General features: G+C 37.7%; 1 protein-coding gene across 1 annotated transcript in view; it reads right to left on the bottom strand.

Moving 5' to 3' along the window:
• LOC139727878 (uncharacterized) overlaps window positions 1-296 on the bottom strand; it is an 845-nt gene extending 549 nt beyond the window's left edge. Inside the window, exon 1 of the mRNA XM_071638849.1 lies at window positions 1-296. This exon is cut by the window's left edge and continues 549 nt beyond it. Coding sequence (XP_071494950.1) covers window positions 1-252 — 252 coding nt within the window. The 5' untranslated portion in view covers window positions 253-296.
• Between the last annotated feature and the right edge of the window lie 71,793 nt (window positions 297-72,089).

The following is a 72,089-nucleotide window of genomic DNA, read 5'->3' on the forward strand; positions in this document are numbered from 1 at the left end:
GACACTCGCCTTTGATTTCACTTCAGCCTCCAATTCGATCACCTTGCCTTCCGCGATTTCAAGCTGTGTTTGAAGCTTTTGCATTTCGTTGCGGACTGCTTCCACAAGGGAAACTTTGAACAGCTCCTTGAACTGCTCACTGCTGAAGAATTCTCTGACCTCTTCACTTATCTGTTCACAGAATTCAGAAGCATCGACACCAGGGGGAGAAACAGATGAACACGATTTCTTTTGACCCCTGGTCCCTGGCATACCGATTGATGAGCAAGGCAATTCACCACACTGTAAACAATGCAAGTTGTTGAATAGCCCCTGAAGTAATCACCCCTTTCAGAAATATATTGAATGTCATCAGCGTATATGTGATAATTATTTTTGTGCTGACGCAATATGTGTCCCAGGCTAATGAGATAAATGGAAAACAAGGTGGGCCCGCCCACAGAGCCCTGCGGAACACCGCATTTGAGAGGCATAGCATTTGAGTTACAACTGTTGACACACACTGCCTGTGAATGGCATGAAAGGTAAGATTTAAACCATTCGTATGCCTGACCTTTTACACCAAGAATTTTGAGGGTGTTTAGCAAAATTGCATGGTTAACAGTATCGAAGAAATGATGAGAATGAGAAATGAGAAATAATTGATGGTGTAAGATTTCGGGCAAAGTTTTAACATACAACAGCATGATCAATTCGATACTGAAAGTAGCTGCTCTATCCTCAGGCAAATTATAGCTCTTTTTCAGGCCGCTGAAGTATCTAACTGAGATCTAAGTTAAAAGAGATGTGTCACTTGATTGTTGGAAAGTATTATATTTTGGTATCTTTCGAGTACGATAACCTTGAAGCGCTAGGTCAAGGAATATTTGTTTAGAAATCAATATGACTCGTAAAATCGGAATGCGATGGCATCATAAAATCATAGTTGTATCATTTTTTTTTCGTTTAAAAGATGGTTATAAGAATCTGTCCGCTCTATCAAGTAATATGCTACACATCTATGTTATATCTGCATGTTTGCATGTTTTTTTTTTTTCTTTCTGAAATTTTTTCTTGATCGGTATTTTGATTTATGATAAAATACTAACTATCGCGGCAACACTTAGAGCATTTAAGTCACTTCAAAAATCTTGTAGTGGAAAATGCGGGCTGTTTGTTGCATCAAGCAGAGGTAATATCCCTTTGTACATTCGATTCAAGCACCATGTACATCATGGCGTACGTGACAAGTAAGACACCGCATCAACATCCAAACCAACCGATATGTCTTCGAAAACAGTATAGAAAGCACTCATGTTCAAGAAGGCTGGACCTGGAGATTTATCCCTTTATAATTTCGTGAAGGACATGAAACCAGGGCTTATGTAGCTACTTATATTGCCTTTCTTTTCATGCATATTGTTTGCGGTGACTGGCGTACTTACACATAGGAGAGAAATTTTACAGTATTTGTCATCTTCGTCACAGAAGAATGTGGCTTCCTCTTTCTTCGACCGAATCATTTAGGAGTATCGGCAGTGAGAAATAAAGGATTTCTGTGGAGGCGCGCAGGATCAAGACTAGCCGACATCTTGTCACAAACTTCACATTACCTGATTTTTGCCGCGACGTTTCTGTGATATTCCGTTTAGATGGAAACCAACAAAGAATAGATGGAAACCAACAAAGACATGATTTGTATTATATCATATTATCGCAGTCGAGATTATTACGAAAAGCAACAAAACAAAACAAAACCTTACGCCACAAAGAGCCACATTCTATTATATAAGTACTGAATGTCCATGAAGTCGATCACGTGAAGGTTTATTGGAATTAGCGAGGACAGGTTTCACTAGTCATTAGTATACATATACACTAAGATAAGCTATAATCCAAACAGCTTATAGGCATGTCAGAAAAAGAGTTTACTTGTATGCAAACACAAGATGTGTAAACTTAATGATATTAGGTTCGCCTGTTTTATTCTTCCTTCATAAGCAATAAGATTGAAATGTAGTTTAGTAATCGATACATGTTTTTTTTTTGTGTGTGTTTGATATTGCCTTTTGCGTGCGTGTTTCAAAGTGAATCTATGTTCCGAAGTCTTCACGGTTTCTCTATCTATCCAGTTTGCCTGTAAAGGGAATCTCCAATTTGCATCCCTTTTGTTAATGTATTTGGCTTTTATTCTTTTTTAATTAAAGACCTGAATATAAGAACGACCCAAGCCCAAGTTTTGGCCAAATTCAGTTTGACATGGGAAATTGTAGCTTCTGCATGGACTCATCTTGTGTATAAATGATAAATCCTAATTACCCCCGGAAGTGCCTGATATGAATGCGTAAAATCTTATATGAATCGAAGAATGAAGGTCTTGGGTCATTCTTACATTCATATTATAGCACCCTCTCTCATCCTTCTCTCATCTCTATAGCAGAATATCATGAATATGATTCAAAGAACAACCCAAGTCCATATGATTCTAAGAACGACCCAAGTCCATCACACAAAATGGCCTCTCCACAATTAATGAAAATGTTAATTGTCATAATACTATTTGTTCTAATTTCTATATACAATGTTGCCTTCCCATCACAGTTAAATCGAATATTATTGGACAAATAAAAAAAAGATGAAGTTTTTTTTTTTAAAGTTTACTCGAAATGGTCTTCCATGGACTTCGGTCGTTCTTATATCCAGATACTCAATTGTTAATTTATGTGTGTGCTTTCTTTTTGTTGTTTCATACATTATGTTGGTACCTGAGCATCTGCGTGTTTTTATGAAATATGTTATTGTATATAACTATTCTTAGTTTGAAGAGAATAAAGAGTACAATAATAATAGTAATAAAAATGTGGCGTTTTCTGAATGTCTCTCAATTTACCATGTCAAGCTGTGATATTTTTTGTTGTTGTAATATAGGCACTATACAAATTCTTCATGTTATTATCCATAATATCAGATTATCACATTAGAATTCACAATTCCAAACTAGCATGTGTTCAATTTAGCCTAGTGATGTGCGTGACAGGAAAAATAATGAATATATATATATATATATATATATATATATATATATATGTATATATAGATATAAGAAAATATATAGATAAGTAACAAAGCTGCAACAAAGTTCATGCTGTATTCACCAACGGTTTATTTCTTCACACAAATTTTCGAGCGTCTCGCCGCCCTTTCTCAAGTGTTGGGCGGCGAGACGCTCGAAAATTTGTGTGGAGAAATAAACCGTTGTTGAATACAGCATGAACTTTGTTGCAGCTTTGTTACTTATCTTTTTATCTTGCCAACACGTGGACTACCTTATCAACTATATATATATATATATATGTACATATATATATATATATATATATATATATATATATATATATATATATGTATATATAAATATATATATATATATATATACATATATATATATATATATATATATATATATGTATATATAAATATATATATATATATATATATATATATATATATATATATATATGTTAGTTAGATTCGGTTCGGTTGCACTCAAGTTCTTTAAGCTCCTTTCAGAAAAATCTCAAAGCCAATTTTCTAAAATCCTATGTGTAATTATTTTGCCGTAATCGCTTAATTTATTTATTTTTTTTGCGTATACTTAAATGATGCCTCGCTCGGATGACCTCACCAGTTTGATTAACTTGCTACTTTTTAAGCATTTATACCATAAGTTAGTCATAAAACATTATATGTGACCATGCACCTCGAAACAAACAAAAAGTCGCCAGACATAAATTTTTAGTTAAGACTATATTCTGAAAGAGCAGACTTAAAGCTTTAAAATGATGTATAACTCAAATCAAATAGACTCTCCTAACCTATCTAAATATTGGAAAGAAAGCACAAACTCAGGAAAAGTGTGAACTGAGAAAAGAGGCTCTGAGGTACAGTGTCTATTCAAGCGCTTAATCTTTACCAAACGGTGCTGGCTGTGCGATGAATGGGACAAAAAACAGGAAGTAAACCACCAGAGTAACAACAATGAAGGAATTATCAGATTAAACTGAAATTGAGCATGTCTCATTAACACATTCTGTCAATGATTAATGCCAACTTTCAAAGCAGTAGCACTATCCTTTCAAAAGTTATTAGAGTTGAAAGTGAAGAGGGTGGACAAGGTTTCTCAGAAATGAAAAAGGGATTCTAAAGACACACCTAATCGCACTATTCTACCAAAAATGTTCGAGATAAACTGCTAAAAAAAACACACTTTCCTGCCCGTTTTATGAGACCAAAGTTTAGCATAATGTAAAAGAAGTCCCGCTGTTTGAGAAAATATGAAAAAGTAAAGTTCGGCTAGGTTAACCCATTTCACTTATTTTCAGTCCTCACGCAAAATCAGTGTGTGCGACTTTATGTTCGTTTTGAGGTGCACGGTCACATATACTATACTTTGTACATCCCGTAAACATTGTAATATTCTCGATATTTTGAATTTTGCATGTTACGTCACTTCTGACTTTGATATACTGTACTAAAACCCTATGTTATATTTTTGGAACCCACATCCTACAAGCTTTGCTTTTTAGTGGGTTCCTCATATTACACGTTAATTATATGTCCTTATACATTTGTGCATTATTGGTTCAAACTGACCATTGTGTGAAAAACATTTCTGCTTCAAATCAAATGGAATATAAAACTTGTATGAAATGTGGAATATGGAACGTGAATAAAAAAAATATGTATATATATATATATATATAGAGAGAGAGAGAGAGAGAGAGAGGGAGAGAGAGTCAAAGAATTTTAGCGGGATAATTCGTTGGATGTCACTGCACTACACCATAAAACATTTTTGGTCATTTAACTAGTGCATTGCGACCACTTGACGTGAAAGTGAAAGCTGAAGACTAAAAAAAAAAAAAGATAAATTCGGAGAGAATATTCTCTGACAATTTGGGATTGACAATGGATACACAGTCTGTATAGCTAAATTGTTTCTGGTACATTGTGTGCTCTGAGTGCCGATTGACTCATAAAACCTATTGCATTGTACACACTGTCCAAAGTCCCTAACACAGAAAGAGTTAAGAGATCATACATGTCATAGCGAGCAGGCTATTCCTGTTTGGTTTTGAGAGTATGTTAGATTTGCATCCACCCTTTCAGCCCGATGGAAGGTCTCTCATTTTTGTGTGAGTAGAATATACTTTTTGCATTCCTCCAGTATAAACGTGTGGAGTAGTCAAGGAAGAATGATTGGGAACTGAAACGTAACACGGAGTATAGATGGTACTTAAGGGGAGTACTTTCTGAAAGGCATACTGAGTACAATCACCAGTAATGAAGGAGCATATCAAAACCAACTGTTGTTTCTTCATAATCGTAAGTACTCATGTTCATAAATGATAACGTTCGACCTGGCAAAGAGTCTGTACGTTTCTTTTCAGTCGCCTACAGATCCAAAGGTAGTTGGATTAATCCAGTAATCCAGGGGTTGAACATTTTTAATGAGGAAGGAGATCCTGGCAGATGTACCCACTGAAACCAATAGTTACGCCTTCGACGCTTTCATCACAATGTTAGGATATCGCTTCCTCATTTCTCTTTGTGAACGAATCATCTAGGAGTAGCAACAGAGCGCAGAGGACTTCTGAATAGGAGCTCACGATTAAGACTCGGTGACATCTTATCACAGACCTCATAACTAATAGTTGCTGTTGCGTTTCTTTGTGATATTGCTACGGACAGAAACAAAACAGGAAATACTCCAAGATTTGTATTATATTCTCGTACTGTGAATTATAGCGTCATGATGAATTGTTCGACTTAATGCTCTGTACATTCTTTGGATGAGAAAAATTCTACTCACCAAGATTGAACTGTATTGGTCTTGTTTGTATCAGTCGCTGAGAGAAATGAAACGGCACGATGAAGTCCCTTAATGTCATCCGCAAGTTATACTGGAATATTTTTCTCCTTGTGGTATTATCTCTGGTGTTCTCTCAGGCCTGCATGTTGTGCAATGGAGGGGACGTTGTCAATATACCTGTCAACGCAGGCGGTAATTTGACGTTGGAATGCAATGGCTATGAAGAAACAGACAACTTTGGATTTTCCAAAACAGAACACCAAATGGATAATACCAAGGACGACGACTATTTCGCGTTTTACTCCAGGTTAGACGAAAACTTGCCAAAGCGAGAAAGGATGAATGACCACACCATCAGCACATACGTAGAAGATGTGAACGGAACTGGTTCCCTGTACTTATCTTTCACTCATATCTCATACAGTGACTCCAGTAGCTATACATGTTCAATATCATCGAAAGGCAAGGGATATGTAACGACGAAAACGTTTCATGTTCGTGTGTTTGAATGCACTTGTTTCTTTGATGCACGCCCATCAGGCCACCAACACCTGGAAGTCAACACCGTAAATTGTAACATCACAGGGTTACAAAGTGAAGAGTATGACTGGACAGTTAGTCTGCATCAGTTAGTAAACATGAATTTGTCTGCTGGATCATTTACGGTTTCAATGAGACAAGAGTTTTCGACATATCGTTCATTAGAAATTACACTTGATCCCTTTTCGAACGCCACTCCAATCTGGTGTGATATACTTCCATTATCATCACCACCATCGCCATTTCCATCTACATCCCCAAATCCGGGTACTTCGTCATTTCCCGCTAATTCGCAATTTCTGGGTACTTCGCCTTTTCCTGGTTCTTCGCCAGTTCCCGCTACTTCAATTGGAGTCATCATCGGTAGCGTGATATTCATCTTAGTGGTCCTTGTTTGCTTGATTAGCAGACACAAGATCTTGAAACACGCATGCCGAATCAAAGGTGGTAGGAACCAAAGAAGTCCAGTGGGCAATGGAGCAGCGGCGAGTGGATCTGTTAATCAACAGGGTCACCCCTACGAAACGATCCCTGCTCATGCTCATTCACCGGGAGCAGCACTCCTGGATGACACAGAGAAGTGTAAATCAGTACAGTACCCTCACCTTTACGAAAGAATCCCGCATCAATCGCAGGAAACATCATTTGGGGACGAGGATAAAGAGCTTGATGACATCGATCTTCACTTGTACGACTACGACTTTTTCGCCGAGGACGACGAAGTGGCCGGTCGTCAACCCACTCTACGAATCCAGTGATGTAACAAACTTGTGTGATCCGAAGAAGGAATATTACTAATCGGATAAGAAGCAATGTCCATTGGAAATATATCGGTAAAACTGTAAAAGAATCCGAGAAAATGGATATTCTGCAGTCCCCAACACACCTGGTGGTAGCAAAGAGATGATTGTTTACGTTTTCATACAAAGCTTTCAACCCCGCATCTTTCAATTTTCACTCCCAACTGTTGCCAACACTAGAACTCTGACTCGTACAGTTGCAGAAATAACCTCTTGTTCTTGAACGTACGAACTGAATATTATAAAGCCTGAATCTGACATGATTTTTTTATTGGAATCATGCATGTATTATTTTTGTATAGGGTATTGGACGGAAGCTATCTTGACTTGATCGCTGATACTAACCCACCATACACCAGCAAACTCATGATAATTGTAAACTATTTTGCGTGTACTGTAGCCTTATGAATTTGTATTTGTATGGTGTGGTTTATCTTCAATAATCGTAAAATTTAATTAACTTTATGAAAAGTACGTAGCAATTTCCATAATTGCATTCAAAACTCATAAGGTGTATAAGAAAGAGATCAGTGTGTCTACCTTATTTAATGCTCCATGAATAACAATGTATGCAATTTGTTCTCTCTATTAAGCATAAATATATGCACACTATACACACATACAAAGATACGCTTTTTTCCTTTTCTTCGGTGCTCTTTCTGGCCTGCAAAATTATTAAATATAAAATTTGATGGCCAAAAAAAGTTTGAATAGCCGCCCGAGATAATAAAAGCGGCACATGAAAATCTTTCTTTCATCTTTATTTCTTACATAGGCTTTCTATACTGTAGTTTATCCCAACCGTGGTACGTGTATATAATTCAAATGTGTTTTGTTTCTTCGTTTTTCATTTTGATGAGTGCCGGTGTAATGAACTTGAACAAATCATTATCAAGTTATCAATACACCTGCATATGTTTTTAACACTTCTCTTTCATTTTCATCTCGATGATTGATGCATTTATCAATAATTGATGTTGTTTGGATACAAACATTGATTTGTCAAAAAAAAATATAATAGAAAAATACATCGTATAGAGACCAGAATGTTTAAGCATCACAGAGATAAACTCCATGTTAAAAGTTGATATGATTTATCCTGCAAAATGTGACCATAATTTCCAGAATGTAACCACAAATTCTACCTTCGGAAACAAAAATCTTAGAATTTCAAATATACAAATCTGCGTTGTATTCATACCTAGATATGCTTAAAATGAAGAAAAAGCTGTTGAACTACTTCAGTAACAAGATATTAACGTTGATTCACATTAACTATTTCGTAATTAGCAAAATCGGAGGTTAAACAGCTAAGCATACCACCATTGCTGACAAATTCCAAGCCACCAGCACGAAGGGCAATGTCCGTGCTCCACAGACCTCTGCGAGCATATTATTTACAGCTGCTTCAAAATTTCCATAAACTGTGTAAACTTCAAAATGAGAAGTCTGGATAAGAAACCGTTTAAGACAATATTCCTTACACCGTTTAAATTCAATGTTATCGAATATTAATTGCAGAATATATTTCTAAGATCTGATAGAAGTCTGTTATATTTCTGAGCAGAGATGGAAAGCAAGTTTATTTTTCATTATACAGTGAATGTAGCAGTATTAGTTTTGAAATTTATGTTTTAGAAATCTATTTATTTCATTTATTAGTCTATCAATTTGCTTTATTTTCACAGGGTGGCATTATTTGGTGAGTAGAACACTGGAGGCCCTGGTAAAACAATTTACACGCATATTCGCAAACTTCGAAAGATTATGATAAAATGTATCTACAGAAACAAAAATTCACTGGAGAAGCTGTGATTACATAACGTTATCAAATTTGTCACGCTAGTCCCTTCCTCCAGACAGAAGACCCCCCCCCCCCCAAAAAAAAAAAAAAAAGAAGAAGAATTCATACTACAAATTATTCATGGACATTTTTTTGTCTATAATGAGACTCGAAGAACGCATATATTTTCAATAAATTACAAAGAATCTAAGGGCCCCAAGTGATTGTTATAAAATTGTGGGCTTGTTGGGATTTCTTTGGCAGTATAGTGACCGACATCAATTATAAAGGCCAGCGTCATGATGCCACAGGGTGTCCGCAAATGTCGAGCCCTCCATACTACGCTTACAAGATACGTAGGTATTTTAATGCTGAAAAAAGAAATTAAGTAATTAATTGATAAATACCTAAAGAATAAATAAATGAAAAAAATAATTAATCAATTAATTGCCTGATTGATATTAATAGATGAATTATCTAATGAATGAATTAAAAATATGGGATAATAAAGATAAAGAAAAACGTGCCTCTTTAGCAAGAGATTTTTGTTTTTGTTGCTTTTTCATCGTGTGCAATCATGGAGAAATTCCATCACAGGCTTGTGAAGAAAGCAATGAAAACATAATGATGAATATGCCATGATTATTATTATTAATATATTGAGATAATGACTAAATATGCAGTCCCTTTACCAACGAATTATGCTCCTCCTAACAGTATACATACTCTCCGAATTTGTGTATAGATATACTTTTTCTTCTTTATCAAATCCTGATGAAAACAAAGGAAGAAGCGGAAAATCCTCTTTCTTATTGCAACCCTTTTCTGTTTACCGGAATATGCATTGCCCATCCTGGAGAGAGTTTACGTGTATGACACTCTGTGTAAGTCTCTATTTGTCCTCAAAACAGCTTTCAAACAGCTGACAAAAAAAGAAAATGATGGAAAGAATTTGCAAGGCATTTTTCCGCCATTCTCGCACTGTTATGAATATCTCGTAGCAGAACACAACAGATGATTAGTATTCTTTGGTCTCTAGAACAAGCATACAAAACTACTTAACTAGAGAGCTCGTTCGCATCTACAAACACAACCAAATGTATTTCCCAGACAATGTTATAGTGTCGTTAAATGTCATTGTGATAAGTACAACATCAAGTAAAGTAGGACCTATTATACGCTGATATTATTCTGCAGCCATTGGTGCTACAGTTGTGCTGCACAATTTCAAATACAGAATTTTCGTGATGGAACCATCGAAGTGAAGTGGCTTTGTTTCGCTTAGCAATGTCAAACCCTCTTGAATATACGCCTGACACACTGTAAAGGTGATTGTGAGAAAATTAAATGTCATGCAATATCATGTACATACCCTAATCATGCAGCGGCTGGTAGAGCAGAGTCCAATGTTCGTGTACCAGCAAGTATAAGAATAATAACTAGAAATATCGCTGTGGCGACTGGTATATGCCTCCGCCATAATGCATGGTTCTCCTAATAGGTCTATAGTACATGTGGACAATGTGTGATTACATTTTCATAACATTGGCAAAATAATAAAATGACAAGTTTCTCACACATGTGCTGAATGTTCACCTTCCTTGACCTAGGTTTAATTGGATGAATAGGAGAGCATGTATTTGGAGATTCAAGAACTTTAACTTGACTGTGATCCATTCATAAGTTTATGCACTGAGTAATTTTCAAGGTATGGAGAAAAAGTGCAATTTCTGTATTGAATAGTAAATTGTTGCCAATTTCATGTGGCCTTTGACCCTAAAATTCATATTAAGATAATTACTGTCAGGCAGAACATACATAAATATGTAGTAAGTTTCAAGATAACTTGAATCATTTCCTCGATATGGAGGAGACAGTTAGTTCAGCACTTTCACTTGATCTTTGTCCTTTTGACCTTGGAGGCAAAAAAAAAAAAAAAAAAAAACTTCCCAGAGAATCTCTATTGGGTTATACATGCATACACAAAGTGTTAAAAAACTAATCCTGCTGGCATTGCATGAATATGAGGGAAAAAGTAAAATTTTGAAGTGTTGCCCTTGACCTTTGACCCCTGACATTTGACCCCATGAACCCTAAATTCTCTTGATAATCACTGCCAGTCAGTACATACTATGTTCCATGAAGATACCTTGAACAATTTCCAAGGTACAGAGAAAAAAGTGAAATGTCAATATTTTTACTTGACCTTTAGACCTTTGACCTTTGACGTCAACTTTCACCATCGAATCTTAATTGGGTAATACATATATACACTAAGTTTCAGGAAACTATCTTCAGGCAATGCATAGATATGCAGGAAATAGTGAAATTTTACAAATTTGACCTTGACCTTTTGACCTTTGACCTTGACCATGTGCACCCAAAAGTTGATAGGCACAACTTCACCCCATAATACACATAGATGCCAAATTTCATTGGGATACCTCAAAAGGTTTTTTAGTTACGCTTGCCTCAAAATTCATTACGGACGGACGGAAGGACGGACGGACAGACGGACGGACGGAAGGACAGATGGACGGACAGACGGACGGAAGGACGGACGGACAACCCGAAAACATAATGCCTCCGGCACCACTTCGTGTCGGAGGCATAAAAACTTGATAAATTACAGTTTCAGGAAAGGATTATACCCATAAATAAAATATCCTCAAAACGCATGCATCTACATTGACGTCACAAAGCGAAGCATCCATCAATGATAATGGAATCATATGTCATGCTGAGTGACGCAAACAAACACATTAGCAAATGTCATTACATTGTACACACCGTGTTTGCAGTGGATACTAATCGTAAGGACAAGTCCACCTTCGTATAGGGTGCACGTCACGAGACCGACACCCACGAGTCATACAGCCCACAAGTTATACAGCTCACAAGTCATACAGCCCACGAGTCATACAGCCCACAAGTCATACAGCCCACGAGTTATACAGCCCACGAGATCGACACTGAGTAAATAAAGCCCACGAGTTCGACATCAAGTAAAATCAGCCGAGGAGTTATACGGCTCACGAGACCGACACTACGCACAAAAGGCTCATGAGACCGACACTAGGCAAACAAAGCCCACGAGACCGACACTACACTTAAAAAGGCCCACGAGACCGACGCTACGCATACAAGGCTCACGAGACCGACATTACGCACAAGAGGTTCACGAGACCGACACTAAGCAAAGAAGGCCCACGAGACCGACAGGATGAACAGCGCCACCTATAGACCAATAAATTGTATAGGGTGTCCTGATAATGGCATAAGGAAGATATGAGAGATACAAAAGAAGAGTTGCCAGGGTGTTACCCCATCAGTTGCCCCCCCCCCCACCCCCTGAAGTGATCAAGATCTTTAACTGTGTTTGCGTGGGTGTGTGTTTGTGGGAAAAATGAATAAAATTAAGTAAACGTGTGCAACAGATCTTTCCACATTAACTAAAGATGCCAAGACACCCTCGTTTGCATGTTAACCCTGTGACCTCTTTTATATATTCCTACTCCCAGCCCCCCCCCCCCAAAAAAAAAAAAATGAATAAATGAATAAATAAATAAAAAGAGAGAGAGCGAAATCTGCCTTTGGTGATTGTTATTATATTCTAGTGGGATCATCGAGAGGCATTTTATAGAGTGAAAATCTCCATGATTCGAGTATGCGTATGGGATGAATAGAGAAAAAACGGCTCGTAAGAAAAATTCTTAGTGCAATTCAATCTAGTCTGTATAAACAAAGTGGCTACCAAAATCATTACATTTTTATTCTTGTAGGCGGTTGCTTGTGGAAATTTCGCACAGAAATGGCAAATTAAAATCACTTAAATTACATGATGAGAAGGTGGAGCTGCAGACAAGAATTTAATACAAGTCAACGAATTAGGAAGAAAATAAAGCATAGATATTTTTTTAATGCAAATACAATACATTTAATTGATGAGAGATAAGTGGTTTAATAGCTATACTTCACGGATTTTGGAATCTTATGAGATACTGTTGTACTATGATATTAATCTGCATTGGCTCGACGAATCAGATTATCAAGGAAAAAATATCACGAAATGTGATGGCAGTAAATGATTAAAAAATGGCAATTTCTCCTATATGTTATGTATAATATACTCATATTCGATTGGGATTCGGAAAAAAACAAGATGCTTCCATAAAAACAGCTATTGTACTTCACGAAAAATGTACTGTTTTGGAGGAGAATAACACAAGCCACAAATCGAGGTGAATCCCTGCGATATAAAACGTTTTAATCAGTTGAATTACATATAGTTACAGAGAAAATTACAAATAGATCTTACTCCAAAACGTCTAAGCAGGGGGTAGGATATCTAATATAGCCTAAGAAAATAGTGAATATCTTATAGAGAAAGAGAAGAGGTAAAAAGTACATCCTGTCCATCTTCTAGCTAAAAACTAGGAAAGCCTATTAAAAGTAGCACGATGGCATTATCAAATCTCTAAAATCAATCCATAAATCGTTCTTGTCCTCTTTTATAAATTCATTTGACCACGTTGTTGTTTTTTTTTTTGTCTTCTCCTTTTTTTTTTTTTTTTTTTTGGGGGGGGGGGAGGGCATGAAGAATGCAATTCTATTTTTCTAATTGATAACAATGTCGCTTCCTGACAGACCTCCCCCCCCCCCCCCGGAAGTGTGTGGAAATACATATTTGATGTCGTTCATATGTAGATGGTTACCATCTTTCACTTGATATCATGACGAAATTGCACCCGCCAGTATTGTATTTTTCCGTTCATGGAACACCCTGTACAGGTAATTGACATGTAGATGGCGCTGTATATCCTGTCGGTCTCGTGGGCCTTCTTTGCCTACTGTCGGTCTCGTGGGTTTGCTTTGCTTAGTGTCGGTCTCGTGAACCTTTATTGCTTAGTGTCGGTCTCGCGGGCTGTGTTTGCTTAGTGTCAGTCTCATGAGCCTTTTGTGCGTAGTGTCGAACTCATGGGCTGTATGACTCCTGAGCCGTATAACTCGTGGGCTGTGTGACTCATGGACCTTTTATTGATGTCGGTCTCGTGGACCGTAGGACTCGTGGGTGTCGGTCTCGTGGGATGACCCCTTCGTATACATGTGGAATGAGTGAATGCAGCAATATTATTAGAACACATCCGTGAAACTTTGGGGGAAATCAGACAATCCATTCACAAGTTATGAATTTTTAAAGTGTCTGCGCAGTCCCTACACTGGATGAGAAGACTGTTACAGTGTATGATGTCACATGCGTACGACGATATAAGGAAAATATAAAGATAATTTTACAACTTGTTATTCTTTAAAAAATCCTGGCTCGACTTGTCGCTGACGTATTTCAAGGGTAATAACATTCCTCCTGCCTTCTGAAAGAGGGAAGTCAAGTGAAAATATGTTGAATTTTCTTGTTTTCTTTACATTGTTGAACACATAGGACGTCACAAGCTCTAGTAGTCTTCTCATCCAGCAGTGACTGAGCAGAAACTTCAAAAATTCATAACTTTTCAATGGGTTGTCCAATTTTCCTCAAACCCTTATTGATGTGTTGTAATAGTATTACTGCATTCACTCATTTTAGGGCCCTGTTGCATAAAACCCTTACCGCTGGACTTACCGCTCCTTTCTAGCGGTAAGTCTTCAAATTAGCGGTAAATTTTAGAATCCTTGATGTTGATTGGCTGTGATGCCTAATTTTGACGGTAGTTACCATTGAAATTCAACGGTAAGTTTTATGCAACGGGCCCCAGATGTCCATGAAGGTGGATTTGTCATTTCAGTTCTCTGTTTCATAGGTAACAAACTGACGTTATGATCAATGAGAAAGTCCGGAATGGCAATCTAATCTAGCACATGCATTCTGTGCCTTGTAGTTCATCTAATTGTCAGGTAGGGTTATCAGAAAATTAAGCCCTTATAACAATCTACTTGTGACAAATGAAAGTACGATTTTTCCCCAGTACTTTCATGTTTCAAATACTTTCGAATATGTGTCAAGCATTCCTGAAATAAATAGCAAAAGAAATTCTTTCATACATCGCAGATATGTCTGTGAAAAGTTGTATACTTTAACACACGTTTTAGCTGAGCGAAAGGCGCACAATCGGGTGTCTTTCACAGAACTTTATTGCCACTCGTACACATGACGACAAATGACGACAGACACTCGTCTCCTGAAATGTATTTCCTTTTGTTGATTGCTTAATATTTCCTTGTCTGTTTGTCTCTATAATTGTCTCTCTTTATCTATCTTTTTCTTCTGTCAATCTTTCAATGTTGGTTTGGATGGAAACGTTAAGAACAAACGCATCCAGATACCATGTAATGTTTGTTTGTATCATTTTCCGTCCGAGATGGATGGATAGCCCATATTCAGCTACACTAGCTGGTCTTTCATGGGGTCCAGCTGAATGTGAGGCGGGACTCCTTCCCCGAGATAATATGCACCCTGCTCTTTGCCATGAATGAATGAAGCGAGATCTTTTACGTGCACGAGTTGTGACTTTCTCACACACGTACGGGACCTCAATTGTATGTCCTATCAATAAGGGACAAGCCTTCAAAGAACGTAAAACTCTTTGCTACAAAGATTTGTACAATTTTACCATAGTGTATTTTTATTTCTGTTATATTCCCTTGACAGGGTATCCAAACTGATACTGAGTATTTACCAACTCGGCAAACCACATCACACGCACGGCAGATTAATTTCCTTTTCACCCAAGGACATACAAGGAGGAAAAATACACAATAATACACAAGGCTTGATAAAGAATAACTTAGGTAGTTTATTTAGTTATCTTTCTCCTTTTTTTTCTTTTGCTTTGCTTTCTCTCACTCTCTATTTTCAGTCCTGTAACATACAGAGTGTATCTGGTACATAAAACAAATAACCCTTCTTTTATCAACACCGTCAGTTATTGTATCATAGTAATCATAGCAGATTTCTGAAGGAATCAATTTTCAAGTATCCTCTTTATCATCTGTACACTGTCTTTGATTATGCAACAGTTTCTCCTCTTTGTAAACTTCCATGTCACAGGGTGGAGTCCACTCTGGCATTGAAAATCATTTTGCATTACACTACATACAACTAACATCAAGCAAAAATATCAGTACAACAGAAAAAAAAAGACACAAATAAAAGAAAGCAAATTAATCCTCTATACCTGGACAAATATTGTACTACTTGTAATGTACCCATAAAATATACACTCTGAGATGATTTTCTTTTATTCATGTTACCAATTTGCTTCTGATATAAAGACAATCCCAGAACGATCTCACTGAATATATAATCATTTTTTATCTCTCTCTCACACGTTCAAAATTCATTTCTCGTACTACAACTATATGAAATATCAAAATGCATAAAGTATACTTCTTTCATACACAGGTTCATGAATAATTCATCAAAGTACAGAATGCGAGTGAAGGTCCCTGTGTTTGTGACGATAACATATTTTTGAATCAACAGAAAAGTCAGGGACATTCCCACTCAAAGATCTTTCACAAGTCCATGGATTTTGTGGCTTGACTATTAAAGGACGACACATTTTCACTGTCTCTAGGGATTTTTGTCAACCCTATGCCAGCACCCACACCAGAAAGGGGAGGTGGTAGGGTGGAGCAGAGAATGGTACATGCACCACTATGTATACTAGTAGTTCTCATTCCCACAAAATCAGTTTGAAACATGTTCAATTACGGACTTTGCGACAAAATGAATCACATCTCAAAGTAGGAAAAACCAAAGGACATTAACTTGAACACAATCCTACCCCCATTGATCCCTCTCTCTTTCTCCAAAAAAAAAGGGGGGGGGGAATAATTCAGTACATCTACAAACAAATTGAACTGCCTGATTTTAGTTTCTTGCCTGGGTCCATCATTGATCTGAAGAGAATAATTTTACAGGCTTTTTAGCAGCTAGCTGTGACATATTTTGCCGGGATAGGGGGTATAGAGGGCAAATATTCTGTCTTTGTTGTTGTTCTTGTTTTATTCAACACAGTAATGAAGAAATCAATAGTAATTTGGTGCAGTGTATTCTCGTTTCTTTTTTTTTTGTTCTACAGACAACAGGCACAAACAACAGCTGTTATTTTGTCTGAAAAATATGAAGAGGAATGTATATCATTTGCACTCACAGGAACTGAGCACAATGCATATATGTGACAGTGCACCTCAAAACAAACAAAAAGTCGCCAGATATGAATTTTTAGTTAAGACCATATTCTGAAAGACCAGAGCTTTAAAATGATGTATAACTCAGATCAAATGGACTCTCCTAACCCATCTAAATATTGGAAAGAAAGCACAAACTCAGGAAAAGTGTGAACTGAGAAAAGAGGCTCTGAAGTACAGTGTCTATTCAAGCGCTTAATCTTTACCAAACCGTACTGGCTGTGCGATGAATGGGACAAAAAACAGGAAGTAAACCACCAGAGTAACAACAATGAAGGGATTATCAGATTAAACTGAAATTTATCATGCCTCATTAACACATTCTGTCCATAATTAATGCCAGCTTTGAAAGCAGTAGCACTATCCTTTCAAAAGTTATTAGAGTTGAAAGTGAAGAGTGTGGACAAGGTTTTTCAGAAATGAAAAGGGGATTCGAAAGACGCACCTAATCACACTATTGTGCCAAAAATGTTCGAGATAAACTGCTAAAAAAACACACTTTCCTGCCCGTTTTATGATACCAAATTTTAGCATAATGTAAAAGAAGACCCGCTCTTTCAGAAAATATGAAAAAGTAAAGTTCGGCTAGGTTAACCCATTTCACTTATTTTCAGTCCTCACGCAAAATCAGTGTGTGCGACTTTATGTTCGTTTTGAGGTGCACGGTCACATATTTGAATCCACTGAGGTATATTTCTTTAAAATGAATATGCATCCTGAATAAGGATACCAACGAGAAGGTATATAGTTTGAATGCTATTTCCTAGAATCAGAAAGATTGGTGCGCATATATTCTGGACTAATTAGACAAATACATCAGTGTTACCATTACAAACTAAAGACACTGCTTGTGAACATAAATAAAATAATTCCCTATACAAACAAATTTTCTACACATACACTGAAGTTTAACAAGGTTAGACAATGCACCCACTCAGGTTGTGGACAAAATATGATAAAATAATATACATAAATATTGATAATGTATGTTTATAATTATGTTTATCCCTGTGTTGGGCATTATCATCTTGGTTTTAAGAATCTGTTTTTAAACATAAAGACAAACTGTGATAAATACAGAGCGGCGTCCTAAACTACGATGCAGGGACAAGAAATCACTTTTGGTGATTTCCGCTTAACTTTTTGGGAAACAATCCGTGCTTTGAAATGTGGTAGCTGGTGCAAAACACCCTTGCATCCTGAATCATTTTGATATTAAGCACTCTTTCAAAATGCTGATTTAAAATGCACAAAAGGATGTCTTTGCAGTCTTTCTAATCACATTTACTGGGGAGGCATAAATGCAAAATCATGTTCATATATGCTGCTCAGCTAGTTACAAGAGGAATTTATAGTTTTTTAACAATGCGCAGTCCATGTTTTGCAAAATCGACTCTTTCTGGAGCTGAAATAGTAAAGCATAAACAGCATTCCAATGAATGGCATTTAATATAATGTTTCAAAAATGCCGATTCTGCCTTCATAAATTGAGTATAAATGCACCCTTTGTGTGTTGAAATGATGTATTAACATGGCATTTCTTCAGTCTGACGGCACATTTCACTGAATGAGATGGTTTACTTTGAGAGTCTGAATCTTAGTCTAACCCTCCAAGAGATAGAAGAAAAAAAGGAGAAAAGGGTAAAGAGCATATAAGGAACAAGGAAGGCATTAACAATCTTACTCACATGTATGATAAACATGGGGCTCAATAACTGATGATTGCATTACGGAAGGACCTTACAGTAAGAATTACAAATCAAACTCTGTCCGAAATGATATCGTCCACTAAATCATACCACTGTTTATATGTGTATCCGCAATGTTTAAACAGAAAATGATAAAAAAAAACCAAACGTAACCTTTTGTATGGGCATGGTTCATCCTTCATTCTTTTGTACTAGAAGACAACATACAAAATCTAAAGACACCATTTGCAATCAAACAAAGATTTTTCCTTTTGCACATACTTATACCAGGTATACTGAACAAATTAACAATGAAGGTAGCAATGTATTTAACACCATACACAGAGTAACAAAGAATTGTGCAATAACAATAAAAAACAAAAAATACTATGGTTTTTGAATATGTTTCATCATTCGATGTCACTTTTCCCCCTTTTTTATTTATTTATTTATTTATTTATGTATTTATCTCTTTATTATTATTTTTTTTAATTTCTTCTTCGAATTCACACGATCATAATATCATCACGTCTGCAGTTATAATTCACAAACTAAAAAGTCATTCTCCGATAAAATCAAATTTCTCTGTCATAAGAGGAGGTTTACCCAGACAAGTCATTTAATATCACTTAATATCACTTTAATACTCCCTGCAGCTGGGGTAAGGGGCTGTACTGATCTCCTAATCCCACACACATGTAGGCAGATGGGACTTAGGAAATAACTTGTGTGACCATAATATTTGTGACAATTACAGCAGCCGATAAGATTTTTTTTTCCTGTCTCTCTCTGTTTTCGTGTCCTTTATTAGGTGCCTGAACATCTCAAATTGAAATCCATAATCAACACTTTTGCATTCCCTCTGATACCGAGTGTAAATTGTGAGATCAAAAACACAATTCAGACTAAGCAATATACCAAAAAGGTATCACTGTTACTACCTTGCAATACAAGAACGATTTAAAGGGAAAAAAAGGAAAAAAGAGAGAATCATGTTCACCACAGCACTATGAAAACATAAAACATCTTGCTATCTTTAAACACCTGTGTATCTTCACCACGCCTCCCAGAGCCGACTTTCTTGTCTTCATAGGGAGTACTTGCATCTAAAAAAACAAAACAAAACAAAAAAAAAACACCTAAAGATTTGACAGGATTGCTAGCTTTTTCAGCTCGTCAATCCACATGCACTTCCTTTGATTCACATCATATCTCTTCTCTCTTCTCCCCTGTCCTATAATTTGCATAGACAACATAAACTTCATCCTCCAGCTTCTCAAAGTCGACCCCTAGACTTCGATAGAAAAAAAAAAAAAGTACATTACATATTTGGCTTGTAAAACAGTCTTAACTCAACGTTAACTGGGGATCGCCAACCTATCTCCCTCTTTCTCTCTCTTTCTCTCCCTCTCTCGCTCTCTCTCTCTCTCTCTCTCTCTCTTTCACACTCTCTCTCCACTAGCTACGTTTGCGATATGCTGTACATCATATACATAGAGTGTATATCATCACGTTAATATAGTTTTATATACACAATACTTGAGAGAAATTTTGTCGCGTGAATTCGGTTTAAGTAATAAACGTAATTCACATTCTACATACTGCATATATCTACTCTCACTCACCCTCTCTCATCTCACTCTCTCCCTATCTTTCTCTCTAAATTCCTGCTCATTATTTCAATATTTGCATCCTTAGTCAGAGCAGAAAACACACATACACTGTTTAGATTCTAACTTTGTCTCTACTGTGAGTTGCTCGCGGTCCCTACGGGTTCCCTGATGTTTCGACAAATAAAGACGACGATTTTCGTCCCCGACACATGGCACATTCTGCAACAACCACAAGCATTGCATCAACGGAAGAAAGTCATCTCTACCACTTGGCACTACCCTCATCCTGACCATTTTGCATTGAACATTGGCAACAAGTATCTATATTGTTTGTTTCCTTCCTGTTAGGCTGGAAGAATTAATGCGAAAGTCTATTTTTTAAGTTCCTTGTTTGCATTTTTTAATGGTTTTTGTCATTATTCTTTTATACATCATTGGTATGATCAATTTGATGAGATACAGACATGATATCATTTAAGAATTTATTAGTGGGGGAAACAAAAAAAGAATCTTGACTTTTATCAAAGAAAAGTGAAGCAAATGAGATATTGGGATACCAATTTACGTGACTGTTCATTTTCATTAATTTCAATAGCAAATGGGTTTTAGAAATATTGCCGCTCACAAGAACAAAGTCAAAATGATATAGAATTAAGAAAAGAAGTGTTTGAAAAATACAATGTTTGATGCTGTTGCAAAACTTTCACAAATTTGAGAAAATACTTGTAAAGTAATTGCTAAATTGGCAACACATTTTTTAAAGATGAAAGTTTATTCTAAGTTAAATGCATTTTTCTAACCTGTTTCATCTTATCATGTTGAAACATGGGATATCCATCAATATTGAATGTTGCCAATTTGATGAGGAAAAAGGTGATTTCTTCCAGTTTATTCTCCTCAGTACTTGTAGGGATAATGTTGCAAAAGAGCACTTTGGGGAGACAGAGGTCAATGAACTCACTCCATGCAGGCTGACCTGTGACGGACTGGCTGCTTGCAGCTTTAACCATCGGTGTCCGGTCTTTACGAGGGGGAGAGGTAGTTTTGACGATGAGCGTGAACTGGTGACTACGTACATGTACAATAGCACAGACAGAGGATATACCACATTATCCTATTCATTGTACCATATGACCCCTACACCGCAGAATGTGCAATGTATGTGAATGGGATGATCGATACACATCATAAATGAATATCGGCATCTAGCGAAAATATTCAAAATGTCCTCTACCTAGAAAAACAAAAAATTACCTGCATGCTTGTGAAGGCAAAAGCCCAATGAAGATGGAAAAAAAAAATCTAAAATTAATGATCAATGACACCATCAAGCACCATAACTGACCGTACATCTTCATCTTTTTGGTAGCTCTGTACCACACTCTTTCAAATGTCTGTCCCCGAATTCATGATTCAGACCCTCCAACAGAGTACCAAAGAGTGATGTCATAGGCATTCATCGCTATGGAAACTGGTTCTAGACAACCTCATCTGGCCCTGTCTGTGAACACTATTGTTGGCTCCCACCTGGTTCCAAGCCAAGCTCATAACAAAAGACTGTGACATCATCTCTTTTGTACTCTTTATTCAAACACAATTAAACTTTTTAGAAATCAACATATATGACTTTCTATAATGTCCCCTTTCACTGTGTGTATTACGGAGGCAACATAACATGACAGGAATACTAATTTTGAGGTCATTCTGGGATTTCAAGTGGGCTACGTCGTAGTCCCTTTAAGCAAATCTACAGCAATATAAATTCATCTGCTGCTGGAATTTTAAATGAGCTGAAAGCAGATCTGGCTGAAAGGTGTTCCCCTTTAAACCATGCTACAGCCAAATTAATATGTTTTACTGCTACAAAATATTCTCTACCGGAAGTCTCCTCTTACCAAAACCAGACTCCGCAGTCTGTTTAAAATACCACACTTTGATTCTTCTATTCATTCCTTTCTGTTAACGAATAAGTGCACATACAATTGTACATCGAAACAATGGAATCTCGTGAGCATTTACACTCCAGGGACAGAACCTTACGAATAACAAAATATTATTTCCTCAATGGAATGTGTAGATTCTGCTTGTTGTAGAAGGATACACAGAAAACATTTCAATACAGTGATTTAAGTACTTCATTGCATGTCAGCATTTTAGTTTCAGTTGATCGGAGAGCATCGCAAAAGATAATTGGAGAGGATGTGTGAGAGTTTGGCATTGAAGAGAGCGTGTGACTTGCTGAGAGTTTGGCCAGGCTTGCTCACCAAGACAGAAGTAACATTGTTCGTGGATCTGCGGAGCTGCCTTTGCTAATATTGGAGGGAGGGGGGTCAGGTTGGGGTTCAGAAACAGGTCATCTCTTCTGCATCATGGGGGGGGGGGGGCAGGATCTCAAATCCTGCGGGGCTGTCATCCGGCCCAGAGGCCGTCTTTCTCTGGACGTGGGTTGGCTTGACCGTGCGCGGAAAGGAAAATTCTTGCATTTGGTGGCCTAGAGTATTCCAGCTTTTCTCTTTACTGTCTGGTTGGACAAATTAACAAAACTGATTGGTCATCCCATCATTGCATGTGGTGCACAATTTCTCGCGGACTCTTGTGTCACGCGGAAGTCATCGCAAATTAACACCAATGGCCCCCAACACTCACAGGTCCATAGTGGAATAATGCCATCCCCCCACAAATGAATTGAACCATACACCACAGAGCATCTGCCGATCTGGGCGAGCGATTGGTCACGTAGCGCTCCCTGCAAAGGGTTGCAAGTCACGAGGAACTGCGGCAGAACGACAATACTGCGCTTTCCGAAAATTTTGGCCTACCATACAGTCTGTTCCGCTAGGGAAAGCGAGGTCAGCTGATAGGGTGACTTGGTCCTTGTTTCCACGGTGATGTGTTCTGTAGGCGGGGGAAAAAAAAAACAAGGACATGTGAAAGTCTCAAGGAAAAACAAAGAACAGGCAGCCTTTCTTGCGAAAAAACAAACAAACAAAAAACAAATGCTGAAATAATTACTGTTTGTCACTTTAATACAGGTTTTGAACATAATAGCACAATGCAGTCACTACACAGATCCTTCCCTCTTTAGCTTATTTTGACTCATTTTTTTTTTTTACATGAAGCTGGGATTATACACAAGCACACGGAAGCTATTACAACACAAATTTGATTTCTACTATTCCTGCCAACATACTGACGGACACAAATACAAGTTTGCAGTAAAGCAGGCAATCATAAAGGAGCATTTTACACAGAAATGCATTCTAGCTGAGAGGCCACCTTAGGTATACCACAAGCACTGCATTATGCTGACAAACTTTGGAAATCCATGAAAGAAGACAAAAGATGAAGAAAGTAGATGTGTTCTTTTCCTTTGCACTCTTTGTTTCATTTTGCCATCTACAAACGTTGTATATCAACTAGCCCAGAATGTTTTTACATTCATAAAAGCCAAAAACATCCCATCTCGGGTAACGTTTTGATTGGAAGGAAAAGAGGTGCGTTAAATAAGTCTCTTTCTCTCTTTGCACATCATACAAGGTAATTTCCCGCTCCCACAGATTACATCCCTAATGAAAAATTAGCTCAATAGTACCCAGAATTGAAATGGAAACGAGGATAAAGTCCTACATATTTCATAAGAAGAAAGAAAAAAAAAAGGGGGGCAAATGGAAAATTTGATGAATCTGTGAAATGCACATCTGTGGAAAGGAAGTTCAGTCGTCACAGGAAGTAAAAAAAAAGGTAGGGTTAAATACAACAAAACACATGATGGAAGCTATTTTACAGGAAGAAGCACATGACTGTTAATGCAGGCTATGGGTACCCATCCACATGAAGGACTTGTCATAGTTTATGCATGATACCTAGAAGATGTTCCCAAGGTGGAAAAAAAAAACCCAGAAACAAAACAAACGTAAAATTGCTCTGTATACTTTCTCTAGCAATTCAGAAATAGCAATATAAATTGGCAAATGAAGATGTTGATCTCTCCATGTTCTACAGACCTTTTAAATCCATGGGCAATTATATAACCTACATACCAAATGTAATGTCTGCTAGGATGAACACTTGATGTACCATGCACATAACCTGAGGTCTCGTGCCATAAAGTGGTATTGGTTGAATTTGGATGAATGCATTTTAATACATCCTTTGTCTTGAAAGCAGCATATGAAAATGTGACCCATTTTGGATACTCGCACACACACACACACACACACAAATAATAAATAAATAAATAAATAAATAAATAAATAAATAAAATCAGTATCTATCTACAAAATGTGACATTGCAATGTTATCACCTGCAGAGAAAACACAAAATATTTTCATGTGACTATTAAAATGATGCTGCTATGCTATGCTGTAATTACAGATAAATGCTTTCATTGTTTTTAGCCACAAATTCCTTCCTTTACAGTTTACATGTACCTCTCCTACATCTTTTAAGGGATTGAAATTATCACTGCACAGTACATACACTTGACACTAGAAAGTGTGTGCATTTGTGTGTGCATGTGTGCGCATACCTCAAAACTACCGCCCCTCCCCCACCCCCATCCCCATATAATACACACAAAACAATCTCACAAGATTACGGGCACACTTGTAATTTTAAGCCACACCTGCATGGATGTTTATGTCATTCACTGACGTTGTGAGCAATGGAAAGGCAGAACAAGTCTTTCGTGGATTTTGCACACACCCACAATCTCACTACTGTCACTTTAACCCGTCGAAGATTAGTTCCGACTCCCGAGTTAACTTGGGTAGGTGTCTATGGGAAATGCGTGTCGTAGCAAAATCAGTCTGTCCTCCACGGCTTAATAGTCACAAAAATATTGAAGCTGTAAATCCAAACGATATTCAGGATATGGCTCTCAATTTGAAGCTTGGGTCTCCTAATATATGTTTTCGCTTTTAATCGAAACTGTTTTATTTATTCATTTTTATTTTCCACCACAGTTTACAGGAAATGAACACCGCAAACTTTCCAAGAATAGAAAATTGCACAGGTTGCTTAACTTTTGGTCTGACCGAATCATCAATCTGGGACTTTAAATCATGAAAACAAAAAACTCAAAAGCAGAAACTACATTCTGTTGAAAAATGAAACTAATGCGTGCTTTCTGTTTAGTGGAACCACAGGCCTCTTGAGACTTTTGCGCATGTATTGGGTATTCGAATTTCACCCTCTGGCTCTTTAAATAGTAGACGGCTATAGAGATTAATCCAACAAGCAACTAGTAGTGAGAGCTATGGAAGCATGCGACATTTTGAAAGCTGATCAGGAAGTTAGGTGGCAGTTACGATTATACAGTTAATTATTGTTAATCAAGCAAGGCTACATACAAGGACATCACTAAATGAAGTCCTTTCTGTGTTATAACAAATACTTTAAAAAAAAAATCCAAGAGCCCAATACCAATTATAAACAGGTTTTTTTTTTTTTTTTTCTGAAACCACTGCTCTTCCAATACTTCCAAAAGAATTTCTGTCGATGTAAAGCAAGATGTCAATCTTCAGGTCCTGCAGCAAAATTTTGCTCCCGCTGTTCAAGTTCACAGTTGTGAGTACGGATCTGAAATACATGTCCAACCAACACTATTCCTGCCCTGTTCTTTTCATTAAAAATTGCATTCTAAATATCGAATTGTAGTGTCATCATTGGTTTTTATGTTTTACTTATTGATAAATTTTACATCTAACTCTCATTGCAGGAATGCACCCTTAATAATAGTTTGTGCTATGATGTCATAAATAGGAAAGAGCCAATCAAACACATTAAAGGGATGACACAGTTTTTTGTGGCCCTAATAAAAGGTGGGTCCTACATTCTATCAGGCCCACTTTGATTTTGTACTCTGATTTTGGATATGTCAGCCATTTCAAAAGCAATTTCCTTCATCAAATAAACTTTGAATTCTTCTTAGAATTGTATGCCCTTTCAAAATTCATGAGTAGTTTCTTATTATCTTACACACACAAGAAAAAACCCAACAAAGATTGAAACCCTATCTCAACCAAACTTGTACCATCCCATTAAGTCTAATTATCTTCACTTTGTGGGGTACCAAACAGCTTCTAGCAAAATTCTGACATTTAGGGTAAAATCTGAACTGTCAAATCCTGATAGGATTAAAGATAGAAATGACAGGTATGACACACACCTTTTGCTAAACTATGTAAGAGCGCCCTCACTGGTCTTATGTCAGCAGGAATAAGTTCTGAGATCTCCCGTATTGCTAGGTGAGGTCGTCGCTCCCCCTCCGCCTCCACCGATCCCGCCCCCGCCCCCGGGCCCCTTTGGGGGTGGGGAGGCGGGCAGCACGGGTACCCCGTGGGCCACGGGGGCAGCCCGCTGGGTGGGGAACATCATGGTCCTCTGGGTGGGGGAGCCCGGAGAGGGGCCGTAAGCCTCCATGCACTCCCCCGCCGTCATGTCCAATGGGAGTTCATCTTTGCGGTGGTGGGCGGCGGCCTCTTTGCTTTTGAACATTTTCCGCCAAGAGGGGCCGCGCCTAAATCTACCCAGCTCACCCTGCAAGACAGAGATAGGTGTACAACAAAAATGTGACAACACCACTTTCGTCGGTGTCTCACTTTTGGCTGACTTTTTCTGATCCATTTTCCTGTTTCTGATCCAGACTAAAAAAAAAAAAAAAAAAAAAAAAAAAATCCGTCTTTATTTTCATGTCACAAAGATAATTCTAAAGCACATAATTTTTTTTCCTACTTATATGTATCTCTGAACGAGGGTTGATAGTATAGGATAAGATATCACTTGTAAGCATATCCGAGCATATTTTCTCTTAGTATAGAAAGAAAAATGTTCATTCTTCTCATCACCTCAGTACATAGTTGACTTACAAATACAAAAAAAAAAAAAAAATAGAATCCCTCATATTCTTTTAAGGTTTATATTTCACAATACATAATATGTTCTGCTTTGCTACATCTTCTTGAATTTGGAACTTCATATCTTTACAAAAACTGACATTACTGATGTTTTCTATTTTTGTTTTTTGTTGTGTCTTTTTGTGGCTAAGGATTTTTTTATGGCTCAGGGTTTCTCTTTTTGTTGCTAAGGTGTTTTTGTTTTTTCTTAGGTGGTAAGGTTTTTTTTTTTCATTTTGTGGCTATGTTAATTAGGTCAGAGGGTCTCTTTGGATCCAATTATACCTCGTGCTATTTCTATATTACGGTGCATCGTTGTGCCACTGACTACAAGCTGATGAACCCCGGAAGTTGTACCAGAAAATTGCCACCGAAGGTTTTTTTTTTTTCTTTTTTGCTTGTTAGCTGATGGATCATGAAAGTGGCACCAGTATAATCCAATATAAACCAATATAACCCCCCCCCTTTTTTATTTAAGCGATGTGCTGTCCCTGTGTGAAAGCCGCAGTGTACTGTAAATGCATAAATATTCACAGTACACTATACATACAGTTTCCTGGATTTCAGCACTACTTTTGGCCAGTGCAAATTCTCAGACCCTCAAAAATATTTGCATGCTTAAATTGCTCTGTGCTTTATCAGATGAACTGTACAGTATGTCCCAAAAGAAAATTACAACGCCCCCCCCCCCCCCCCCCCCCGCAATGATATCTTTAACTAGAAATGTCGCTACGGCGACTTATGCCTCCGCCATAATGCATGGTTCTCCTAACAGGTCTATAGTACATGTGGACAATGTGTGATTGAATTTTCACAAAACTGGCAAAATATTAAAATGACAAGTTTGTCACAAATGTGTTGAATGTTCACCTTCCTTGACCTAGGTTTAATAGGATGAATAGGAGAGCATTTATTTGTAGATTTAAGAACTTTAACTTGACTTTGATCCATTCATAAGTTTAGGCACTGAGTAATTTTCAAGGTATGGAGAAAAAGTGTAATTTCTGTATTGAATAGTAAATTGTTGCCATTTTCATCTGGCCTTTAAACTTTATATTAAGATAATCACTGTCAGGCAGAACATGCATAAATATTATGTAGTAAGTTTCAAGATAACTTGAACCATTTCCTAGATATGGAGGAAACAGTTAGTTCAGCACTTTCACTTGATCTTTGACCTTTTGCCCTTTGAGGCAAAAAAAGAAAAACAAACTTAACAGGGAATCTCTATTGGGCTACACATGCATACACCAAGTGTAAAAAAAAAAAATAATAATAATCCTGCTGTCATTGCATACACTATGTTTCAAGAAAATATCTTCAGGCAATGCATAGATATGGAGGAAATAGTGAAATTTTATGTATTTGACCTTTTTATGTATTTGACGGACGGACGGACGGACAACCCGAAAACATAATGCCTCCGGCATCACTTCGTGGCGGAGGCATAAAAATAGTGAATCAACCTACATACAAATTCAGGGTATGAAACTATAACTCATTGCCCATATCTTACAGAAAATGCTGTTTGATTTGCTTCAGTGGTCAAAGAGAAATGAGGAATTCTGTAGAGGATGTTGGGAATCTCTTCCCTCCAAGTTCTGTCTATAATTCACACACAAGAGCACTGAATTTCTGAAATTGGAAGAATCCGATTCATGACATGCTTTACAACAATCCACATTTCTCTGTGACCGCTAAACCAAATTGAAATGGGTTTTCTGCAAAATAGAGCTAAGATATTATACTTTAAGACGCTAAGTAGCACTTAGACAAGTCGATCATATTGGGTGCTATCAATTCAAAAATCTGATTGTAATTTTTTGGGAACATACTGCAGTATGTCCCCCCATGAAAATTATAATCAGATTTTCGCATTGATAACACCCAACATGATTGAACTTTTTAAATGCTACTTCAGGGTCTTAAGATATAACATTTTATCTCTACTTGGCAGAAATCCCCATTCGATTTGGTTAAGCATGTCATGAGTCTGATTCTTCCAAGTTTAGCACTTCCATGATCTTGTGTGTGAATAATAGGCAGAACTTGGAGGGAAGAGATTCCCAACATCCTTTACAAAATTCTGTATTTCTCTTTGACCACTGAAACAAATCGAATGGGGTTTTCTGTAAGATGTGGGCAAGAGTTATAATTTCTAACCCGGAATTTGTATTTAGAATGATGCAATATTTTTGAAGATATCAATGCGGAGGGCCCCATTGTTTGTGTAATGTTTGTAATGTAATGTTTGTAATGTAATGTAATGTTTGTGGGGACATACAGTATATGATTCTACAGAAGTAGTCAGTGTGAGTATGTGTCCTAGCATTCATTGCATTAATATCTCATGTTGGCTATACTCGCATGATTTCTGTGTACCGGTTACTTTCATGAATAGAAATGTCAAACCAAATTCTACCTTGCTCATGGATCAGATTTAAAAATATTATACGAGTAAGCAACAGTGCAGCGCATATTAAAGGACAAGTCCACCTCCATATACATAAGGATTGAGAGAATGCAGCAATATTAGTAGAACACATCAGTGAAAGTGTGAGGAAAATTGGACAATCCGTTCAAAAGTTACGAATATTTTAAGTATCTGCGCAGCCACTGCTGGAAGAGAAGACTACTACAGTGTATGATGTCACATGCGTACAACTATATAAAGAAAATAAAAAGAGAATTTCACAAAACGTTACTTTTTGAATAAAGTGCACAGTTCTTCGACTTGCTACTGACGTATGTTAAGGGTAATATTATTCCCCCTGCCTTCTGAAAGAGAGAAGTCGAGTGTTCTTTTGTTATGGGAGAACAATGGAAATATGTTGAATTTTCTTTATTTTTTCTTTATATCGTTGTACTCATGTGACATCACAATCTATAGTAGTCTTTTCATCCAGCTGTGACTGAGCAGAAACTTCAAAAATTCATAACTTTTTAACGGATTGTCCGATTTTGCTCAAACTCTCACTGATGTGTTCTACTAATATTGCTGCATTCCCTCAACCCACATGTCTATGAAGGTGAACTTGTCCTTTAAAAATCTGAAGCACTTTCAACAAAAAGACCCCTGCATTAATACTTCTAAACCATTCAGCACAAAATACAATTATGCAAAAGAAAGAGACATTATATTAAGCTGTCCACAATTTTTTATCAATAGTTTTGTTGCTGGTTTGAGGGACTTGCTCATTATATATTTTGTTTGGTATTTTTTGTTAGAGTGCTGATTGTTTATCCTTTTGCCATGGCTCGATACTAAGTTTTTTTGTTTGGTGGCCTGATGGGGCCACCAAAATCCTAAATTTCACATTTTTGGTGGCCCGAGAGAAAAATTTGGTGTCCCGAAAAAAAAAACAATAAAAAACATTAAAAGTCTTTTTTTTTAATGAGTCAAATATTTAAGATTTATGATAGTAAGAATTAGAAGTTGGACATATCTACTCATAATTAAACTTCAACAGACTTGCAACACTTACTCTCAGGCACTCATTCAGTCCTTTTCATCCATCCTTTGAACAAATTTAACTGCTAATTTCCGGCGCAAAAAGTTACAAATTTGTTGACATACTCTTCAAAAAATGTTGGTGGCCCGAGGCAGGCCACCAAATTTGCCCTTTTTTGAAATTTGGTGGCCCGACTTTCATTTTTGGTGGCCCCGGGCCACTGGGCCACCGTTAGTGTCGAGCCCTGCTTTTGCTGTTACAGTCAAGAACGTACAGATGCATTATCTATGACAGTAATATTATCCATTATGAGAAAGTTCCTGGACTTAGTATTCTGCGGGTCACAGAAATAACACTGTCAGCTAGAGAGACCGTACACATTAAAGGTGAAAACGGACTTGAAGGTTGAGGATTCTAGTCCGGTGTGAAGTGTGTATTAACTACATACTGTGCAGGTATGTCAAAGGGCAAGGGGCAAAGGTCATGGCAGATATATAGTGCCAAAGTTCATCCACTGTGCTGGGGTTACAGGTGCAACAAATAGGCGTCATCTATTGCTATGTGTCTCACAGCATACGAGGTTGTTCTCAGGTACAAGATTGTGCTGGCAACAAGCCAAGCCCAGCTGGGTACAACATTGCAGCAAGCTCTCACAGTTAAAACATGTCCGATGAAACAAGCCCAAGGAAACTTACAAAAAGTTCATTATTCAGTGGAATCAAATTCTCCTCACAATCTATTGTCTTTCATTCAGATAAGCTATTTCTCCTACACATTTATGACACAGTTCATCAATTCCCCAAGAAGAAAGGGTGATAGAAAATTCGCCTTTTCAGGGAAAAGTGGAAAAAATATGGAAGATTCTATATCAAATTTCACCCCACATGTTATAGAGTTATCTCATTTATTTTGTGTTCTGTGTTGCTTTGATGCAGATGACTGTAAATTGTGTGCTACCCAATAAGAAGCAAGATTTATTAAGAGGGATAGTGTAGTTTTATTGAGATGGGGGGGGGGGGGAATTCAGATAAATCACACTGGCCAAATGTGTGTTCTGAGCACACAAAATACTTGAAATTCAAGGTTTTTGTGTAATCTGATGGTACAAGGTGTTGTCCATCTTGTGGCAAAACATTAGACCAAAATTTGATATATTTCAGAGAAAAAGCGGCTTCGCCAGTTCGCAATTGACTGCTAGTTATAAAGTACGTAAAGCTTCAAATGCATTTTTCTTGAAAGCAACTTTTGCACTCTCTATGGAGAGCTTGGCGAGTTTGACTTGTCGCTATCGAATTATGTGAAAGGCTCTTCTCTAATTTTTGCTGTAGATATGACTCCTTCTGTATCTATCCCTTTCTCCCACTTTGCTTTCTTTTTTTCCTCTCTCTCCCTCTATCCTTCGCTCTCTATTTCTGCTTTCAGTGAATCTTGCCTACAATCAATTTGATGAAATACAACAAATTTTTTTGCACGATGCTTGCTATTTTGAAGAATTCCCTTGTCAGCTCTAATTTGAACTGTTGTAAAACTTGTGAAAACTAACAACAGTCCTGTGCATCGCCTATTCTCTGGCCAACTGCAAAGGTTTCTTCTAATGCTTTATACATCTTTGTCACCCAAAATGATAAAAAAATAGACAAAACACAAACCATCCACCTCCTCCCCCCCCCAAAAAAAAAGGAAGAAAAGAAAGAGAGAGATAGAAAGCAATAAGATTATTTCCTCTTCCATCTGAACACAATCTAATCTCACATATGGACTCTTTTCCCTCATAAGATTGGATAAAAAACAAACAAACCAACAAACAAACCTAGAGCATGGCAGCTCAAGTCCTTATTCTTTGTCATGTTTACCTTTAAATTAATCAGTTTTCAACTTAAAAAAGAAAAAATATGTAAGTATTTGAACTAACTGTGATATCACTCTACTTTGTGACAGTTGGAAATGGCATTGCAATCTATCGAAGTCAGAACCAAAATAATCACTATCCTTTTCAAATTTTGTGACAAAATTAATCTACCTGTTTCTATTCTTGCAGAGTAATTGAAAGAAATCTCAATGTTTTGCAGCTAGAATTGTCTTGTCTTCATTGCAATAAATAAATATATGTGTATTGAAGGAAAATATATACTTTCAACCCTGCTTTGAAAATCCTTCCCCAGAATCCAATGATATTACAGGCAAAAGTCATTGATGTAAAATGATTACGAGTCAAATAGAAAGATCAAATGATGGTTTGAATATAGGCGGGAGAATAGACATTAACTGGGTTACCATCTAGATAGATGCCAGGGTAACAAGATGCGGTTTAATACCAGTCATGTCACAAAGCAGAAGAGATGGCCATTGTGAAGTAGCCTGGAAAATTTGGCAGATGTACTTCGACAGGTGATGCAGTGTATAGGACCCTACTGAGCTCATTCATAAACCCTCATGCATATCATACGAATATATTTATACAGTACCAAGTGGTACACACACAAACAGATAAACACACACACATACACACACACTCTTAGCATTATTTTGTCTGTTAGAGAAGCTTCAATGCCCACGCCCCCTCGATGTTCATACAGACTTCAAACAGTGGTCCTTTAAAGTAAACTTTAAAGGCAGAGATATTTGCTTGAGCGATTTTTCGCACTTAGCAGGGAAAGATGAATTTTGCGTAATATCTTATGCCCACGCCCCCTCAGAGTTCACACAGACTTCAAACAGTGGTCCTTAAAGTAAACTTTAAAGGCGGACATTTTTGCTTGAGTGATTTCTCTGCACTTGGCAGGGAAAGCTGATGAATTTTGTGTGTTTTTGCTATCAAAGTATAAAATACATTCTAGCATTACTCATAAATAACAAGCAAAATTGACTGTGCTTTCATTTTTACAAGGAAGGCACCAAGATTTCCACTTGTATGGTGGCTGTAGCTTTGACCTCAATCTAAGGGTCCCCATTACCACTCACAAACATGAAGAATTAAACACGCTATATGATCTGTTTTTACTTTTCACTGTATTCATTCATCTCTCTGTCCATTTGTTTATCAATATCTTCCATGAAATCCTTACAACAGACTTTTTTTTTCCTGCATATCTCATGTTTGCTTACTAACAAGCATTTTCTGGCTTGTTCGGTGGCAACATGAAATATATCATAATGCAATCCTATTCACTCATAATTACAAGGTATATTTTGTTTACTGTCATGTGAAATATATCATAATGCAATTATATTCACTTACATAATTGATTCATTCATTGAGAATGCTCGATTCATATTTGATTTGATTTGATTTATTGGTTTCTGTATCATCATTGTACATATACACATTCATGTACAAACATAAATATCACAATATATATAAGTATTTTCTTGTTCATTGCCTGTGTACAATGTACAGCAAAAGTACAACAAAACATACTACAATGAATAATACAGAGGGGCTACAGCATAAGCGTAGCTTGATTTGCGTGCAGCCCCCGTAGCATAACATAATATATAATTTACATCGGAAGGAGAATAGGAGGGAGGGATGACTTGCATAGAGATAGGATAGTTGAAAGGAGAAAAGGAAGGGAGAGGCTTGTCTGCTTTCACTAAAGGTTTATACAAAATAAAATCACCTGTATCACTGATTTAGCAAGACATGACAAAATATTTCTTCAACGAGGTACAGGTGGACAGTTGATACAGGTCATGGTCGGTTACATAATCATTATTACATAATAGATTAATTGTGTCGATATTTGTACGAAAGAATTTCGTGTATATAACAATGACAATGGAATTACTGATATTCAGATAACAACATCGTTTTTACAGCCTTCCTAAAAGAATACGTGGACTTTAAACTTCGAATTTCAGAAGGAAGAGAATTCCAAACATCGGGTCCGGTATGTCTGACAGATTTCAGAGCCATCACTGTTTTGGGATTGTACAAGTGAAACTTATCAGATTGTCTTGTTGGATAAGAATGTATTTCCTTATTTAATTGAAATAATGAGTAAAAAGAAGATGGCAACTGACCATTATGTAAGCGAAACATAAAGAGTGAGTTTTGCAAAAAGTTAATGTCATTTACCTTAAGTGTTCTTAATTCTGCGAATAAAGGATCTGAATGGTCTCGATAACCTGAGTTGGTGCATATACGTATTGCTTTCTTTTGCAAAAGTAATATACTATCAATGTGGCTTTTTGATGTTGCCCATACAATGTTGCAATAAGAAATATGCGATAATATCAGTGAATTATATAACATAAATAAAATATTCTGAGGGACATAATACTTTAACTTTTGAAGTATACCAACATTACGAGATACTTTGTCAGAGATATATTGTACATGAACATTCCATTTCATATTTTCATTTATATATATTCCGAGGAATTTAATACTTTGTTTTTGTTCCAATAATACACCATCCACTATAATATTTAAATGTTGCATTTCATTGTTGTGCTTCTTGTTATAGAAATACATAAAATTTGTCTTTTTCAGATTAAGTGATAATCTATTACTCTTAAACCACATAGATAATTTCGGTAATTCAGTGTTAAGAGTTCTTAGTAGCGAATGAAAATCAGAATTGGAACAAAATACATTGGTGTCATCAGCAAACATAATATATTGCAGTGACTTAGATGAGTTTGAAATATCATTTACATACACTAGAAATGATAACGGTCCCAATATGGATCCTTGTGGGACTCCACATTGTATAGGTAATACTTCAGAATTAACAGATTCATAGTACACATATTGCTTTCTATTTAACAAGTAGTCTTTAAACCATTCAAGTGGAATGCCACGAACACCATAAGACTGCAATTTACGTATGAGGATAGTGTGGTCAAGAGTGTCGAATGCCTTGCTTAGGTCCATGAAAACACCGATGACATGTTTTTGTTCAGCTAAGGCAGTCGACACTCTATCGTATAATTCGGCTAGTGCCATATCTGTTGAATGAAATTTCCTGAAACCATACTGGCCTTGGTTAAATATATCATATTGTGTCAAAAAATCATACAATCTGTTATATACAAGCCTTTCTATTACCTTAGAAATACTAGGAAGAATAGAAACAGGACGGTAATTTGATACAAAAGAAGAGTCATCTATTTTATATATTGGAATAACTTTAGCAATCTTACATGCATTCGGAAATATACCAGTTGAGAGTGACAAATTACAGATGTACACTAAGGGTGTCAGTATACTACCAATAATCTGTTTTAAAAAATACGTACTCATTTCATCATGACCAGTTGCATAACTTGATTTTAATGAGTGAACAATGTCAAGAATCTCACCATAATCTGTTGGTTTAAAAAATAATGAATTATCATTTGACGCACCTAAATACTGCGAAAAATTAGTTTGTGTTGGATCTATTTTTGAAGCTTGACTAGGACCTATAGCAACAAAATACTCATTGAAACAACATGCTACATCCCTAGGGTTACAGAGTGTTTGACCGTCATGCATAATTTGAAATGTTGACATATTCTTTTGCTTACCAATAACATCATTAATAACTTTCCAAGTGGCTGACATATTTCCAGTAGCATTTTGAAAGGCTTCTGTATAAAACATCCTACGGGAAAGCCTTATAATTTGTGTCAATTTATTTCTATATGATTTATAAGCTATTATTAGGATAGCGTAAACTGCATTTATATAACATATTTCTTTTCTTTATTGATCGGAAAATTCCTTTTCTTATCCATGGATTTTTAATTTTTCTATTACTTTTCCTTTCAATTGCGGGGATATGTTTGTTAAAATAAGAAAGAAATATATTCCAAAACGTATCATAAGCAATATTTGGGTCTGCGCAAAGCAATACATCATCCCATGTCTCCGAGATTAAATCGTCGTTGAGTAATGATATATTTTCTGATGTGAATTTGCGCTTCTTCTTACTTTCTGTTTGCTTGACATGGGAATGTTGTATCTCGTCACAGATAAAAAATATAGGTAAATGATCAGATATATCACTATACAAAAGACCAGATTTCGAATGATCTGTGTCAATATTAGTTACAATATCATCAATCAGTGTTGATGAGTTAACCGTCATTCTCGAGGGCTTATCTATAGTGACATTACAGAAATTTGCTTGCAAAATATTGCAAAACTTATTCTTAGCATTACTTCCTTGATTCAAAAGATCAATATTGAAATCACCCATCAAGTAAACATCTTTGTTTTCTTGATTGATCAGCTCTAATAAAACATCCAAATTTTCCAAAAATAAATTACTGTCTGTATGAGGGGACCTGTATACAACTGTGAGTTTGTGCAATGATAATATGAGTCTATGTAAGTTCTTTATGGTTCTCCCTGTCTTCCATGCTCTTATTAGGAACTCTCCAATTTACATCGTGTATTGTTTATTATACACACTAAGAAAAAAATGATTCATTCTTGCACCTTTTAAGGGTGCAAAGTGATGTCACACTGGTGGCTCCCTATGGGTGTTATCTTGCACCCTCGAGAAATGGGTGCAAAAGTGGTACCTTGCGCAAGGGTATAACCTTGCAACCTGTGGGTGTACCTTTGCACCGCCAAAGAAGGTGCAACATTGCACCCTTTATTGAGGGTGCGAAGTGGTTCCCTTGGGTGCATATTTCCACCCACACTAAGTGGTGCTAAGTTGCACCCTTTTCTTGAGGGTGCATCTTTCCACCCACACTAATTGGTGCTGAGATGCACCTTTCTTGAGGGTGCGATCTTTCTCCCTGTAATTTTCGGCGCAACTTTGCACCCTCTCTTGCCTCTACTTTTGGTGCAACTTTACACCTTTCGTGAGGGTGCAAAGAAGCACCCTAAGTTCCAAGATTGTAGCCTCTTTTGAGGGTGCGATTTTGTGCCATATATATAGGTATAATGTTGCACCTATGTGGTGCTTATTTGATCCATGACTGCAGCAAAATTGCTTCTTTAAAGGAGCCAGTCAGTGTCACTGTCTACGCCTTTAGAGGCGCAATGTTGCCCAGTATAACCTCAAGTGAACCTTGAGATTACTGGGCAATATTGCGTCTCTAGAGGAACAGGCAGTGACACTGATTAGCTCCTTTAAAGAAGCAATTTTGCAGCAGTTATGGATGAAATAAGCACCACATATTTGCAACATTATACCTATAAGGTAAATATACTTAGCATCACATAACAAGGTACAATTTGGTTACTTAACTACTTTAAACCTTGAATAGTGCGAACTAATGCAAGCCAGTTTGCTCAGTATATCAAACTTATGCTGTTGTTGCACTCTGCAAAGTAAATAAGATTGGTGTAATTTGGATCCTGTGAATCATGAAATGTGTGCGTGGAATTTGTGAGTGTTGAAATGTTAATGTAGAAGTTAACTTATAGTTGTGTTTTAATGACATACTAAAACCAAATATTTACCCAATTACCTTTCCAATGAGGTGAGCACTATCACTATCTATCAAACAAACCCTCTAGGCAAGAGCATACATCTGCATGAAGGAAGAGGTAAAAATATGATATACATTTGTCTGGATACGTTTTATTCAAAACGTACTTGAATACGTACTTATTCACATAATCTATAAGAATAAGATATGCTTTTTGCCAGTACACAAAGCCTCAAAAAACAAAAGCGTGCTACGTACATTTCTAAAGTATGCACCATATCTAAAAAAAAAAAAAAATGTAAGAGGATTTAACAAGTTGTTTGTATGCATTTAACCCGTTCCTTACGGGAACCTGGTTTACCAGGTTCCCGTGGGAGACACTGATATACGGGAACCTGGTTTACCAGGTTCCCAAAATGAAGACAAGGGTGCCTGCTTCAGTGGCCTAAATTCATGTTTCTTTGTGTTAAAATGCTCAGAAAAGTGGGTTTGATAAAAAGATCAGAGTTTATTCTATCAGGATTTGTTCTCCTGCTGTCAAAAAAGGGGGTTTTACAGTATTATGTACCTTTTCCTGATTTAGTTTTTTGCTTGTTCTGGTGTAAACTCGTACGAACATGTACATAATGATCAAGGCTCAGATCAGTTAGAAATGCGGGTTCGCTGACCCCAGTCACCTCATTCAGGTACCTGGTTTTGTGTAGAACAATAGATTCTGAGAGCTCATCAGCGCACGCTCTATTCATACCTCGCACCCGATTGATATTTCCATTGTTCATGGGTACATGTAGTTGACCGTAGAAAGGGGGACACAATGAACCGCTTGACTGCCTTCACACAGCTGGATTACCAACCTGTGTGCCTCTCTGTTGACGGGCGAAAAGAATCTCGTTTGGGGGCATTAAAGGCACTCAGAGAATTGCGGAAGGAACGGGTTAAACGAATAGGCCTACATATTTCCATGCGTGCAATATTCATGTAACAGTGACGTCATCATGAATCATCAAAAAGATATGTTTCCAGCATAGACATGAATTTATCTAAAATTTAAAACATGTCTTACAATTAGGAGTTTGTTTTATAATGACGATGCCAATTGTCTTAAAGTCCTTATCACGACATGTCTTGGTGTTCACACTTATTCAAATCATGAGATTCTTGGCACTTAGATTACGACTACAATTTATTATGGTTTAGATACTTAACTGACATACGCATACCATATTCAGATATACGGGCATTTCGATGAAAACATCTAAATACAAGGTATAATTATAATATGAAAATCGAACTTGATACCAGCCCTTATGGGCTACCAATGGAGACTAGGCAGAATCGCAGTTATCATGGTTATGTATTCAGATTTTGTTTTGGGTGATCAATTCGAGTCCCTCGAGCTGAGATTCCGGAACTGCAATGAGCAAATCATCATAATGACTAACAAAGTGACTGAGAATAATACATGCACCAGTTTCTGTTTCGTTGTTCTATACATAGAAAGTTGTTACGTTTTCCAATCCTCTGTAGGCACACAGGGATTTGCAGATCACCTTTGGCTATAACGCCATGGTCGCGTGCAAAATGATTGCAGCTTATCTAACTTGTAGTTTCCGAATAGGGGACTACCGTGCTTATACATATTAATCGGATGATAGACCCCGTCAAAGAGTAAATTGCGGATATCGTATACCATTGTCAAATCCACTTTTTGTTCTGTACACAGTTTCACTGGACTCTTATGAACCACTTAAGCATTACCAAATCATGGAGTATAAGAATAATCTTATGTTATTTCCTTGAAACGGCTGCATTTGTATGAGCGGGAACAGTTTGGCATCATACATGACTAAATGCATGTATTATACAAGGTTTCAGGACACTTTGAACCGTGTCCCCCCCCCCCCCCCAAAAAAAAAAAAAAAACAACAACAACACACAAAACAAAACAAAGCAAAACAACAACAACGAGTGAAATGTTGTATACCCTAAGCCCATTAGTGTATGATCTTTGTCCTTTGAATACATTGCCCATATTTTTCAACGAATAAGCATCTGGATGCAACGTAGGTATATATAAAATGATTTTTTTAAAAGGAAAATACATTTAACCACTTCAGAAATAACTATGGAACAAATAGCATAATATTGACACGTTCCCTTATTCCTAAATGACGTGACAGAAAACTTTCCTCACCGAAATCATTCTGTCGTTATTCAAGTACAAGACATTGATGATTATATACCTAGTTCGATTAAAAGTATACATGGAGTCATTGCAAAAGTATCTAATGAATAGCATGCTTCAGAACTACATCATTGTCATTTATTCTATGACGCTGATAATAGAGTATTGTTCCGCCATACTGCCTGGCAGGTTGTAGTCCTCACACAAAAAAGTGAAAATATAGCCCCCTCTACTTATTCATAACATTAATTTGATTTACTTTGATAATACTGGTTACAGAAAAGAAGATTACCCCCCCCCCCCCCAAAAAAAAAAAAAATAAATAAATAAATAAATAAATAAATAATAATAATAATAATAAATCAAATAATATAGAATAAAATAAATAATAAATAAATAGATAAATAAATTAAAAAAAAATAAAAAAAATGAAGATTCTTGCGGGGTAGAGATGCTGTCTGTATGAGTTACAATCCATCATGGAGTTTTCAGGAAAAGTCCAAAAAAACTGAGAAGAAGTAGAACGGAAAAGGCAAGAATGAATGATCGCAATGGTCCACTTGAGTAACATATCTCTCGATTATAGATGGTATCAAAAATTGCACTATAGTCTTATCAAATTTTCCGCAACCCACTAAACGGTGGCTACGTTATAGTAACTGATAAAACTGCGTTCATGTGTAATAATACGCTTTAATATAATATACTTCACGGATATCACATGCTGAAAATCTAGATGAATCAATAACCTGAAAATACATATACAAGTGTACATGTATTACGGATTAATCCATTAATGAAACTTACATATTCTGTTGAGGAATCACTCTGTCCTTCAGAATTGCATATCAGTTTACGTGATCAGGAGAATGCGCGCAAATTATTGTATCTTGCTTGAATACCTGAAAAGGAAAATCAAGTGTCATGAGTTCAAGGCCACTGTTCATGCGTGTGTAATAATTTTGCAGAAGAGCTAACTTATGTAAATGTGACTACATAACTCTCTCCATGACAGCTTAATGTATAGTTCAATTTTCATGCACTGCCTTGCTGCATACAAGGTGAACTTAAGTCTACCACTAACACTACCTGACTACAGAGAATTATCCCAGCATAAAGATAAGCGTGCATTGTTTGCCATTATAAGTTTAGTTAGTACACTAGTCTATTTATCCATAAGTTTAACATAACATAACAATTATTCATCAACTTCAGTTCCGTTCCTTTTATTCGTTATTAATCAAATGTGGTATGGCACGACCCGATGTATTATCCTTGGGGATGTGTGTTTGTGTGTGTGGGGGGGGGGGGTGGGGGGGGGAGGTGGCGTAAAGGATATGTTAAGGATACACTTCCTATAGGAATATCCGATTCCACGTTTTCTTAACTATTTTGTTTTGTTGTTGATCGGTAAATATAAAGACTTACTTGAAATTTGTGATTATGTATGTGTTCACTGTATTGTGAGTATAAATTATGCTTGTATAATTGTGTATGTAGTAAAAATTGTATCATTTATAATGTGTACATGTACATGAATATATGTGAGTTTATGCATGTATGTAGATATTCCTATGTGCACGCCCATGTACCAACAAAAAGAATTTCCTAAATGAACAATAAATGAATCTGAAATCTGAAATCGGAATGCCATGACGTCTTTAGCAAGACATTTTATCGCTAAAGCTGCTCTAATTCCACAGAATGGTTACGAAACAAAACAAAATAGAACAGAAAACAGCACGCATAAAACTAGCCAGTTTTAACAGAAATCTAAAATGAACATTTTAATATTACTGCATGCAAGCCTACATTATAAGACATGGCTATACAACCAAAAACATAACAGATACAAGAAATTTGATGAAGGGTAGTATCGAGAGTAAGGCCTTGGTCGAGAACATTGTGGATATTTCAAACCATGCTTTACGATGATGTTTTAACTCACCATTTTCCACGTGGTAGGAATCTGCAGGGTCTTGATATTATGAAGTGGACAAAATAATTTTGAAGTCAGAGTTGCAGTAAGCCGCTACGAAAAGCCTCAGAAGAGCTGATCTGCTATGGAAATGGAATTTGCGCTAGATGCTCAGCTCAAACACGCATGAACGAGCTGTACAATGAGCCATCTGGGAGTCAACTTATGTGCACATAAGTTTGCACGACTCAACAATTCATTGAATTCATAAATCATGTTCAAGAAAAGAACGAACATGCCCACACCAGGTGACCAAACTACTGGGTCCGTGAATTGACATTCTAGGAAACATCCATGTCATTATTTTGCATCGAATGTATTTTATGGATTAATAGGCGTTTAAAAAAAAAAATTCCACTTTTGATTCTTAATAATTCAGTAACTATATATCAGATAACACTATCATTGATATGGGAGATAGTTGTATAGTGTACAATTTCGTTGGAGGTGGTTTAAAACACAAATCAGTTTCATGAAATCCATGATCAATTTCACAGTTAGGTTACAGATTTTGCTCTATTTCCAACCCTCTGTACAAAATTTTCACTTTGCACAGGGGTCAATGGGTGTGTATGGGAGTATGTGGTTAACACCCTGACATTGGTGTTGAACAATAGCCAGGGTTTTAATGCTTTATTATTTATTCATGAGAAATTCCACTATCACAGCTAGTCTTTATTCATTCTAAAATGTGGTGTTTGCAAGCACACGGAAACATGTGCTTACATTTTTCATGTGCATGCATTTTACCCTTAAGCTTTACCGTGCATGAATCCATGAAAAAAAAAAAGGGGGGGGAAAAATCAACCCTTACAAATAAATCGTGTAGTTTGCACCCTTACATATCCGCGAGTTTGCTCTCTAAATGATTTTAGTTTATAATTTCCTTTACGTTCACTTAATAAAATATGCATACATAAAATGTGACAATGGTATGAATAAAATGACAATGTGACAAACAAACAAACAAAGCAAACAAACAGCAAAAGATATCAAGTGAAGGGGTGAGTGAGAAGGCAATTGGCCTTATTTAAAACTAATCCCGGAAAAGTAAATACATTGTATATACAGAGAAAAATATTGGCACACACACACACACAAACACACACACACTCACACATACACACACACATGCATACACAGACAAAAACATGGACCAGCGCATATTAGCAATACACAAGATGTCATTTTCACAAACACACCCTATCTTGCTAGTCTCTTATAAATTCGTAAAATGATATTGGTAACTTCCAGAAAACCTTTCAAGTAAAATACGTTTTAAAGCTTCCTTAAAACTTTGTACCATTTCTTACATTTCACATCAGAGTGGATGGAATTCCAGATTTGAGGGCCTTGAAAAAATATTGACTTTTTTTTTCTGTCCCGAGATCGAGTCGCAACGAAAATCTTTAGCGTGTAGTAGGGTTTGATTCCATCATCGCACAGTAAGCATGCAGGGAATGCTGTAACGTATTCCATTTCGATTGGTCAATACCAGACGAGCAGTCAAGTATTCTTCGTTAGCTTGTTCGCAGACCCTTTCATCAAAGACTCAACTTCATTTAAAGATGCTCCGATGAATGATTATGAAATTATGGGAGAACAGCAAGTTTTATGATGTCTTTAAAAAAAAACATGTACATAGTAGCACCACGACGGTATGCAATATTGTATTCGAGTGTCAATCAACACCATATGGGTCTTTCTTTGAGACTTGTTATGGGCTCAATATTGCACCTTAGCAAGAATGAACCACAAACAGGAAGATATGTCTTTGTAATGGTAATTACGTTTCGACATCCCAACCAATAAGAGATAAGTTAGGTGAATGTTAAAGACACGGAGATACACGAATAGAAATTGCTCCAAAAAAAAAAATGAAATAAAACGAACATTATTCTAATAGGCATGCCTGGGCAGTAATCTGATGTTTCTATTGATAGAGAATTCTATTTGAAGATTCATATCAGTTTGCTTTGTCAGAATCATGAGGAAAAGTGATAAAATAAACCGGCTATCCAGGGTACAGTTTAAACACTTTCACATGAAACAGCTCTGATTGACACTTTTGCACAATAATATTTCTGTTCAGAATTGACTTTTGTTTTATATGTTTTTATCTTAAAGTATAGGATTTCATTTGAAGCAAAATATAGCCAAAATTATGTAAACGTCCAAAATGAATCTTCAGATTGCTCAGTGAGACGGCGGCATCGAATCCCGATCAGCCAAGGCACAAATGCACCTGTGGAATTGTTTTGTACAGCAATAGAAATCTGACGACTATTTGAATAATTATATCCAGTTGGAACTTCATCTGTTAAACCTCCTAGGTTATGTGTACGATGTGATTGGTCAATACCAGACAAGCAATCAGGTATTCTACTTTTGTTTTTTTTTTAGTAGACCCCTTTCATCATGGACTCAACTTAATTTGAAAATATACTCTCGATGAATGATTATAGAATGTGAAAGAAATTTAAGTTTCCTGATATCAAAAAATATATGTTCATAATATCAGCACAAGGATATGTACTATTGCATTTTAGTGCCGAGCAACACCATAGGATGGCCTTTGTTTTGCGACTAGTTTGGGGCGTAATATTGCACCGTCAATGACCGTGGCAAGATCGAACCCAAAATGAATCATATAAGAAGCAAAGTTCCACCATTTTCTCAAATCGTGTAGTTTGCACCCATTTTCGCGACTTCGAACCCTTCTAGCTCCCTTATTGAACCATTTTTCTTAGTGTGTAGGTTTTTTCCGGCCAATTTCGCACTTTTGTCAGTCCATTTGATAAAAAGTTCATTCAAATTAGCGAAAATCACTGCACATTCTGACATTCAAAATTGCAACTTGTTCGTTCAATTTAGCATTTCGATCAATGAAATTCGCACATGTGCCTTTCGAATTCGTAAAACGGCATACAAATTGGCACGTGCTGTTCAGTTATTCAAATTCGCCAGCACTGGCGGAAAATGGTGTGTCAGCCATTCAATTTCGCGTATGGGCAGTCAAATTCCAAACATGTTCATTCAAATTCGGCGTAATGTTATTTCTATTTTGAAAAAGTGAGAACCGTGATTTATATGTATTTAAATGTGATTTTTTTTTGTCATCCACACACGGACAAATATATAGTAAAGATATCTCTTACCCTAAATAACTCAAGTTTGTTGCTCTGTAACGCCCCTCCTCTTCCATACGTGTTATCAGAACTATATATGCACCATGCAGTACATAGATTCACTTATGTCCGGTAATAGCAGCACGAGTTAGATACAGGTGTATCTCTCAAGAAGACAGGGAAAGAATCATAGAAGCATTTGAGATTAATAACCTTGACAAATTGATGGCTAGAACTGATACAAGACTTTATTCCTACTGATGATTAACGCAATATAACACCTATACCACATGAAAATAGTGAAACATGAAGATGAAAGAAATAATCACGATGTAAATTGAAATCTCCTTCTCCTACTTACCATCGAAACAAATTTGAGATTAATGTATCTGTGAATGAAATAATGCTATCGAACATTTTAAGCACATACACATATTTTGAAAGACTATTGCAAATGTGGTATCAGAATAAAGAATGAATACGAAAATATAAAACGTTGACATGCTTGCAAACAATACCTATGATGAATGAAAATAGAAAATAAGGGATGAAAGCATAAACGTGTCTGCTAAATTGATTACAGTAAATACAAAATTGGATGGCCAAGAATGAATTTGAATGAACGAGCGCAGCGTATACGTGATCACGTGATTATATCATGCTAAATTCAATGAACGATTTGCGAAATGATGCTTGTCTTACGAATTTGAACTGAAAAAGTGCTCATTTCAATGATGTTAAAGGTAATTTGAATGCTCCAAAATGACTTTGAAGGAAAAGATTATACAATTGAAATACCGAACATGCCATCTAGGCTAAATTGTGCTAAATTGAATGCAGCAATTAGGAATGGACAAAAAAGTGCGAAATTGGCCGGGAAAACCTATAATATCTGGTATAAATTGATTCAACATTACTGCAGTTGCAACCTATCCATTACCTTATATATCAATTATACCTAGCGTGAGTTCTTTTTCCGTCACGTGATATATAAACGAGATAAGAGGAATTGTAATGTAAAAAAGAGAAACAAGATAGTCGAGGGGAATGTATGAGGATATAGCTTTTGAAGTCGATACGTGTAAACAATGCGTCACGACTTCTTGAAGTGAAAGTGAATGCTACAGATGCTGGATGCTGAAATAGAGGAGACCACAGAAGAAAGCGTAATTTGTTGTAATCAATAATTTTTAGTAAAAAGCCTGTTTAGTTAATACATTGGTTGATTAATATAAGATGTTCCACTACATTTGTTGTGACAAATTAACATTTTGTATCCTTCGAATATCCTTCAAGTATTAAAGGAAGAATTATTTTGCAAAGTGACTTTTGATATGGATGATACACGGCATTACAACCAATGTGCGTAATTTTGCGTTGTTGTAACACCGTATAAGAATTCAAAGACTTCGCGCAGACTATACCGAGGTGCAGCAATAACTTGCAATTGTTGTTTTAAAAAAATACCTACAAAACATAATTGTTTGAATCCTGAAATATGTCCTCAATATCCAATTCCTGATAAATGCACACATTGTGGTAATTCCCGTAGCGAGCTTCTCGAGCAATTTAAGTGATATGCGTGTTGTAAACTGCACATTACACTCTCTTTACGATTATATGAAAGGTAAATGTTTACAGTTCCACTTTAAAATCAATTAGTAATGTTCGATTCAAGGAAGTTATATTCTAAAATGAATGCTTAGTACATTCACCAACAATGTCGGGGTTTCGATTTCAAAACCTATTGTTGTTATATACGTCAACTTGAGCGGCTAAGAAATGTGATAGTGAGAACGCATGTTCATGAGTACTCGATCTTAATTTTTTATTCCCTTGTCTAGCCTTGCACTTTGCGAAGAAACTAAAGTTCATAAAACTTACAGGAGCTTTAGAAATTTGATGGCCTTTCATTTCGTACACAATGCACACGGAATCTGACGTCGACACATTGCAGAAAAAAAACAAATCTATTTACAGTACACGAGGCGCCTTTGCTGCACAAGAGCGGCGCTTCCATTTTCCATCTTTGCAATCAGAATGGATACTCAGTGTATATAAAGCCGTGTACAAAGGAGTTGTCAATAGGCATTATTTACAGTGGCTATAATTACTACATTCGTGCTCTTGCTTCTCTACGAATTTAATTTACAGGCAACAGAAAGAACAGGTTTGAGTGTTAATACTGAAGTTCTGTACACTCGTTCGATGAGGCAACTGGTCATGGAGTGAGCTCACGCCTCTTGGAGACTTTGTCACTGAATTGTTTATTCTAATCGAGACATCACAGAGAGTAGCAACGGTATGATGGGGTCCCGTAATACCATTTTCAATTTAAACTGGAATATATGTCGGTTTATCTTGTTTTCTCTCGTCTACTTGGAGGTCTGCACGCTACATATCGATACCGGAGAAGACTTTGCAAATATAGCTATCAACGTAGGTGATAATTTGACTTTGGAATGCAACGGTTATGAAGGCACTGACAGTTTTCGCTTTTCCAAAACAAGCTACCTGATGAATAGTACCACCGTGACGGACTACGACTACTTTGCCTTTTACTCGAAATTAGATGAAAACTTACCAATACGTGAAGTCATAAATGATCACACCATCAGCACATACGTAGAAGATGTGAAGGGAACTGGTTCCCTGAACCTGTCTTTCACTAATATCTCCTACAGCGACTCGAGCAACTATACATGTTCATTATCAGGTAATGGCACAGGATATGTAAAGGCAACAACGTTTCATGTTCGTGTGTTCGGATGCACTTGTTTCTTTGATGCAGGTTCAGGCAAAAAACTTCTGAAAGTCAACACCCTGTCCGTAAGTTGTAACATCACGGGACTACGTGACAAAGAATATGACTGGACATTTAGACCTCGCAACCTGCATCAGGAAGTCAGCTGCATTAATTTGTCTGGTGGCTCATTTACTTATTCTCTGGAGCATGAAATTTTGACATATCGCTCACTGGATATTCATCTCGACCACTTTTTGAATGTCACTCCAATTCGGTGTTCACTTCCGTTTGTAAAATCCAAAGAGGAAGATGAATCAGCCTCTTTGATCACAATTTTCTCTACTGGAATCTCCATCGTTTTGTTCTTCTTCATGACGATTTTTGTTTATGTATTTTGCACTTGCAAAATCAGATCACAAGAGAATCAGATTGATTCACCACATGACTCAGAGGATAGTGAGTCCATCCAGCACATTAGGGCCTACCAAGGTATATACATCACAGACCTTTCGATAAGGAGAGCAATGAATGATGATGATCGAGAATCAGATAACATCGAATCGCATTTTTACGAAAATTCGTAAAAATCCGTGGTGTCCCGGCGCACAACGGCCCAATTTACCTCTCAATGCCGGCGTGGATGTGATCCCACATAGGTGTCTGCACGGACAGCGTCTACACAGATAGACAGACAAGGTTAGCAACACGGACCACTACATGGACATGCGATCGTCGCAGGAGCAAGTTAATGTTTTGTCATTACCGTCATAAAGACCCATGACCCGAAAAGCAAAGTGACGTGTTCTAAGAAGATATTGGGTTTGTTGTTAAACTTAAGGATTTTATGTTCCTAGAGTTCTGCCTGTTTTAGTCTCCTAGCATGATACTGAAACGAGGTTTGATAACGAATGTGACACATGTGAGCGTTTCATATCTAAATAAACTGTACGAGAGAACGCATGTATGTTGATCAATGGCCATGTCCAAAATTCAAGATGGTTCTCTGTGTTTGTATCAATCATGTTTTTCCGTAACAAAGACGTTCCAATTTGCATCCAGTATGTTGCATATGCATAATATTCTTCATACCTTGGCCGTCTAAATTGATTCTCTTTGCAACATTATCGCATTTACAATTAATAACTGTTTTGTTTTAAGTATATAAAGTGTTAGTTATTTTGCCTCACGTGATATATGAGGAAGGAGAACATTGTAGATAAAAATGATATACAAGTACAATGTAGGTCACAAGGAATATATCAAGGACGTTTAATCTGATGTTTCTGCAGCGCACCATAGTATAGCTTGACCATTGAATGCATGCGTCACGACCACTTGACGTGAAAGTGAAAGATGTAGGCTGAGAAAGAAGAGAAGTTGGGTGAAAGTAATCCATGGTAATTGGTGACGATTAGTACAGAGCCTTTTTAAGTTACTTGTGTAAAGGTTTTACCCATGTTAGTTTGATTTTAAAGGGGAAATCCAGTCCAAATATATGTTTGTCTGATAGAAAGAGTAAAATGTTACGAGTTCAACGGTATAAATTCGATTGAAATCGGATAAAAATAAGGAAGTAATGACATATTGAAGTTTCGCTATTTTGGAGAAAGCAGTTCTTGAGCAGTCAATATGAACATGCAAATGGCAAAGTGAGCATGTCATTCCGTCACAACTTACCACATAGTTTCTACGTAAAATTTTGCAATTTTTGTTCAAGTTTTTCATTCAAACGCAATTATGCCCGAGGCTCAAATCCTCATTTATTATATCTAACAATGACTATTCTGAAGTTATTTAACCAGGAATAACGTCATGTTTCAGACTTCAATGACAGAAACATTGAATTTTCGTCGTGTTGTTTTTTTGTTTTGTTTTTTTTTTTTTTTGGTGTGTACACGATCATTTGCATATTCATACCCATTGTACAAGAACTGTTTTGGAGAAATTATCAAAATTCAAAATTTCATAACTTCTTAAATTTTCATCCGATTTCAGTTAAATTTTGTTAATGTTGAACTCGTAAAATTTTACTCAATGTTATCACACTAACTTATATTTGGACTGAATATCCTCTCTAAGAGTACTTGAAATTGCCATCCTCAAGGATACCGATTACTTCTTATCCAACTCTGATCGAAGTTAAGGGTTGTCTCCGTCATTATTTTGTTGTTCATATTAAGGGTTTCTGACACGAATCTACCAACTAAAAATGCTAACGTGATGTCCACAAACACAAAAGCCATTTGAAGGTATATATGTTTACAAGAAACTTGAGGGTTATTGTTCTTTCTTGTTCATTCATGTATATTTTTGTTGTTCTTGTTGATGTATATTTAGCTTTTGTTTGGCTTTGTTAGTGTTTGTTGGATTTGTAACAAGAGTAGTATACGAAACGTTAAGCGTTGGTTAGTCAATGGCTTTTGCTGTTGTCCCTACATCTGATGCGCTCTTTTTCTGATAATGAGTAATCCGACCATGTTTCCATCTAGAATATGTAATTACTTTGTATCCTAAATGACAGTTATGATTTTACTAATAAGTATTCTATAATGCAATGACATATTTTCCTCTCATATCTATTTTGAATGTAAATTGTAAATATTGTATTTTTGTTGTATCTTTTTAAACGGGTGAAATGAACAGAAACTTGAAATGGTTCCATTCTTTCTTTTTCAGTCATCAGATCACATGAAGTATTCATTACAGTACAGTATCAAATGTGTGTAAACTCCTCAGCTTTTCACATATACTTCTCTTGTTATTGTGTTCATATGAACTGACATGCTTTTATATCCTGAATTTTTGAAAATGGAAAATGTCTCTACTTCCACAGCCAGCTGTGGATTTTCACAGTGATCTGTAATGACGTACTAACGCTGCATCAGATACGGGTGACTTGTCCCCTGCTATCACTATTTCGCTAAGCTTTTTGATTGTTTGCATAATATGCGATCTCGAACCTGGCCTTCCTGAAAATTCTATATTCACGGGTGCATGTCACGAGTCCGACAGCTATGAGTCATACAAACCACGAGTCGACACTAGGCAAGAAAGACATCGACTCTTCCCCCCCCCAAAAAAAAAAAGCCAAGTCATTGAGTTCGACACTATGATGATATAAATGCAATCAAGGCTCACGAATCTGACACTGTCGTGGAACTTTTTTGCCTCTTCTCGGATTCGTGGACCTTGTTTGCCTACAAGCGTCGCACTGATGGGCCTTTTTGCCTATTGTCGGACGCATGGGCCTTGTTGGCCTCCCGTCGGGCCCGCAAACCCTATTTGCATATGTGACCCTGCACCTCAAAACAAACAAAAAGTCGCCAGACATGAATTTTTAGTTAAGACCATATTCTGAAAGAACAGACTTTAAGCTTTAAAATGATGTATAACTCAAATCAAATGGACTCTCTTAACCTATCTAAATATTAGAAAGAAAGCACAAACTCAAGAAAAGTGTGAACTGAGAAAAGAGGTTCTGAAGTACAGTGTCTATTCAAGCGCTTATTCTTTACCAAACCGTGCTGGCTGCGCGATGAATGGGACAAAAAACAGGAAGTAATCCACCAGAGTAACAACAATGAAGGGATTATCAGATTAAACTGAAATTAAGCATGCCTCATTAACACATTCTTTCCATAATTAATGCAACTTTCAAAGTAGTAGCACTATCCTTTCAAAAGTTATTAGATTTGAAAATGAAGAGTGTGGACAAGGTTTTTCAGAAATGAAAAAGGGATTCTAAAGACACACCTAATCACACTATTCTACCAAAAATGTTCAAGATAAACTGCTAAAAAACACACTTTCCTGCCCGTTTTATGATATCAAATTTTAGCATAATATAAAAGAAGACTCGCTCTTTCAGAGAATATGAAAAGCCAAGTTCGGCTAGGTTGACCCATTTCACTTATTTTCAGTCCTCACGCAAAATCAGTGTGTGCGACTTTATGTTCGTTTTGAGGTGCACGGTCACATATTAAGTGTGGAGCTTATGGGCCGTATGACTCTTGGGTGTCGGGATAATTGAACGACCCCCTATTAACAACTACACAAGCCGAAGATTTAAAAAAAAACAAACAAGACTTTCATTCATTAATTAATTTATTTTACTGGCAAAATATAAAAAAATATACAACTTACAGGTCATTAGAGAGAAACAAGTACATGCCAGGACTCCTAAGAAGCAATTATGTGTTTGTGGCTGGAGCCCTCAAACAAAAGAAAATATATACAATAATATTCATGAACTTCCAATCAACAGGAAAATTTACACAATGTTGCACCAACAGCCTTGACACAAAGCAAGAGAATTTTATGTCAAATTCCATTAGTAGAGGGATCATGTGGGATCACAGGCACAGGTACTCAGATGAACTACTCATATCCTTCGGTCATTTAGTGATGATATCATCATCATCTCTACATTCAACTTTATGAGCCTTCTAAACAAAGTTCCTGGATTCTGCTGGACAAATCTCTCTGCAGAGAAACTAATGGTTGCAGAAAATTTGTCTGTTCAACATTTTATAATGACCGACATGACCAGCAAGTGCAGCCATCATTCATTCTACACTGCGAGGTCCATTGTTCATCACATAGTGACCTGCCTGTCATGACGGGTCTCTTCACGTTGGTTGCTTTTGTAGTCTTTGTGTTCAGTTCAGTTCAGTTCAGTTCAGTTTTTATTTCTGCATTTCAGAATCAATACAAATCAACAAATCAACAAAATACTTACATAGTCATTTACACAGCTAATATTCGTAACGTTTGGATCTTACATACATTTTCTTTTTTTCAAGAACGAATATCATATATGAAAGGAAGCAATTGGAAATGATAAAAATGAAATGCAGGGGACCATCATCATAAGCTAAGCTTGACGAGGAAGATGGCCCCAGGTAAAGAGATACATAGAGAAAATCTTGCCACTCACTGAGTGGGGGGTAATTGTGCAAAGGGCACAATAAAGAGATACATAAAGAAAATCTTACCACTCACAGAGTGGGAAGTAATTGTGCGAAGGACGTGCGGTGCAGTGCAGTGTGCATTGTGTTGGGATGAATCTTGGTTTGTACGTTGAGTGTTATTTTGTGTATCAGTGTGATGAGGTGAATGTTACTTCAGTTATGGCCGTGAACTCATTGTTTAGGGTGTTTGTTGACCAGGTGGTATGAATATTTATGTGTCAGAAGTATACTGGGTTATGAGGGTGTTTTCTTAGTTCTCGTTTGAAAATGTTCAACGACGTACATTGTTTTAAATTAGGGGGTAAAGAATTCCAAATATCTGGTCCATTATGTTTTAATGATTTTTGAGCTGAAATGATTCTGGGGTTTTCGAGATGGTAATCGGACGACTGACGTGTTGGATATGAATGAACGGTGGAATTTGGAGTGAAGAAGCCATCAAAATTTTTTGGAAGACAATTAAATGTATATTTATACATAAAAACAGCAGTTTGAAAGGTGTGAAGATCCTCAATTTTCAATGTTTTTAGTTGACGAAATAGGGAATTGGATGGGGATAAGTAACGGGAATTGGTAATCAAACGTACAGCACGTTTTTGGAGGGTAAAAATTGGATTAATTTTAGTTGAGCCAAAGTTTCCCCAAACGATATTGCAGTATGTGATATGTGGTAAGATCAATTGTATAGAATAGTCAGGGAATTTTGAGAAATGAAGTTTTTCAGTCGATATAAATTTCCTACAGTTCTTGAGACAGACGTGTGGATATCATGAATGTGATCGTTCCAAGTTAAACTCGAGTCAATTGTGATTCCTAAAAATTTAGTAGATCTTACTTCAGTTAAGGATAATCCATCAATATTAATATTATAACTGCTGTTAATGTTCTGTGAAGCAGTAGGTTTAAAACGTATAAAATTTGTTTTAGAGACATTAAGGGATAATTTATTACATATGAACCATTGGGAGACTTTGTCTATTTCCGTGTTCAGAGTATTAAACAGTGTTTCGAGGTTCTCATGGGAGTAAAAAATATTAGTATCATCCGCAAAAAGTATAAATTTAAGAGTTTTTGATGTATTTATTATATCATTGATATATACAAGGAACAATAGGGGGCCAAGAATTGATCCCTGGGGAACACCACATACAATATTAGAATTCGGAGATTTAGATGACTTAAATAGTACATACTGCTTTCTGTTGGATAAATAATCAATAATCCAAGAAAGTACTAAACCACGAATACCATATCTTTGTAATTTGTAAATTAATATATCATGATCTATGGTATCAAAAGCCTTTGATAAATCCATGAAAATTCCTATAAAGTGTTTTTTATTTGCAAAAGATTCAGTAATCTTATCTAACAATTGAATTATAGCTAAATCGGTGGAATGGCCCTTTCTAAATCCAAACTGATTAGGTATAAGTAGGTCATTTACATGAATAAAAATGTACAGACGTTTATGAATAATTTTTTCCAGAATTTTAGAAATACTAGGTAATAACGATATTGGTCTATAATTTGTTAAAAGAGAAGGGTCGTCTTTTCTTTTGAAAATTGGAACTACTTTCGCAATTTTTAATGAGTTTGGGCATATTCCAGAAGACAGTGAAAGATTGAAAATGTAAGATAAAGGTGTGGTTATTTGTTTGATGATTTTCTTCAGTATATAAACACTTATTTCATCATGGCCACTAGATCTACTTGGTTTTAATCTGTTAACAATCTCCAGTATTTCTTCCTCATCTGTTGGGGTAAAGAAAAGGGATTTGTCGCAGTTTGGTGGAAGAAATTCAGTAAAGTTTGAATGAACATGTTTGTTTTTTATTTTTGAAGCTAATTGGGGGCCAATATTTACGAAGTATGAGTTAAAAGCATCAGATATTTCATCAGGGTTTGTGAGTTCTTTGTTGTCATTATAAAAAACGGACGATGTTTCCTTATTATTTTTACCTGTTATTTCATATATAGTTTCCCATAAGCCATTTACGTTATCCTTTTGATTATCAAACTTATCAGAATAATACATTTTACGAGAAATACGAATCAAATTACTGAGTATATTTCTATACTTTTTGTAATCTGTAAAATGTTTTGTATTGTGGGTAGTAATCGCCAATTTATACAATTTATTACGGGTTTTTATTGAATTGATGATTCCCTTTGTAATCCAGGGATGTTTGTTCTTTCTACGTGTTTTTTTCTTAACTAAAGGAATGTTTTTTCGATAATAATGTAAAAGTTTATCTAAGAAAATATCATAAGCTTTATCGGCGTTATTTTGAAGATACACTTCTTGCCATTCTTCCTTCACTAAGTCAAGATTAAGTAATTCAATATTCTCGTCTGATTCTTTTCTGTACATTATTGGCCTGGGTTTTGAAATACTTTTGACGTTTTCAGAACAACGAAGACATGTTGACATGCCACTCAACAGCCCTTGCCTGTGCACAGTGCTTCTACAATACTGCACATGGTGTCAATGCACTGCATTACCAATATGGCAGACATTTTGGGTGCACGTCACGAGACCGACACCCACGAGTCATACAGCCCACAAGTTATACAGCTCACAAGTCATACAGCCCACGAGTCATACAGCTCACAAGTCATACAACCCACCAGTTATACAGCCCACGAGTTCGACACTGAGTAAATAAAGCCCATGAGTTCGACATCAAGTAAAATAAGCCCAGGAGTTATATGGCTCACGAGACCGACACTACACACAAAAGGCTCATGAGACCGACAGTAAGCAATCAAAGCCCACGAGACCGACACTACACTTAAAAGGTCCACGAGACCGACGCTACGCATACAAGGCTCACGAGACCGACATTACGCAAAAGAGGTTCATGAGACCGACACTAAGCAAAGAAGGCCCACGAGACCGACAGGATGAACAGCGCCACCTATAGACCAATAAATTGTATAAGGTGTCCTGATAATAGCATAGGAAGATATGACAGATGGAAAAGAAGAGTTGCCATCTCCGGCAGGGTGTTACCCCATCAGTTGCCCCCCCCCCCCCCCCCAAATGATCAGGATCTTTAATTGTGTTTGCATGGGTGTGCGTTTGTGGAAAAAAATGAACAAAGTACAGTAAAATTGTGTAACAGATCTTTCTGCAATAAACCTGCGAGGGTGTTGATTTAGTATCACTTAAAAATGAAAAATAACGTAATCGTCTATTAAGGTAGCGTTAGAGATTCGGAAAAAACCAGATGCATCCATGAAAACAGCTATTGTATTTAACGATAAAATGTACTGTTCGGAGGAGAATAACACAAGCCACAAAATTGAGGTGAATCCCTGCGACATAAAACGTTTTAATCAATAGAATTACATCATAGTTACAGAGAAAATTATAAATAGATCTTACTGCAAAACGTCAAAGCAGGAGGGTAGAATATCTAAAATAGAATAAGTAACTAGTGAATCGGGAAAGAGAAGAGGTAAAATTTATATCTTGTCCATTTTCTAGCTAAAAACTGGTAAAGCCTATTAAAAATAGCACGATGGCATTATCAATGCTCTTAAATCAATTCATACATCGTTATTGTCCTCTGTTAAATTCATTTGTGTTTTTGTCTCTTTTTTTTGGGGGGGGGGGGAGGGGGGAATGAAGAATACTAATTCTTCTATTTTTTTTTCTTTTTTTGGGGGGGGGGGGGAGCGGGGGCATGAAGAATACAATTCAATTTTTCTACTTGATAACAATGTCGCTTCCTGACACACTTGCCCCCCCCCCCCTCCCCAGAAGTATGTAGAAATACATCTTTGATGATGTTCATAATTATGTAGATGGTCACCATCTTTCAATTGATATCGTCACGAAATTACACCCGCCAGTATGTTTTTTTCCGTTCATGGAACACCCTGTACAGGTGATTGACATGTAGATGGCGCTGTTTATCCTGTCGGTCTCGTGGGCCTTCTTTGCCTATTGTCGGTCTCGTGGGCTTTCTTTGCTTAGTGTCGGTCTCGTGAGCCTTTTTAGCTTAGTGTCGGTCTCGTGGGCCTTTTTGCCTACTGTCGGTCTCGTGGGCTTTCTTTGCTTAGTGTCGGTCTCATGAGCCTTTATTGCTTAGTGTCGGTCTCATGAGCCTTCTGTGCGTAGTGTCGAACTCATGGGCTGTATGACTCCTGAGCCGTATAACTCGTGGGCTGTATGACTCAAGGACCTATTATTGATGTCGGTCTCGTGGACCGTATGACTCGTGGGTGTCGGTCTCGTGGAATGCCCCCGACATTTTGGCCACAGAGTGTAATATTATACAAACTCCAGTGCCACGTCCTTCCAGCTTCGATCTGTCAAGACCGAAAGTCTACCACTCCTGTCTGGACATCACTATGTTTCGTGTTCTTTATCCCCACTTTTATCTGGGGATGTGGAAATCAACCCTGGTCCTGATGGACAGCAAAATCGTGCACATCCGAACCATTGTGCCAGAGGTATGTCATATTGCCTTCTAAACGCGAGGAGTTTGCGAAATAAAATTCATAAACTGAACTGGAGGTGCTTATCAACACATCTAGACTTGATATTTTCTGTATGACGGAAACATGGCTGGATGGTGATGTTGTGGGCTCTACCCCTGAAATCCCAGATGACTACTTGATTTTACGCCGTGATCGGTTAGGTCAGCGAGGTGGTGGCGTCCTGATAGCAATAGATTTAACCCTGCTCCTGTCCCTCTTAATGATAACAACATCGAAATTGTATGGGCATCTTTTAGCGCCAACAACTCTTCTTGGTTGATAGGGGTGCTGTACAGACCTCCAAACAGTTTCTTCTTTCTGGAATCATTTACAGAGTCAGCTAGGCTTCCTGAATGTGAATGGTTATGATGGATGTTTGCTTCTTGGTGGTTTCAATGTCGACATGTCTACCAACGCCATCTCACCCAATCGCAATCTTCTCTTAAAAGTGATGAATGACCCTAGGTTTGTTTAAACTGTTTCATCTGTCACACGCTCAGCACCTGGTGATGAATCATCTGTTACAACCATAAATCTTGTATTCACCAATTGTGATAATGCCATCTTGAGTGTAGACACCATATATCAAATCCTGTTACCTCTGATCATCATGCTTTCGCGCTATGAGGCCAGCACCATTACCGTCTGTGTTACGTTCCATGGGCGTCACCAGGGGGGGGGGGGGGGGGGGGGGGGGTGCGTTGGGTGCGAACGCACCCCCCTTCAGATCCTTAAAAAAAAAAAAAAAAAACAGTCTGCGAGCGACCTCAACGCCGGACGCTAAATAATTATTCTTTTCTATTTTTTTTTTTAATATTCTGTACCAGGGACACACACACACACACACACACACACAATCGTCGGCAAAAACAAAATTGCACCCTGGTTCTGGCAGCACTGATTTTATACATATCTATTAGTATTGTATACAGTGTTTACTATCTATCGACCGTATTGTACATCCGTACGATACGGAGCACTTATACATGTTTGCATGTACGTGTGCTACTTACAAGTATGTAGGGTCTATGTACGTTACTTCTGACCAATCCATATTGCCAGCCCAAGAGCGAGCCTTAGCCTCATTAAAAAAAAATAAAAAAAAAATGGAGGGGCAAGCATATCTTAGTTTTGCCCCCCCCCCCCTCATAATTAATAATTCCCGAAATGAGATTTTCTTGCTTTTAAAAGAAAACAAAAATGTTGCCCCAATACAAATATTGGAAGGCAAGCGCACCATTTGCCCCACCCCACAAAATCATAATTCCCGCGATGAAACAAAAGCAGTGGCGTAACTACGGGGGGGGGGGGGGGGGTGCGCCCCCTCCCAATCCGCTGGTGAAAAAAAAAAAAGATTTACAAAAATAGCAGTTCAAGTGTTAGTAAACTGCTTTTGAATGAACGGGTGATCCAGAAATAAGATATTTTTCTATGATTTCTTTTAACCATAATTAAATAGGTATATAGTGTGAAACATTGTTCAAAAAGCCCGGACCCGACAAAAGATTGTGATTCCTGGTTGGCATTCTGCACATAAGCAGGATGTGCGCAGTGTACTCAGTACATCCGAACGAAGAGTCGCTACAATGTTGCGCAATGTGATGTAGAATATACACCTTTGTACCTTACGCTTCGTTATATCAAAGCTAGATCATTGATTTTGCAGTGTTGCTTTACATACTTGTCTATATAAAAATGTCTTGCATTGCCAATAAAAAGACTTGACCTGGGCTAATTCCTAACTTTTCCATGTATCTAATACACACACACAAACAAACACGCACAATTAGTTTAGGGGATGCTCTAAAGTGCAGATTTTGGACATCCTTTCCCCGCTTGGTCACTTCGACGCCACCTCGCTGGTCATACCTCCCCCAGTCATGAACATAAACCCACACCCTTGACTACCAGTGGCGGATCCAGGGGGAGGGGCGCACCGGGCGTCCCCCCCCCCCCCTCTTTAATTTCCAAAGCGAAAAAATAGCTGCAGACGGCAGTTTTTAGACAGTAAAATGTCAAAATTTTCAAGCTCGCTCGCTCCTCTCGCTTGCATTTAGTCGTAATGCATTCTCCTGAAGTTGCTGCCAGTAATTGCCAGCAGTTGCGCCTGGTGCGCCCCCCCCCCCCTTAATTTCCAAAGCGAAAAATATGGCTAAGAACGGCAGTTTTTGGACTGTAAAATGTAAAATTTTCAAGCTCGCTCGTTCCACTCGCTCGAATATAATCATTATATGCTCTTCTGATATTGCTGCCAGTATTTGCCAGCAGTTGCGCCCGATACGCCCCCTTAAATTCTAAAGCGAAGAAATATAGCTACAAACGGCAGTTTGTTTGTTTTTTACTGTAAAATGTCAAAATTTTCAAGCTCGCTCGCTCGCTCGCTCGCATTTAATTGTTACGCAATTCTCCTGATGTTGCTGCCAGTAATTGCCGGCAGTTGCGCCCGGTGCGCCCCCAACCCCTCCTTTATTTCCAAAGCGAAAAAATATGGCTCCAAATGGCAGTTTTTGGACTGTATATGTCAAAATTTTCAAGCTTGCTCTCTTCGCTCGATCGCATTTAATCGTTATGCCATTCACCTGATGATGCTGCCAGTAATTGCCAGCAGTTGCGCCCGGTGCGCCCCCCCCCCCACCCTTAATTTTCAAAGCAAAAAAAAAAAAAAAATATGGCTACAAATGGCAGTTTTGGGACTGTAAAACATCAAAATACTCAAGCTCGCTCACTCGCTCGCTCGCATTTAATTGTTATGCAATTCTCATGATGTTGCTGCCAGTAATTACCGGCAGTTGCGCCCGTTGCACCCCCCACCCCTCCTTTATTTCCAAAGCGAAAAAATATGGCTCCAAATGGCAGTTTTGGGACTGTAAAATGTCAAAATTTTGAAGCTCGCTCTCTTCGCTCGCTCGCATTTAATTGCTATGCCATTCACCTGATGTTGCTGCCAGTAATTGCCAGCAGTTGCGCCCGGTGCGCCCCCCCCCCCCTTAATTTCCAAAGCAAACAAATATGGCTACAAACGGCAGTTTTGGGACTGTAAAATGTCAAAAATTTCAAGCTCGCTCACTCGCTCGCTCGCTCGCTCGCATTTAATTGTTATGCCATTCTCCTGATGTTGCTACCAGTAATTACCGGCAGTTGCGCCCGTTGCGCCCCCCCCCCCCCACCCTCCTTTATTTCCAAAGCGAAAAAATATGGCTCCAAATGGCAGTTTTGGGACTGTAAAATGTCAAAATTTCAAAACTCGCTCTCTTTGCTCGCTCGCATTTAATTATTATGCAATTCATCTGATGTTGCTGCCAGTAATTGCCAGCAGTTGCGCCCGGTGCGCCCCCCCCTTAATTTACAAAGCAAAAAAATATGGCTACAAACGGCAGTTTTTGGACTGTAAAATGTCAAAATTTTCAAGCTCGCTCGCTCCCCTCGCTTGCATGTAGTCGTTATGCCTTTCTCCTGATATCGCTGCCAGTAATTTGTCGTTTCACACCGTCATTCCATAATCCATTTATAGGGGGTACAACCCCCTCTGGCACTTCCACACCCTCCCCCCCCCCCCCATCCTTGCTCGCTCCCTCGCATACTAACCCCCCCCCCCCCCCCGATGAAATCCTAGCTACGCCGGTGCCCTTTCCCCGCTTGGTTTCCCTCAAAAAACAGTAAAAGTCTAGGGATTGAGAGCTTCCTATATTCCAAAATGTTGTCCAAAAAAGCTCGTAAACATTTAGTGTCAAAACGCACCCCTCTTGAAAAAAAGCTGGTGACGCCCCTGCGTTCAGTTCTCCAGTTCCATAATTTGCATTTGTACGTAGTTGTAAGCAGTCACCACCTCCTCCTAGGTTTCATCACAATGGCAAAGAAACCCTGCATTTTCTTGTATAGTTTTTTTTTTAAAGGAATGTGAAGAGATAAACAATCCTGGCAACAACGAACCTTTGGGTACTTAATATTTTGAGTAACGAATCGTCCCTGTGGAATTTACGAGCTGTAACCAAGAGTCACTCGCACGATCAGGTATCCTAACTGAAACTGATGCAAGGTTGAAGTTGAGCGTTGTGTCAATCTACAATTTGTGGCTTAGTGGCTGTTTCTAAAAGCATGTGTCCATGCTTCTAAGTGCACACAAGTGGGCGAAACTGTCCTGGATTTTATTACAACATTACATCCTTACTTTCCATGACGCCTGTATTAAATTTTAACAATGATGAATTATTGTTATACTGTAATAAAATCGTCTAATTATACATTTGCTATGAACAGTACGTACTTCATGGAAGCAATGATGCTTTTACGGATATTGTGGTATCAGCAGGTCGTCTTCATTGATCACCTGAAATGCCATGTTAATCGAGTAGGCCTCTATATTGTTTTTCACTTCTGTTCCGACGTGATATCAGTCAATACCACCGTGGTAAGACTGGAAGAAACATTCTGTTCCTTCAAACAATCACTCCAAAGTAAAAGCATTATAATGCTCCAACAAGTTTAGTTCTGAAAAATGCTCGCCTACAAGTTGCCGGAGTCGCACTTCTTCAAAATTACACATGGAAACAGAGAATTTGGATTGAATTGTTTTTTTTTATTTCTTATTGGAATTACATCCTGCACAGACTGAGATTTCGAATCTTCAATTAAAATATGCTTGACGTATAACTTCATAATTTTAAACACGACGAAGCTGAACAATATATCGATCTGCTCTGTGCAAATCCCCGGGAGTAGCAACGGAATGATGAATCTGTATCGGAAAATATACACTTTTGTGTTGTTTTCAGTGGTGTTCTTGCAGGTCCTCATATTTTGTAACGGAGAGAATTTTGTCATTATATCTGTCAACATAGGCGGTGATTTGACGTTAGAATGCGATGGCTACAAAGGAACTGACAGTTTTCGTTTTTCAAAGAATGGGGAACAAACTAGTAGTGCAAAGGACAACGACGAGTACTTCGCATTTTACTCGGCATTAGATGACAATTTCCCAAAGCGGGAAACCATAAATGACCATACCAGCAGTGCATATGTAGAAGACGTGAATGGAATTGGTTCCCTGCACCTGACTTTTACAAATATCTCTTCTGGCGATGCGAGCAACTATACATGCTATATATCAGGTGAAGGAAAAGGATATGAAAAAACGACGACGTACTTCCGTCGACATCGACACCATCGTCCGTTCCGACTTCGATGAGGTTCCCAGTCAGTAATGAGCCCGGCGAGTCAACTGAAGTCCTTACCATTGTCGCCATCGGAATCTTCATCTTCAGCGTGATCTTAGCGATCGCAGCGTACTTTCCTTGTTTATTCCGGAATATTCACGAACTAGGAACACTCTTGCAAAATCAGATCAGGAAGACATTTCTGTAGATAGATCCATTGCATGGTACAGATGAGGTTGAATCTCTTTAGCGTCTCCAGCACTAGTTGCTCTTTTCAATCTCTTTTTTTCTGAGGTTGCTTGCTCGTCTGTTGCGCAACATTCACAAACTATGAGAATTATTATTATGCGAAATCAGATCAGGAACGCATTTTTGAAGGTACATTTTACATTCATGGCATGGTGCAGAGAAGAATGGATTTCTTCAGCATCTCCAGGTCTGGTCTCAGCAATCCTGTTTATGGGTTCTTCCGCACTTATTCCCGAACATTCACGAACTTGTATGAAAACAATATTGCAAAATCAGATCAGAAGCGAAGATACGCAAGAAGGTAAATGCATTGCATTGATCCTTTGATCACAGGAGGGTGGATCTCTTCAGCAATTCCAAGCCAGAAGTCGCCAATCCATCGGCAAGAAGGGCAGTAAACGGTGCTGACAGAAAAAAAAAATCGGTTCTTTTTCGACAAGAAGGTCGTAAAATCACTTCAAGAAATGCAGCAATCAGAGAAAGCAATGCAGTAAACGCTTATGACACAATCAGTGATATTCTCGTGAAGTATCCGGTATGTCTCCCAAAATGATCGAGTAAAAATCAAGAAGAAGAAGAAGTTGAAAAACAGAAAAGAAAAGCAGTAGCATGTTACCCAACTCTTTGCCCACGTTTGGTCGATATAGATTTGTTTCTTTATTTTCAATATTTTAAAACATCGAGCATGAATCTTAGCAGGGTTATTTACCCAATCTTTCAGTATTAAAAGGCCCAAAAATCTTATCAGCCAGAACATTAGATCACTTTCCCTAATCAAGTATGGAAGAAAGCTTTTCGAAGTAATCAAATACAACGAGTGTCAATTTTCGACATTACCCAGTTTCATTTTAATACAAAGAAGAAAAGAAAAAAAAGTAATTATTTACTTGTTGACAACGTCATTTTAGCCGTCATGATGATTATACGATGAATTTAACGCCTGCAACGTTCAATCGGTGAACACAGTGTTGAAGTTGGATAGATCCACATTACTGCGCAGTGACATTCAAGCTATAGAAAAAAAAGATTAAAACTGTGACGGAGAGCCAACCTTGAAACAGCAAAGGCAACAGGCTTCGTGGCTATAGCTCCCCAGAAGACAGTAATTCATTAATATCTGATCGACTCTGTGTCCACTCATCCATATGCGACGAGTATAAGTGCTAATGTACCCAGCTAGAGGGGTAAAATGAAACATTAATAGTTTATAATAATCGCATACCAACAAGTAGGTTTCTTCCATGGCATATTGATGGAATGTCCTGATCCTGCTCAATCTTGGTCAATTTTTCCCCAGTAGATATTAAAAAAAAAGTATAATTTCCCATTCTAATTGGCAAAATGCTCACATAAGTTTCCCATTTTAAGCATGCTTTAATGCGTTTTTGCTTGTTTGCTTCGTATTTTCATGTCTGTGCATTTGAGCAATGATAATGTAAGTCTATGTCAGTTATTTATGGTTCTCTGTATCTATACTTTGTCCTTGTAAGGATCTTTTCAATTTGAATCGTTGATTGTTTATTAGTATTGGGTATAAAATTGATTCTACATTACCGTGGTTGCAACCTATTCATTACCTGCTATATATATATATATATATATATATATATATATATATATATATATATATATATATATAGGCGTACCTGTGTTTTGGTGCCTTGTCTGCTACCGGCGGTTTCACGCTGTCGCGATCTTCAGGCAGACTGACAAAGTGGTGTGTCTCTGTGCTCATGTGGCGCGGTGGATCGGTTTGACGCATGGATGGTTTTTCTTTTTCGGTGTCTGCATTTGGATATAAGTTCGGACCTTTTGTTGAGTGCTTTTTTGTTTCTGATGATGATGGCCTTCTCATCGAGGCAGAGGTTGCACATGCCACTCCTTCTTAAAGTTAAGTTTGACTTTTTTTGGATGTCCCATGTCAGTGTGAAGTTTGCGCGTTTGTCTTTCAGGCTCCAGATGTATTTTGAGAGTTGGGTTTCGTTTTTGTATTTCTCGTTCTTGATGGATTTCACATGGTTCCTATATCTGTCCTTGAAGGTACCCCCCGCCAGTCCGTAGTAGCACTTTTCCTCATTGTCATGCTTGACAGTTGCTTTATACACAAGAGCCGTTTCCATGCATTTTCCTCTCAACGGCCATTGATCTTTTTGGCGGCAGTTGCATTTGGGTTTGGGATCTGTGTCATGTGACTTGGATTTTCGGATAACTCTTTGGTTGTGGGATTTTATGACTGCATCCATGTTTTTCATGCAGCTGTAGCTCACTTCTACCGTGTTCTTATTGAATATTGGGTTCAGCTTGTGCCCTTTGGGAAAGTGTTTGTTGATGAGCTTTAGAAATCTACCCCCCACATTTGTCTTTGTCGCTGCATTGTAGGGTGGGTTGAACCACGTGATATTCCTGCTTCTGAATGAGAATATAACCGGAAAATACAAGGTTGCACAGAAAGAAGTAATTGCAGACATTGAAAAGGAATCTGAGCTAATCGCAAAAAAGTTACGCATCAGTGACAGGTTGGACGGCACGATGGAAAAACCCGCCTTTGTTACACTAAAAGACCACAAGGATAACTTCAACAACAAACCCCAGGCCAGACTGATTAACCCCACAAAGCCAGAATTAAGCCGCGTTAGTAAAATAATGCTCGATCGCATTAACAAACAAATAAGAGACAAAATCAACCCAAACCAGTGGACCAACACAGCCGATGTGCTCAATTGGTTCAACAAACTCCCGGACAAAGAGTCCCTGACCTTCATTGTATTTGACATAGTGGACTTCTACCCCTCCATCTCAATCGAATTGTTGTCCACCTGTCTGAACTGGGCCAAGAAATTCACCACCATAGAAGAGGATGAGATAGAAACCATAATGCACGCGAGGAGGACACTCCTGTTTGACAACAACAACAAAGCATGGGAAAAACAAAAGGGACAGAAACAGTTCGATGTTTCTATGGGGGTTTTTGACGGAGCCGAGATATGCGAACTAGTTGGATTATATGCACTCTCACTCTTGAACAAAAAACTGAACACATACAGCGTAGGATTATACCGAGACGATGGGCTGGCAGTGCTCAGGAGAGCCTCTGGGAGTAGAGCCGATAGGGCGCGAAAAGAACTCATTAAAGTTTTTGATGAGCTCGGTCTGCGCATCACTGTCCAAACCAACCTCAAGGTAGTGGACTACCTAGATGTCACACTCAACCTAGACACTGGCACCTTCCAACCGTACAGGAAACCAAACGACACCCCCCTCTACGTCAATAGGGACTCCAACCACCCGCCCTCTACACTAACACAAATACCCTTAGCAGTTGAAAAACGCATATCGACATTATCTTCAAACGAAGACATATTCCACAACGCAGCGCCACTGTACGACGAAGCCCTGAAAAAAAGCGGTCACGAGAAAAACATCAAGTACTCCAAACCGAGTGAAGAGGGAAAGAGAAAAAAAAGGAAAAACAGGAGCAGGAATATCACGTGGTTCAACCCACCCTACAATGCAGCGACTAAGACAAATGTGGGGGGTAGATTTCTAAAGCTCATCAACAAACACTTTCCCAAAGGGCACAAGCTGAACCCAATATTCAATAAGAACACGGTAAAAGTGAGCTACAGCTGCATGAAAAACATGGATGCAGTCATAAAATCCCACAACCAAAGAGTTATCCGAAAATCCAAGTCACATGACACCGATCCCAAACCCAAATGCAACTGCCGCCAAAAAGATCAATGGCCGTTGAGAGGAAAATTCATGGAAACGGCTTTTGTGTATAAAGCAACCGTCAAGCATGACAATGAGGAAAAGTGCTACTACGGACTGGCGGGGGGTACCTTCAAGGACAGATATAGGAACCATGTGAAATCCATCAAGAACGAGAAATACAAAAACGAAACCCAACTCTCAAAATACATCTGGAGCCTGAAAGACAAACGCGCAAACTTCACACTGACATGGGACATCCAAAAAAAGTCAAACTTAACTTTAAGAAGGAGTGGCATGTGCAACCTCTGCCTCGATGAGAAGGCCATCATCATCAGAAACAAAAAAACACTCAACAAAAGGTCCGAACTTATATCCAAATGCAGACACTGAAAAAGAAAAACCATCCATGCGTCAAACCGATCCACCGCGCCACATGAGCACAGAGACACACCACTTTGTCAGTCTGCCTGAAGATCGCGACAGCGTGAAACCGCCGGTAGCAGACAAGGCACCAAAACACAGGTACGCCTAATATGCTCTGCTTCACAGCATTGAGCACTTTTCGACCCTCAACAAACCATATATTCCCGACGGATATATACCCAACGGATATATATGTATATATATATATATATATATATATATATATATATATATATATATACGAAAGCATGGCATGAGCTCTTTTCCGTCACGTGATATACATGACATAGGAAGAATGGTAATGTAAAAATAGAAAAAAAATAGTGGAGGGGAAGTGTATAGGGATATAATTATGAAGTCACTGACCACAAAATACGTCGGCCATTTAAACAATGCGTCACGACTTCTTGTAGTGAAAGTGAATGCTGCAGATACGCTGTATGCTGAAATAGAGGAGACCACTGAAGAAATCATAATTTGTTGTACTTAATGACTTTAAGTTGATAACCTGTTTAGTTATTACTTTGCTTGATTAATATGAGATAACACATATTGTGCACACCTAACAGAGGAGTATTTAACTATGTTGATTATAGGTGTTCGTATTAGAATGCCATGGCAGATGTAACAAATTGTATCCTTTGAAACTATACCAGTGAAAGGTATCAGCTAGGTTTGAAGTTTAGAGATGTTCCCTAACACTTGTTTTGAAAATTTTAGATTTTTTTCTCCATCTAATTTCCTTCCAGTAGTAAAGGAAAAGTTATGTTTGCAATGTTAGTCAAGGATGATACTCGGCATAAGACATAGGCCTAATTTGCTTACTTTTGCGTTGTTAAATCATTCAAAGACTACCGAGGTTCTTTACTTGCCATTATTGTCTAAAAATGCCAACAAAACATGACTAATTGAATATCTGAAATAAATTATGATCTCAATATCTAATTCTTGCTAAATACATTCATTGTGGCAATCCCTTTACGAGCTTCTATAGCAATTTTAACTCTTGACCTGCCACATTGATCACCTGTTCATAGACTTATGTGTGAAATCTGTGTACGTTTGGCTCATTGGCAGAGAAAGGGTTAAGTGATATTCGTGTTGTAAGCTGCATACTACACACTCTGTATAGGGCTATGAAAGGCAGATGTGTAAAGTTGCACAGTAAAATCGAATAGTCAGGTTCGATTCAAGGAAGTTATTTTCCGAAAAGAATACTCAGCACATTCACCAGCAAAGACGGGGTTTCGATCTCACAACCTATTGTTGCTACCGTCAACTTGAGTGGCTTTAAAATGTGATGGTGAGAACGCATGTTTTTTGTTGTTGTTTTTTTATAATTCCCACAATGTATCCTCGCACTTTGCGAAGAAACTGAGTGACATAAAACTTACAGGGGCTTAAGAACTTTGATTTCCTTTCATCTTGTACACAATGCACACGAAATCTGACGCGGACAGTTTGGAGACAAAAAAGAGCAGAGCTTCCTTTTTCCATCTCTGGAATCAGATAATACAGTAGTTATAGTCGGGTGCAAAGGAGTTCTCAAAAGGCTCTTCTTAGAGTGGCTAATCTCAAAATTCATGCCCTTATGTCTCTACGAATTTAGTCTACAGACAACAGAAAGAAAAAGTTTGAGTGCTGATGCTCAAGCTCTGTACACTCGTTTGATGAGGAAGCTGGTGATGCTGATTGAGGATTTGTCACTGAATTGTTATACAATATTCTAATCACGACATGACTGAACATTAATGCATTGACCTTGTTGCATAAAATATCATAGACAGCAGCAACAGCATGATGAGGTCCCGTTATGCCATTTGCCATTTAAACTGGAAGATCTGCCAGTTCATCTTGTTATCTCTGGTGTTCTTGGAGGTCTGCACGCTACGTGTTGATAACGTAGAGGACTTTCCCAATATAGCTATCAACGTAGGTGATAATTTGACTTTGGAATGTGATGGTTACGAAGGTACCAGCAGTTTTCGCTTTTCCAAAACAAGCTACCAGGTAAATGCTACCAAGGAAGACGACTATTTCGCCTTTTACTCCAAATTAGATGAAAACATTCCAAGGCGTGAAATCATAAGTGATAAGACCATCAGCACATATGTAGAGGATATGAACGGAAAATGAATAAAGGCCCATGAGTTAGACACTAGTACGATGATATAGGCAAACAAGGCTCTCGAGTCTGACACTCTGTAGGGGCACCAACGTCACGAGGTTTTATGTACACAGTGTCGGTCTCGTGGGCCTTTTTCTTTTTTCCTCGTTTGTGGCTCGTGGACCTTGTTAACCTAGTGTCGGGTTGATGGGCCGTTTTGCCTAGTGTCGGACTCGTGGGCCTTGCTAGCCTCCCGTCGGACCTGTAGAACGTATTTGCATATACAGTGTCGAGCTTATGGGCCGTATGACTCTTTGGTGTCGGGCTATTGGAATGATCCCCTGTTAATAACTACATAAGCCGAAGATTAAATACAAAACTTTTATTCATTCATTAATTTATTTTTTCAAAATATAAAACAATGTATAACTTGCAGGTCATTACAAAGAAACAAATACATGCCAGGACTCCTAAGAAGCAATTATGTGCTTGGGGCTGGAGCTCTCAAACAAAAAGGTAAAATATATTCAATAATATTCATCTATCTTCTCATTAGCATAGAAATTTGCACAGTGTTGCACTAACAGCCTTGACACAAAAGCAAGATAATGTTATGTCAAATTTCAATTTATATAGGGAGACAAATTTAAGAAAATTAACACCTCAGCATTTACGTACTTTTGCAGTGTAAGCTGGATTCCACACGCTTTTCTACAAAATGTCATAATTTGAAATTCATCCTAATCAAGTTTAACGAGATGAAATCCAAACTCTGTTACATAATTCTGACAATACGTTTGAAAAATAATCGAATGAAACTATATCAATGCCAACGTTGTCGCGGTAATTCTGGTTTTAAAGGCTTTGTTAAAACAGGGTTTAACTAAAGCCTCGTTCTTACAGAGCCTTTCAAACTAGAGTTACCGCTGCAACTTCCGGGTAATGTTAGGGTTTTTTTTAGGTGATCCGAGTATCCTCTCGGATCACCTTCTGTATCTGTACGGATTCTTTCTTCTTCTTCTTCTTCTTTCTTTATTTCTCCCCAAAAGTTGTGCAGAGGTTAGCTCAGAAAGTGCTATGCCTATCAAGTTCAAACTTATACCATGTATGTATCGTGTCCCAAAGACGGCAATCGAACTAAAATCAAAGTGATCAGTCGACCGTGACGTCACTATGACGTCATTATATGAAAACACATTCTCAATCATATCTCATTAATGGAATGAAATTTTTCAATGAAATTTACGTCACATATATTTCAAGTTATGCGTATTCTACTCATATTCTCAAAATTCACATTTTCTCTTGATACGTGCGTGTACGCGCGCGTTGAAATATTTGTATGCTCAAATCGAGCTCAATTTTTTTTTGCACACGTTTCAGACCATTTGGAGCATTTTTTGAAAAATTGAAAAAATCGGACGGACGCGTACGCGCGCGCACATATACGCACGCACAGCTCATATGCAATAGAAATTTTCAGTTTTTTCACACGGATCGGATGTCCAAAATGTCAAGGAATATTTCTATCAAGTTTCAAGTCGATCCGACTCAATATGACGTCATACGGGCCCGTCAAATTCAAAATTCCGCGCGTGCGTCAATGGGGATACACAGTGCAACTATGCCAAAAAACCGCCAATTCTAAATCGGATTTTATTTTTTTTTTGTTCCACCCTGCTTGTTGAAACGGTCCCCGCTATAACGGTTCCAGCAAAATATTGCTCAGACATTATCGCTGTAATTTCTGTCAAATACTATATACCCGGACATTATCTCGACAAAACCCTGGCAACCTTTCTATTAGAACGCAACTGCGGCAACATTTCTTTGATACACTCAACCCGCATGCGCAATATTGTACACAGAGAATGATTGACTCACCACGTGCAATCACGTGTATGGATTGTAACCACTGATATCATTGGCGTAAATCCCGGGGGTGGGGGGTGGAGATGCATCCCCCTCCCCGAAAATGGAGGCGGGGGATGGCCTGTACAATCATCCCCCTCTGAAATTTAAAAGAAAAATAGTGGAAGAAACAGAAATGTGACTGTACACAATTTGGCATATTGCATGACGTTCTTACCTCCGCCTTCAGAGAGTTAACGGAGTATTCTATATTTTAGGATATGTATAAATTATTTCCATAACAAACAAGCAAACAAACAAACTACCACCATAACTGAACCCCCTCCATTTCCTGCATCATTGAACAAATGACGATGACTCAGTCAGGAAACAGCTATGGGCATACACAGGGATGATCAGGGGCGTCGATCCTGCGGGGGAAGGGGAGGGTGCAAAGGGACATTTGCCCCATGGAAACGTTGGGGGCAAACAAACCATTATTGTTCCCCCAAGCAATTCCAGAGATGAGGACAAATCTCGAACTTTCTTGATGGAAAATTGTCCAAATCCCGCGAGAAGTATGCACCAGATCGTTGAATTGCAATCACAAACATGCAGAAGCTTTGCTCCTGGGTTCCTTTCGATAGACTTTGTACACTTTTGAGATTGACGTGTTTCCAAATGTTTTATGAAAGAGTGTGCAACAGATCTTTCACTTTAATACAAAAGATCCCTCATATGCAGAGGCGTCGATGGGGGTGGGGGAAGGATGGTTCCCCGATGAATATTTGGGGCAAACATATCATTTTGCTCCTCCACGTAATTCCCGAGATGTGAAAATATTTCACCAAAATATGACTGAATTTCAATTCTGAAAATACAAAATTTCCCTTTTGCACTTTCGCA

The sequence above is a fragment of the Diadema antillarum genome, unplaced genomic scaffold (genome assembly GCF_040938485.1).
Source record: "Diadema antillarum isolate AM-2024a unplaced genomic scaffold, OU_Dant_1.0 seq00000157_RagTag, whole genome shotgun sequence".
Lineage (NCBI taxonomy): Eukaryota > Metazoa > Echinodermata > Echinoidea > Diadematoida > Diadematidae > Diadema > Diadema antillarum.